The 63,481-nt window shown below is 36.8% G+C and overlaps 4 protein-coding genes across 7 annotated transcripts; 3 read left to right on the top strand and 1 right to left on the bottom strand.

The window, feature by feature from the left end:
* Positions 1-2,920: 2,920 nt before the first annotated feature.
* LOC131434707 (dnaJ homolog subfamily C member 5 homolog) lies at positions 2,921-32,177 on the top strand. Of its 3 annotated transcripts, XM_058601728.1 has the most exons (8): positions 2,922-3,304; positions 4,325-4,463; positions 4,526-4,678; positions 4,739-4,870; positions 17,021-17,086; positions 30,622-30,832; positions 31,032-31,086; positions 31,278-32,177. In XM_058601728.1, the coding sequence occupies exons 1-7, from the start codon at positions 3,285-3,287 to the stop codon at positions 31,037-31,039; spliced, it is 729 nt and encodes a 242-aa protein (XP_058457711.1). In that variant the 5' UTR covers positions 2,922-3,284; the 3' UTR covers positions 31,040-31,086; positions 31,278-32,177. The 3 variants fall into 3 exon arrangements, with proteins under 3 accessions (XP_058457710.1, XP_058457711.1, XP_058457712.1); XM_058601727.1 differs by lacking the exon at positions 31,032-31,086 and having other exon boundaries at positions 2,921-3,304; XM_058601729.1 differs by lacking the exons at positions 17,021-17,086; positions 31,032-31,086 and having other exon boundaries at positions 2,925-3,304.
* Positions 32,178-38,081: 5,904 nt separating this feature from the next.
* Positions 38,082-39,283, top strand: LOC131434708 (ras-related protein Rab-18-B-like). 2 transcript variants are annotated; one of them, XM_058601731.1, is made up of 5 exons: positions 38,082-38,235; positions 38,304-38,359; positions 38,456-38,543; positions 38,606-38,870; positions 38,937-39,283. In XM_058601731.1, the coding sequence occupies exons 1-5, from the start codon at positions 38,141-38,143 to the stop codon at positions 39,030-39,032; spliced, it is 600 nt and encodes a 199-aa protein (XP_058457714.1). In that variant the 5' UTR covers positions 38,082-38,140; the 3' UTR covers positions 39,033-39,283. The 2 variants fall into 2 exon arrangements, with proteins under 2 accessions (XP_058457714.1, XP_058457713.1); XM_058601730.1 differs by having other exon boundaries at positions 38,085-38,235; positions 38,304-38,395.
* A 9,599-nt stretch (positions 39,284-48,882) lies between these two features.
* On the top strand, positions 48,883-61,927 carry LOC131435814 (cytosolic non-specific dipeptidase). The gene is made up of 5 exons (XM_058604028.1): positions 48,883-49,041; positions 49,108-49,342; positions 60,516-60,961; positions 61,022-61,694; positions 61,761-61,927. Exons 1-5 carry the CDS (start codon positions 48,995-48,997, stop codon positions 61,803-61,805), a joined length of 1,446 nt encoding a protein of 481 aa, XP_058460011.1. The 5' UTR covers positions 48,883-48,994; the 3' UTR covers positions 61,806-61,927.
* LOC131435815 (OCIA domain-containing protein 1) lies at positions 61,767-63,203 on the bottom strand. The gene is made up of 6 exons (XM_058604029.1): positions 63,016-63,203; positions 62,818-62,952; positions 62,568-62,746; positions 62,329-62,498; positions 61,988-62,266; positions 61,767-61,890 (listed from the first exon to the last, which is right to left on the bottom strand). The coding sequence occupies exons 1-5, from the start codon at positions 63,067-63,069 to the stop codon at positions 62,025-62,027; spliced, it is 780 nt and encodes a 259-aa protein (XP_058460012.1). The 5' UTR covers positions 63,070-63,203; the 3' UTR covers positions 61,767-61,890; positions 61,988-62,024.
* Between the last annotated feature and the right edge of the window lie 278 nt (positions 63,204-63,481).

The raw sequence follows: 63,481 nt of genomic DNA, 5'->3' as shown, positions 1-63,481 counted from the left end.
TTGAAAGGCTCTTACTCCTGAAAAACGTGGATGGAAGTCACCGCGTATTGACTTTGGAGTGACGAAAATATAGAATAACAAACCTTATTCAGTAATTTCGCCGTTAAGCATACAGTCATTAAAAAAATAGTTGACATGGTAGTTTCTACCGTTGAAGATCCTAAAGTTGAAGCTAGAATACAGTAAGAGCACAAAATTATTCAGTGTTTAGGCAAATTTTGTGCTACGGAAAATAATCAATTTTGATATGGCCAAAAAGAGTCGAAAACACGTTTTCGTTCGGCACGTCGGTCATAAAGGCACTTTTTCCATAAAAGTAGGTGTGGCTATCTCCAGGCAAAACCGTTATACCGATGTCCGGAAATCTTAGTGCTTCTATAGGTATACATAACGCTCGCATTTTTGTTTTGATGAAAATTAGCATTGTGCGTAAAATTCAAAAAAATACAGTACATCGACTTTGAAAAAACTGTACATTAAGTGTGGACTTGTTGAATTTGAATGCTTTGAACATAAGACTAAAGTGTGTAACTTTATGACTTAGATCAATGTCGTAACATGTCAGTGCCACCGTACTGATATTTATATGATTTCTCAATCATCCTTATATTCTCTGACAATTGCGGCAATATTATATGCAAAACATATGAATAAGAAGTCCAAAATGGCTGAAAGAGTCTTCGTGCAATTGATTGCTACTGATGTTTCATTTTGTTTTTACTGTAAAAATAATAAAAATGTTCGTGATTGCTTCAAAACAGTAGAGAAACAAGGTAAACTTACCTGCTGTTTTATTTTTTATTTGAGGACTCATACAATGTGTCAAACAACATCATACCACAGACTAACAGACATGACAGTATGAGTAAATTCTTATAAAAAATAATTTTTCGTGATGCACTAGCTCCACCTATATTGTACTGCGCGAACTATTTACTATCTGTACACCCCTTGTGTTATGTAAAAGTTTTTTTACTAGTTGGTTTCCCCTCGTTTGTCAACACCGATCAGCTGCTTGCAGGGATGCCTGATTTCATCAAAATATTTGAAAATGAATCGTCACAATAAATTATTGGATTACGTTGATAAAATATTTAACTTTTTCGCGATGTTGGAAGGTAACCATTTATTTGACTCAACGTTGTTCATCTAGATTATTTTTTATTGTGTTGGTAGTTTTCACCAGAAATTAAGTGGCGGCAGACCAGAAGCAAGTAAATATTGTAACAAAACGGGTTCGATTTTGTCTTGCGTTGGAGGATGAGAAATAGGCACAATTATGTATATAGTTTTGGCAATATGTATTAAATCTGTATCCTGCATGAAATTCGCATGGACGCATACAAATCAATACATTACAGGTAATTCTGTATGAATGGCAACTCTGTTGGTAAATTAAAAAAATAAACACAGTCTAGATGACAGACAGGATGTTTTTGATAGGGTAACGTGGCGCCATCATGACACATGTGAGTACTGTCCCAAATAAAGGAATATTCGAAATGACCGTTAAAATGATTGAAGAATCTAATTTGAGTGTCCTGTCTGTTAGTCTGTGATCATACTGTACGGGAAGGATTTGCGTCTTTTTCATGATACATGTAAAATTGTTAAAATCTAAGAAGTTTCATCAATATAAATATATTTTTCTGACAACCAAATATCAATTGTTAAGCCAATTAAATCATAAGTGTTATACATGTGTAATATATCTGCTGTTTGATATATGGAATTTAAATGTCATACCTATAGCTTTTATTACGATTCCACTAAAATCAGTTTTGAAGTGATTTACACCTGCATTTTAAGTGTCGAGTCATATGCGACGAAATTGAGTGTAAACCACTTCAGCCAAACGTGTCAACTTTTATCAATGATAAAATCCAATATAAATTTAAAAAATATACGAATTAAGCATCAAACATTTTTTGCAGAAAAATTCACAGTTTTTTTTTACGATAATTTTGGTTTAGTGTATACCTTATATTCGGTGTAGATAATTTACTTTTGATCTACACAAAATTTAGTAAAATTGTGGTGACGCGCTGTGAGCAAGAATGAATGATGAAATAAGCACGGTGGAAAGAAGAGAAAATACAAATTTATTTACTCTTTGCAAGTATTTATATTTGTTACGTGTTGTCACTGTTCTTTCAAACATCGCGGTGATAGAAAATTCGATGCGATAAAGATTAGAGTTTTTGTTTTAATTTTTTGATATGAAAAATACAGTACATTATAATAGGAAAATACAGTACATTTAAGGGTAAAAAACAGTACACAGTATTTAAGTCAAAAATACTGTGAATACAGTACGGATACGAACGTTAGGTATACAACCAGACACTGTCAGCTTGGGGCGAAATCAAGGTTTTGGAACAACCTACAATACATTAGAATAATTTTCAATGGTCAAAGCAAAATTGTGGAAGGATTTGTAACAACCAATTGTATTGTTTTTCTACAATATTTTTTATTCGGGTATATTTATCAAAGGAAACCTAACCTTCAGGTATCAGTATTATTTATTTTTTGCAAAGTTATCAAGTTTCATCACAATGTTTTCTCGATAAATATTGCGACTCTCACATCTTTACTTTCGAAAACGATACTATTTCACAAAACAAATGATATTTCAAAGTTCACAGACTGGGTCAGTTTATGTTTCGTAACTATTACTGAGGATTTGCAGATATTCATTAGTCATTTGGGGATATCTCTTGAGTACCGGTTTGTGCTAAAGTGCACATGACTAATTTGAACTATTTACGTTTCGCATTCAGTTCATCGATGCATCATTGCACTTTCAGTGTAAAAAAGTGCGTTGCAAATAGCAATGCTTAGCGTCTGCTTAAGCCCTTTTTGAAAACTGTACCGTTTTGAGATTGGCAACGCTGCCTGGTTCACATGATACTGACAGCTGCAGTTGCTGGCGTGAAGATTGAAGAAGAAAATTTGATTCGCCCTTCTTACTGTACAGCTGCAAAGGAGTGTGAGCGTGTAGCAGATGTGAAAACGGAAAATCGGAATAAATTGAGTTGAATTCGCGTACGGCTTGTTCGATTTTCGATCGGAAAGTGTTCAATTTAGGGGCTAGTAAAAACAGCGGACCAAATAAGAGTGCGCGAACGGGAGCTTACCCTGTGAACCCTTGGATCGGATCTACGCGAGAGGCAACCAAAAGGACAACGAAAACGGATACTTTTGCCTCACACACACCCGAACCAACTGGAATATCGCAGTAGTAAAACATATACACCTGGCTACAGCTATAGCAGAGCATCATGGATAAAAGGAAATTATCGTAAGTAATCTATGGATGGGGTTCTGGAGAACGAGAAAAAGTGGAAAAATTTACCGAACAGCAGCTTCGAATTACTACGTTTTGGTAACGATGTTACCCGACGTGAGGAAGAGGAAGGTGAAAAATCGATTTCTCAAAGTACTACCCGGAGAGTGCTGGGAAGTGAAGTCGAAAAATGTCGAGTGATTCATTCGCCGCTTGACACATTTGTTATTGTTGGTTCAGCTGCGTCAGCAAAAAAAGAACTTGGAGTTGAATTTTCAACATTGATTGGTATTTTAATTTGATACCTTGAGACGTTGAAACTTGTCTGGGTTTTGTTTTACAATAACGTTCAGAATCCTTCGAGATTGATCGAAAGAGAAAGAGAGAAGCAGGACGTGAGAGAGGTGGAGAAGCAGGTCCTTGCTTCGATCCAGTGCCTTGTCCCGTGATGCACAGGCAAAACATGACATGTAGGATTACGGATTATTGGAACCGAAATAAGAACGTTTTATTCATTTAGTTATTTTGAAATTTACCAAATAAAGTTTTGATTAATAATTCATAAATTTGTTCTGAGAGAGCACAACAATCCAATAGCATTCTCTCATTGGTCATCTCGGGTTTCATTTGAATTTGCTGCTACTGTATTTAATTTATTCCTTTTGAGATCTTCATGACCTACAAAACATTACAAGATTGTCGAAAAGTACATAGCAGAAGGTGGTGTTTGGTAGCATAATTTCAAATACATTGATACTGATTTTTTTGTATAAACAAAAACGTATCGATCGGCAGAGTATGAAATGTTGGTACCGATGAACGACCTTCAAGTTGATAAGCGCAACCAAACGAGAGAATGTTGTGCTTAGCTAGTTCGTAATGTCGGTAACATTTGTTCTTATCACTCGACGGATCTAAGCTATTAATTATTCTCATTTTCGGCTAAAAGCATGATTCATACGAGTCTAGCGCTGTCAATACTATCTCCACTGTAATGTAGTAACAATTAATGATTTCATCTTTAATTTCCCATAGTACATCGGGTGACACACTTTACCTAACGCTTGGAATACCAAAGACAGCCACAGCCGATGAAATCAAGAAGACATACCGGAAATTGGCTCTAAAATATCATCCGGATAAGAACCCAAATAATCCAGACGCAGCCGAGAAGGTATGTCCGACAAGGCTGTAAACATTCTAAACGACACTCTAATCGTTTGCTATTGATTCCAGTTCAAAGAGGTGAACCGCGCGCATTCCATCCTCAGTGACCTGACCAAACGGAACATTTACGACAACTACGGTTCGCTTGGACTGTACATAGCCGAACAGTTCGGAGAGGAGAATGTCAATGCGTACTTCATGGTGACGTCGCCGACATGCAAGGTAATTTCCCATCCCTATTTCCTGTTAAATTGAGACTACAAATTTCATTCTTTCTCGTAGGCGCTTGTCCTTATTTGTGGCATAATAACGGGATGTTATTGCTGCTGCTGTTGTTGCTGTTGCTGTAATTTCTGCTGCGGCAAGTACAAACCTCCGGCGAATGATAGCACCAGTGACTACCATCATCTGCACGTGAGTACATTTTATTTAATTTTTTTCAATGTCTACTGGTTTGTGGGTTTCCAACGGAAAGACTGCGACTATATGAAACGAGATAGATAAACTATTCCTGGGATTTAAGATGCTGTTTTTGAGGTGTTAAAGAGGGTATAATAAACTCTTCATACCCGTTTTCCTTCCTTCGTAACGATTGTTTATTTTTTTCTTTTGCCGTTAAGTCCGTTGTCTTTGCTATTGTAACTTTGGCTGAATTGGCTATGTTTATACAGCGTGTGTTCATTTTCATTCGAATGTGTTTGTGTGTCGAACTGTACAGTGTAAACATTTTTCTTTAAATGCGAATGTAGAATTTCTGATTACAAAACTCTACACGCCAGCAAGATTTTTTAGCGTTTCATTTAGTTGTATATTATTTCTGTGTCTTTTTCAATCGAAGATCATGTTCCTAAGTTGTGTTTGAAATACATGCATCGTTCCTGGCTCTGGCCTAGTAAATACCCAATAGAGTTATGGATTTATTTTTAAACATCGGCAAGCTGATCGTTTGAAAAGGAAGCATTTGTCTCAAACTTTTGCAATAGTTTGCCCTGCGTATCATTCTGTATAGAATGCAATTTTTCCCATCAACTATTTCCAGCGAATAATAACTAGAACTGTCATCTTTTAATCTGCAAAGCCTTGATATTACATTTTTTTCTGTAGAATTTTACCTGTTTCTCAACAGACTTCGCATCTACCTTATGATCAAAAAAGAACCGAAATTTTCATTTTAAAATTCCCGCGCTTGTCCAATCGGTAAACTTTTATTCTCTCAACGTTGGCAACACTTTTATACACATTCTGTCAAATTTTGACGCATATCGTACGATTAGTTTTTGTTTTGCGTCCATACAAAGAAGTTGAAAAATTTTCGTGTGGCAATTTTTATAATGGATGAAAATTTAGAACAACATGCGTGCATCAAATTTTGTGTTGCAAATGGATTTAAGTGTTCCGAAACGTTGAAAATGTTAGAAAAGGCCTTTGGTGAATCGTGTCTAGGAAAAACACAGCCATACGAGTGGTATAAACGCTTCAAAGGTGGTCGTACAAGCTTGGATCATGATGAGATCCCTGGCCGCCCAACAACATCTGTTACTGAAGAAAACATTGAATCGGCGAAGCAAATCGTGTTGCAAAATCGTTCTGTACCGATTAGAGAGATTGCTTTGTTGTTGGGCATCTCTTATGGATCAGCCGAACACATTTTAACTGATGTTTTGGGTTTGAAACGCGTCGCTTCTCGGCTGGTGCTAAAAAAGCTGAATTACATTCAAAACCAGCATCATGTTGATGTGACCAAAGAGATGATTTCCAACGCAGATAGTGACCCCACATTCATCGAATGCATCATAACTGGTGATGAGGTGTGGATCTATGAATATGACGTCGAAACCGCACAACAATCGACCGAATGGCGCTTCGAAGGCGAGCCGTTGTTCTAAATTTTCATCCATTATAAAAATCGCCACACGAAAATTTTTCAACTTCTTTGTATAGACGCCAAACAAAAACTAAAAACTAAAATTTGACAAAATGTGTATAAAAGTGTTGCCAACGTTGAGAGAATTAAAGTTTACCGATTGGACAAGCGCGGGAATTTTAAAATGAAAATTCCGGTTCTTTTTTTATCATAAGGAAGTTCATCCTACTGACACTAAGAATCCTTCCAGGCTGGACGACTGGCTTATAAAACAAGCACCTTATGCATTAAACCGCCAACCCGAGATTATTCCATAATAATTGCAGGATTATTCCGTAATAAATGAAAGAGAGAGAGAGAGTAAACAAAGAGAATCTGTCATTTGCACTTACGTCATAATGGAAATTCTTTACAGATTTCTACGCGGAGCAAATTATTGCAAAGGTTTGAGACAGACGCTTTTTTTTGTATCTCTCTACTGCGTTTCCTCTTTTTTGCTTTTCGTTCTTCCTCTCAGTTTTATCTTTTCCATTTATCAGTTTTCCGGCTTATTGTGACTATCGAATCGATTTCATATTTTTACATTTAGTCTTCCATTTATTTATCATTTATCAAGTTTATGTTGAACTACTAATGCACTGAGGAAGTCGAAGACGAAACGTAAAAATGCGTGAATACGAATAAAGTTTACGTGGTCCTTTCCAGTGCGGTAAAATTTCACTTTGAACCGAATGATATCAGATGAAAATGAAATTTATGGTCAGCATATCGATGGAATTTCATATTACTTTTGCTGCCATTTTCAAGTGAAGCTCTCAGAATTCATCGTCAGTTGAATAGTCGTACCTAGTCATGAAAACTGAAGGAGGAAACTATTAATTTATGTGTATTCTGTAATTGATATTTCAGCTACCTGTTTTGTCTTTCATCTATTATCTTGAACCAATTCGAATGTTTACATGAACCTTATTTAAAGGCCACTCTCACATTATTGAAAGAGATATTCTGTTACCTCAAGAGATCAACTAACGGTGGTTAAACTGAGCTTTGATTAGAAAAGAGTCGATTGAAGAACTGAATATTGCCGGCTCGATACGTCAGCGAACGTTGTGTGTGTCAGAGTGTGAAGTTTACTGCAGTAGAGAGATCGTCAGTGTGTTTAACATTCAATTGAATTGATTTAAATTTTACTGCACTGGTCCTTTCACACTACTGAAAATCGATAATCGTTCATTTGTGTGAATTTTACCAGATTTACTACTTCGCTTCCAGAATTGCAACGAAGTGGTAGTTTCTATACAAAAGTTTGACATTTGACGACTGATTCATTCTACTATCCGGAAGTAAAAGAAATACTCCGACCGGTGAACGACCAAAATTAGGTTAAAGCCGGGTATAAATAAACTACACTGAAGTCTTTTTTATGCGAGTTTACGTACTATGCAAAATTTTGTGCTGAATCGTATATTGGTAATTTGTGCCCCTCGGCGGTTACCTTACCCATATCCGATTTAGCTTAAATTTAGCATAGACATTTTTAGGTGCTTAACCTATTAGTACAACCGCTTTACGAAATTAGAGAATATTGGCACCGTTCGGAACATGCTCAGAATTCAGTTGCAAAATCCAGGTTAAGAATCCAGTTCATGATTTCAGTTTATGAATTTTGTTCTAGATTTATGGAACTGAGCTCATTGATCCAAATTTAATTCTAGAACTTGAATTCCGAACCTGAATTAAGAAACTTAGGGTGGCAAGTGACCGGGAAAACCCGGAGAAAAGCCAGAAATTTTATTGCGAAACCGGAAAAAACTTTATTGGCCCAAATATAACATATTTTTTTTTCATTCAACAAGTGAAAAGTAGGAGACAATACCACATGTTGAACAATCCATTGGAAATTGGGACAACATTTTATGTTTCATCCAACGGTTTTTAAAGGTTTAACAGAAGTTTTAAATCTCTCAGGAAGCATCAGAGCAAATATACTATATATCAATATGGATCACTCTTGCGATTCACGAGAGACATCATAGTAAAGTGCGGTGGCAAAAAAGGTTACTAATACACTACAATTTTTTTAATGCACATATGACAATTTTCCCAATCAGTACACTGAACCAAACGACTCCAAATATATGGAATATTGCTCGATATACACTGCACGAAAAAATAAGCTGTAAATACGGTTTAGAATCGCAATCTGATACTAACTCGGATGAGAACATTTTGTTTTTATAAAAAAAATCCCTATTCATTAAAAATATGTGTGAAATGTGCACGCAGAACTAAACAAATTAATCTTAATGTTAGTTCCAGAATTTTACCAACATTTCCGAATTATGTACTAAAATTCCTTGATTTGGAAAATTACGGTTACGGTGATAGAAATACACAATATCAGGTTGTTTAATAAATAAATAAATGCTTCAAAACAAAACAATTCGGTATATGAATAAACCGTAATTCGCCTCAACGAGAGCTATCAATTGAAGTAGAAGTAATAAGTATAACTTGTTCTTTTCCTTACTGTATTTCACTTATCATGCTATTTATTAACATTTTTTCAGTGCTAAACAAACTTTCTACTTGTCGAATTTTGGAATGGTTCGTCTGTTGAACGAAATTCAATAAGTTTTTACAAAATAAATATTGAAATTTCAAATTTTGACTAAAATTTTAAACTATTCGCAGAACAGTTCACAGCAAGGGGCCGATCGCTTAGTTAAATTCATAGACAATTTATAAAAATGACAATTTACTTTTACATTCTAACTTTTCCTGAGAGAAAAGATAATGTGCAGCTAATTTAAATTCAATGTCATGAACGCAATGAAAAAAATATCGCAATCAAAGTAACTTATAATACACCGTTCATTTCAGTTTAATTTTGTTCTATATATCAGAAGTGGTCTGCCAAACATTGTCTTCACAGCCAATAGGTTTCGTCTTTTCAGCACTATTCATAACATTCACGAGCAAAGTAGAATACTGCTTTATAATTCTTGAGAGTGAAAACGATAGGTCTAAAAGAGCGTAATTCTACATTATTTATAGACTATATTTACTTTCGTCAGAAAAAAACACATTGTAATATGAAAATTCTCATACCTCTATGTGGGCATCATGCTCAATTATTTTTGACATTTCACTTCTGGGTGCACACTAAACGCAAACTATTAAACATGACTGAACTAATAGCCTTTTGCGTCACGAGATGGTGTTACTGTGATGTCCTTTTCGATTTGTATTGATTTCGTTAAAGTGATCCATATTGACTAATATAATATATTTGATCAGAGTTTTCTTAGTTGTTATCTATGAAAGTTTGAGAATAAGTATACAAAACACAAAATTGTTAATGTTCTGTCCAGTTAGAATCAGGAATCACTTATTGTGTTGCAGCGCCACGGAAGGTGACCGCTGCAAGAATTCTTTTACAGCGGTTTATTTACCTAGACGCCCACTTTCTGTGGTGGAGAGAAAAAAATCTGGACACTCACCTTGATAATCCAACGTGGTACGCAATAAAAATCGCAAAAACGTTGAAAATCGCCAAATCAACCGTGTATGATGTGCTCAAACGTTTCAGGGAGCGAAACAGCGTGGAACGAGTGCCTCAAGGTAAGCGTCGTAGTGGGATATATGAACGCTGCTGCTCGCAGTACCGTTCGAGGAATTTATTTGCGAACAGGATATCATTCTTATCAAGCCAGTAAGCAACCAAACAGAACGTTGAAGCAAAGTTTCGTCACCAAACTGTTCCAGCAGGTTTGGACGAAGTACCAAGGACGCCTGCTCATCGACGATGAAACCTACGTCAGAAGGGATTTCGGACAGCTTTCTGGCCAAAAATTCTACATGGCGATGTCACGAGGAGATGTTCCTTCAAAGTTTAAGTTTGCTTTTATAGAGAAATTTACCGAAAAAACTGATGATTTGGCAAGGAATATGCAGCTGCAGAGCAAAGACCAAAGTTTTCGTGACAAATAAGACGATGAACTCGAAGCTGTACAAGGAAGAATACCTCAAAAAAAACCTCGTACTACCTTTCATCGAAGCCCATAAAGGTGTCATGAAGTTTTGAGCGGATTTGGCGAGTTGCCACTACAGCCGGGAAGTCATCCGGTGGTACCGAGATAATAACTTAAATTTCATCGATAAAAACATAAATCCACCCAACTGCCCGCAGTTTCGGCCGAACAAGAGATTTTGGGCAATGGTGAAGCGGAAGCTTATGAAAAGTGAAAAGATGACCATAATGTGAATCAAATGTGTCAAGGAAGTTGACTCCGGAGGTGCTCAGCGTTCACTGGGAGGAATCAAGAAAAAAGAGCGAATTTTCGTTCGTTTCGGATTTAAATATTTCAGTGCGAAAAGTTATCAAAATGCCGTACGAGATAAATTTATTGCATTCAGAAGGGCCAAATTGTGTAATTCTCTAAGATATTAAACACTGATGCGAATTTTGCACTGCGAAAATTGCACAAAGCTTATCAAATTATCCTGAAAACTGGCTCTGTGACCTGAGCGTTTGAGGCTTTACTACTTTCATTGCCGACTGCTCCTCCTGACGACCGAAGTCCAAATGAGACTTTCACGCTTTATACTTGATTTGTTCTTACTGATGTTGGTGGGAAAACCTCACCCCGACATCCAGTTTCGTCTGTAGTAATAAAAGAAATGAACAGTTTTTATTCAAAGATTTCCTTTTCTATTTGTTCGGTAGATTCTGATATGTGCCTGACTACCTCAAAACTGTTGTCCGGATGCGAAAAAGGCAAGCAAGTGTGATGAATTTTTTTCAAAAGTTTTAGAAAACATTGTTTTTCAATTATTTGTAGGTTTTTTCACGCTGTTGAAAATTTAATCACGAATTCCTAATCATATTACCGATAGCTTACAGAAAAAAATATGTTATTGGGTTAAATACATCAAAAGATATTCGTGGTAAAGTTCTGCCCATTCTGGTACAGGGTAATTTTGAAAATTCGCCCCATAGTACAGTAAGTCGTATTCAGGACAAAAGAACCGATTTGAAGAATTCCTGAATGAGGAACTGGACCTGAGCTCAAGAACTATATTCAAAACTTAGAACAGACTCATAATTCAGTTGGATTTTAGTAGACTACAATTTCGAAACTGAAATCAGTTCCGGAACCTTTTTCCAGAATCCAGTTCAGCACGCAGGCTCTGAATTCTGAACCCATATTTCGGAACTAAGCTCTGAAGCTTGAAGACGATTTCTCGCCACGACTACCAATATGGGTTGCATAGAGTACAGTAAAATGTCGCATAATTCTTTGGGAGTATTATGATTCTAAAAAGAATCGAACAGAAGAATTCTGGAATAAGAAACAGGACCTGAGTTCAAGAACTAAGAGCAGACTCAGAGTCCGCTTGATGATGACCGGAAAGCGAATGGCTTGATGACCGGAAAGCGAATGAGAGTTGCGACCTGAGCGTTTGAGGTTTTTAACCACGCAGAAGGTGCACTCTCCGAAGTTGCTGGTTGATTAAATCATTCCCACGACGTCCGCTTCCATCCAACATAAGAAGAAATGATCGATTTCCGACAACGGTTCCCCTTTTATACGCATTCAGATGAAGATATGTGCCTGACTACCTCAAAATCGTCGTCCTTGCGCGAAAAGGCCAAGCAAAAGTACAGAGTTTTGCGCATTGTTATCAAAGTTTTAGAAAACTTCATTTTTGTGTTGTTTGTGGTTATCTCACACTGTTCGAAATAATATCCTAAATTCCTGATCATATTTGTGATGAAATGGCGAAAGAATTATGTTGCTGCCATTAATACAAGTCGAGATATTCACGATTAAGTTCTGCCCATTCTTCCATATGGCTAATTTTGATAAGGCACCCCATAGTAAAGTAAGTCGTATTCACGACAAAAAATCGACTCCAGGACCGGAACAGAAAATTTATATTTTATGCCAAATATCTTAGAGTTACCGGAAACGTCGAAATAACACTAGATCTTGACGTTCGATTTCGGAAATCTCAAAATTCAATGTCCCAGAGAGTTTTTTTAATAAAATTTTTTATTCAGGCCTTTTCGCGTACAAGCTTTACGTGGCCGATTGGCTTACATTTTGTTATTTTTTTGCTATTGGATCTCGTTATCACCCTTTTTCTAGGGGAAGATGAGCTTCCATTTCCATCTACACATGTTCAGTTTATCACATGGCTTACCGTAGTGAACAGCTTTTTGGCAATATTGACATGTGGCCATCTGATTGTCATAGGTAACAAGTGATTTGCACGGGATTCTTGTATCCTGATCGAAAGTCACATAAGAAGGTATAGGCCTCTTCAAGCGCATGCGTAACAAACGTACGCCATTTAGAATACCGAGGAAAAAGTTCTTCCACTTTTTCTTTTTCGATCAAGAGAATCTCTCCGTATTGGGACATAGTTTTGCGAATATAAGGATCGATGACGCTTGAGGGAAGATCATGCACACGCACTTCTATCTTCCATACATATATACTGGAATTTTGTACTTAATGTTTTCGTGCTCCACATAGTGCACATTGTTATTGTCTTTTGCGAATTGAATTGCATTCAACTGTTCATAAAACTGGATTGAAACAACATTATTTGTCTTATTGCATTGAAGTAAATGCACACGTTTAATGTCAAGATGCATTTGTTCCCTAAGCAAACCTTCAAGTTCTCGTGTCGAAGGTCGAATTTTGCACTGCCTGAAGTCAACAATAATTGTATTCTTTCGTAGCGGCGGTAGCTTTTGTTCGTTTTGTTCACTCATTTCGAGGTCGTTCTATTGTTCACTACACAATACTGTACTTGATTTCTTCCGTCTTGAACGTAAGCGGTTTTGTTTCATCGACTGACTTGGATGAGATGTGGAAGCGAACTGTCCCAGAGAGTTGATTTTTTTTTTCAAAAAAAAAATTGAAGTGCCATAAAATTTGAAAGTTTGACGTGATTTTGTTTGGTAAAATTTTAGTAATAATAGAAACTCTCCGAATTTGTACAAAATTTCTTGAGATTCTTTCAACGGATATATAATTTTGTTCATCAATACATTGTTTCTGGTCAAAATTCCAATATTTTGAAGCATAAAAATGTAAATGTCATGTAAACATGTAAAAAAAATTGAAATATTTATATATATTTATAAATTCACCGATATTTTAAAGTTTTCTTCTGATACTAACTGGTAACACTAGAAATCAAATGATTTGTAAAAATATATAGTTTATCGCTATGAATTTCGAGATATTTACGATCATTGTAAAAAGTCTCACCTTTTTCGTTTGTTTCAGTGAATCTTGTTTCTAGAAGTAGTACCTTTCCAATAGTGAACAAATTTCGAAAATCGGTTGACTAACAACAATGTTATTACTCGGTAAAGTTAAAGTTCTTAATATACTATATGCGACGTTGGCCAAAGGAAAGAAAATAGGGAAGCAAATAGAGCATATAGTGCGCGAGAAAAAAAAGCCTGGAATGGGAAAAATCAAATTTTCATTGGTTTTTCCTAATCAGTCGACTATAAAATTTTTGAATCAATCTATTGACTACATAAAATTCGAGGGTGTAAAATTTATTAGGATTCATTGAAAAATAGCTGATCTATGACAGCTCGAAGTTACCGTTCCAACTTTTTTTAGGCTTGGTATTTGGAGTGTTAAAAAAAAACTAAAAATAGGCGATTCTATCCTATTCCAAAAACCGGGAATTTTTATCTCGCAAACCAGGAAAACCAGGAAAAAACACGGAAATTGAAATCGGCAATTCACTTGTCACCCTGTAATAAGTTTCGAGCGGTTCTTTGAGACGAACGGTTTTGGTCATCTCTAGAATACATTCTTAATTTGCAGGGGCTGGGGTCCACTAGGAGATTGATAGTACCTATTAGCTCTCTCCGGACAGTACCAGCCTAGATGCCGTGTGGAATCTGGCGGAAAAAAATGAACCAAGAATAGATCCACTGGGTTCCTGCTTCCATGTCGTAAAAGGCGACAATTGCAGGAGTTTCTTTTTCCTTTCAGTTATCAGATATTTTCAATTTTTTTTTTTTTTGATTACTCTATTTTACTAAATTATCTCTTCATTCAACCTGTCAATTTCCGTCTAACTTCGAAAAAAAGTTTTATTTGGAATGTTTTCTTCTTCCATGTTATTGATTGTCTGTCAGGATTATAAATCGAATGATAAAAAAAATCTAAAACTATTGCGCAAATCCGTTGATATTACAAAGTTAATAACAGAGATAACATATATCGATATATTGAACACGTAGTAAAAAAACACTTGATATTAATATTTCAAACAATAAATTAAGATTTTTCTCGGCAGCCGGCTGCCCAGATCAACCAATATAACCAATTAATAATTTTAATAAGTAATTAAAATAATAAAGCGGAAATAATAAAGAATAATAAATAATGGTTTTATAACAACTGTTTAGAATATGTCAATGCAATGAATCAACTATTTTGTCTAAATCCTATTCACTCGTTTATTTTGTAACACGTAATTTCATTTATAAAAAATAGGTAAGTTTTTATTCGTTACGCGATAGTATTGCAAATCTTTCTTCAGTTTCCTCGAATAAGAGCTGTGAATCAAGACTTCCTGGGACTTCAATATACGATATTGTTGAAATGTTCACTCGGGAAGTCAGTGAGTTGCATCCGAGCATCTTGAAACCAGAACATACTGAGTCGCGCGCAAATAATACAAATACTGAAATTTTTACTAACAAATATCCTTCTCCCGTGACACTTGTGGGGTGCGCAGTAGTATATACGGCCTCTAGTAACAACAAGTGTTGGACTAACATCCCTTCCCATTCCTTAGACGATCTACGTTCGGGCCTGGCCGGCGCCGGTACTGATCAATGAATTCTGGGATTACCAGAAGATGTACATTGAAGGATGATTTACCAGTCCCAGGTCGGATCATCTAGAAACTCCCTGTACAATTTCAGCTAATCCCGATCAGTAACGGAGTAGCAACCAGGGGTGGTCGCTCAAGCTCAAGCTCAAGCTCTCTAGAATACATTCTTAATTTGAATAAGTCTTAAGAAGGACTGATTTTCCAAATAGCCTTTAAGGACTGATTTAGTGGTAGTCTAGAAAAAGGCGAATAGTTCGGAAAATAACTAATAATTATAATTCTATTTTTTTCGCGTTTCGCCTTCGGCTCATCAGTGCTGAAAGCAGTTCAAATTGAACTGCCATCTCGTGCCTAGCAGCCTAGTCTAGCCGAAGGCAAAACGCGAAGAAATAGAAAAGACTTCAAATTTAATTTTTAATTATTTGGTTTTCAAATGACTGATAGTATTGCAATAATCGAATTTGGTGTGAAAGCTGCACTAAAGAGCATTCTTGGAAGAAGCATGAAATCTGAATAAAATGATTTTTGGACAAAATTGCAAGAATTTTAATGCTGTATTCCTTCCTGTAGGAATTGCACCATTCTCGATTTTCTTTTGGACATGGAATTTCTACCTAAAACTTGAATGACAGAAATATTTTTATAAATACAGAACATAGACGATTTGGGCCTGTTCTAAATACTGGGAATTTTTATCTCGCGCACCGGAGAAACGGCTCATGCTGTCGCCACAAGTACAGTAGCCTCTCGCAGTACTAATATTTGTCTAGGTTTACTCGCTTTGATGATCTGTATCTAGCCAGAAAACCATTTTGGAAAAACGACTTGTGAATATAAATATGAAATAAAAACCACGTAAAAGCTACCACAGAAACGAAACTCGAACCTGTAGCTAGCTCATATCCGTGAAAATTGTTTTACTTATTAAACTACCCTGCATGTGAAAACACACGAAGAATTGGCTGGAAGAACCGAGCATGTTCAGCTGTGTTCGGGCACCACATAGTTTAATCATCACTACACGTCGTAGTCGCAAGTCCATCTTCAGTCTCTGCTTTGCCGTCAGACACTGATTTGAGATTTTGTTTTTGTCATAATCATCTATTCGATGATCTCAGTTCATGTGAGGGACTACCATAGAGATATGACTATAATTGAATGCCGTGGCGGCCGAGCACAGCAAAGCATGCCCGGTTCTTCTAATCAGTTAGGCTGTTTCTTCATGTGTTTTCATATGCTGGACGGTAGTGTAAATGGCAAAAAATTTTCCCGGATAGGAGCTAGCTACGGGTTAAAATTTTAAGATGAATTTTGAAATAAAGAAATGATCCTTATCCGTTCAGTGAAAAGAATTGAAAAAATGTTTTGAACTATCAAATAAATATGTACAGAAAAACAAAACTATGATAGTTGGAACAAGTTCTTAGTGTCACAATTTAAGAGAAAATATTGATACTGATGTCAAGTTTTTTGTTCATACCGGCAAGATTAGTAGACTGTAATGTTGTTCAGTACATTGTTGACAGAAACTTTCATAACACCACTTAGGAACATGTTCCCACCGGCTGATCACACTCATCGCACTTTTTCGTTGTCATATCGCTGCAAACAAAAAAAAATGTCAACCGTTGTCTCCACTACTAAACTGTCGGTTCACCGTTCGCGATCCGCCATTTCCTTTCCCTCGATCACCAGCACTTCACCCAAAAACCAAAAAATCCCCTGCCCGAAGCTACCAGACTAAAACATGTTCATTGCTCTGTTTCTATCACTTGTTTTTTTTCTGCATTTTTTTCTTACATGTATTTATTTAGAGAGATGCTGCCAGTAGTAGCAACGCAGGTGAAGGACCAACAGTTACAGAACAGCCCACCCGAAGAGTATGTATTCGTTTTTAATTTATTTTTACCTTCCTTCCTCCGATCCATTCCGGTGTTATGATTTCAAACGAAACAACTCTCCCTACACGTAGTCCATTCTTTCATTACTCTGAAACATATTTCCTACTCATCAATCACGATCATAGTTCACTATCAGACGTCACGATGTAGTAATACCGGTGGTTACATTGAACGGTCCTTGAAAGAGAAGCGAAATTATTCAAAGAAATCAAGTTGTTTAAGTACGACTCGTTAGTCGTTGGTCAAAATTATTGTTTTCTTTTCGGAAACGGTCACACATTCCGGACGTTGTACTTTTAAGAACCTTAATTTGACTTCTTCCAGCCATAGGAAAATGTGACTACCTTTACTATTACATCGTGAACCGGACTTATTGCATGTAGGTGAATCTTGCCATACGAAGTTCTAAGCATTATTAAATATTCTAGTAGTCTGTTTATCAATCGTTAGTCATGACAAATTTCATAAATCATTGTTCATTGAAACAACTCAGTCAATCATTTTCGTTTTCGTATAATTTCTTCTAACACTCTACAGTATCAGTTGACACTAACTTGTTATAATTTTCTTTTTTTTTCTTTTCCTTTAGAACGAATCAGTTTGAACACAAGTATTAAAAAATAATCGAAATGAATAAGTTCATTTTACAAATAAATTGAAGAAGACACATTAAATAGATAAAATTAACGAATGAAAATGCCTTGCTGAATAACACTTTGTTCCGATGACAGCGGCTTCGGGGAAGGAACTTGAAATGAGCAATATCATTGAGTTTACTTAGCCAGAAACAGTCAGCCATATATTTCGTTGAAAGTTTCCCATTACTTGACTACATATTTGATTAGTTAGTGGCATTCTGTGTTTTTTTTCTGCTGTACTTAATTACTGCTTTGGAAAAAAAACAAAATCGGTAGTGAACAGTGTACATTATTGCTCTGTATTTACTATACTTTAATAAACGTCCAAACCGAAGAAATTTTTTTGTATGTTTTATATTTAGTGGTTAGTTTTTTTTTGGAAAAGATCAATGATTTGATTTCATAAAGATTTGGGAGATACGACTGCTTGCCGAAGAACCGATCGATTCCGTAATTATGAAGCAGTACTTTCAACGACTAACGGTACGATTAATTTTTATTAGATGAGATAAATTGTCTGAGTAAATCGTTGCTAAATGAAATCAGTTGTTCTGCTTACTTTTCTGGTTTGTGTTGCTTGTGGGAAGTGTAGAATTTTAGTTCTATAACAAAAAATGCTGGTGTTTGTTCTTGGTTTCAATTAGCAAAAATTTGTGCATGTGTGCGTATGTTTATATTATTAGTACTCGAATATCTGTTTATTGTTTTCTTTCAACACATTTCTCCCTGCGCTCTGTAAACGTTAGTAGAAAATTAACCATATTTATAACACATTTTCTGCAATTCTAACACTATTCGATTTGCTTTCAACGAAAACGCTTTAGGTTCACATTTGACGTGGGACTACTTTGTGAAACTTTTAATGCCAATAATTTCCCAGGGAAGAAACATTCTTCACTTTGTTCGAACTCAAACAAGATTTAACAAGTTTATTTGGCACAGCAAGTCCGAAGATTAGAGTGATTTTCCTCTAGGCAATCCGTCTACAAATTTCTAATCCTTCACCTATGTCTCATGGGAACTATTTCACTCCAATTTTACGGTTTGTGTCAGAAAAAAGGGTATGCGTTTTTTTTTGAGTCGGGGAGATAGCTTAGGTCCAGCGATTCGAAGTGTACAAAGTTATCTATGACTACAACGACCGGGGCACGATGCGAGCAACCACAGAAGAATAATCGATCTATTCCGAAGCAATTGCTTATTCCGAGTGAGTCAGGCCCAACTGACTTAGAGAGCAATATGTGTGAGTGCTAACAGTATTCAACGGGCTGATGTGAAATATCAACCCGTGATCCTGAGACCGTTGCTTTTTTAAATTCACATCGTAAAATATCTGGGCCTGGGTAGAAGAAAACTAAAATCGTGATCAGATCAAAAGTCTCTGCTCTCACTCATAGAGAAAACTTATGATATCGCTTGAACATTCGACTGGTAAAAATTGTACCGAGTGTCATATACCATTCGAATCGGTTTGTCGAGTCGAGCATTGTCTTTCTTTATGTGTATGTGTCAAATAATCTCACTCACTTTCCTCAGAGATGGCTGAACCGATTTGCACGAACTTAGATGCAAATGGAAGGTACCTTCCGCTTCCGAAAAAAAAAACTGGATGAGGAGTTTGAAAAAACTACTAAATTGAACTTAAAACTATTCCAATATATGGGTCTCGTAGTTTCGGCCCAAACAAGGATTCTTGTTGAATAAATCGAAGAATACACTGCGGTCTTTTTAACACGGTTTTTGTATGGTTTTGTTACGCGGATTTCCCAAGTATGCGATATTTTTTACGCTGATTTCCAAAGTTTTTTCTCAAGTCTACTCCCTTACCAGGCGCTTTTTTATAATACAGGGGAGACCGGGGCTAAATCGGACACTTTTTAGAAATTGAAAAAAAACATCCATTAAAACTGGGTTTTTACTCAAATCAACTCTACCGCATCATCTCAAAGCGCGTTTTCAAAGTCAATCCACGAATCGAAATAATAGCAGGGCTAAAAGATATTTAAGCTGTCCGGTTTAACCACGTGTCCGGTCTAGCCCCTGTCTACCCTAATAATTTCATTTAAAAAAAATTAGATTATGTCAGATCTGGACGTTTCATGCATTTCTAAGACAATTTTAAGCTTGCGTCAGATCTCGACGTTTCATGCATTTTTAAAACATTTTGAATCGAAAAAAAAATCGATTTCGGAAATATTCTTAGTCCCAAAGTCGGTTAAAAAAATTCTTAGTCCCAGAATCGGTTAAAAAAATTTCTAAGACATTCGGCATAAAAAAGGCGGGTGGATAATGTCAGAGACATAACTGGATGTCGTGAATATGAAAAAACTGACACGCTCCCATCACTTTTCCGAATATCAGTTAGTTGATTGATTGTATGAATTGTGCAAGCTTTCCTCTTTTTCACTAATAGAGTTTGAAGCGATGCACCTACATTAAAGTACAGATTAGTTACATTAAAAAGCTACTATTCTACAACTATTTATTCCAAACTTGAAACAATTAATTTTTAATTTGCTAATATAGGAGGCTAGGTACGACAAATTTGTAGTTTATTTTTATTGAAGCTATGAAGTTCGAAGATATTTGATTCTTCTCGAAATTTCAGTACGAGACAATTGCAATGGCCTGGTCTGAAATGTATCGACGATCTTCGGTATGCAAGAGTCATTCTAATAATAATAATGATAGTAATAATAATAATAATAATAATAATACTAGTATAAAGATGTGCTCAACATTCGCATTGCCGTTCGTAATTGAATGTGTTGGTGACGGTACAAATCTGCCTTTCTACCGGTTTTCGGTGCCATCGTGCTGACGGTGTCTCGTACGTTCAGAGTAGCTGCTTTAACTTAAATGACGCTATTTCTCACATCACATTTCATTTTATACCTGCTACTGGTAGCGGTGTACGGACGTCCCCTTTGTTAAAATATCGCAGAACGGGAAACAGTAAGAAGATATAAAAGAGAGAGTTAGTAGAGCGGCAGCCAGTAATACTGAATTGGCTGTCTAGCTGTTAACAGCATCTTGTGAAATTTTTACGAAGAAACATGCACACAGGCGGAACAGTTAAGGCAAAGTCCCAATCAAACCGTGCTGGTCTGCAGTTCCCAGTTGGCAAAATCCCTCGTCTGCTCCGGAAGGGAAACTACGCCGAGCGTGTCGGTGCCGGTGCATCGGTCTATCTGGCGGCAGTGATGGAGTACTTGGCTGCCGAAATGTTGGAATTGGCCGGTAATGCAGCCCGTGACAACAAGAAAACGAAAATCATCCCTCGCCATCTGCAGCTGGCCATCCGTGACGACGAGGAGTTGAAAACCCCGTCCCTTTCAGGACGACCACATCACTGTGATAAAGAAATATTTAGGATTGCTTTAAGTTTAGCCAGTTCTGATACGCCTGGAAAATAGAATGCGCAAATCAAGTGGAAACATTTGTTCTAACTCTTTGTTCATCTCTTTCATTTGTTCCATTTGTTCAACTCTATTTCGCACGGCATATTTGTATACTAGTATAAAGATGTGTTCAAAATCATCACTTTCGCTTTCGCATTGCCGTTCGTAATTGAATGTGTTAGTGACGGTACAAATTAATTTAACTTCCATCTTGATGAATCTTTTGGTAGAAAATATTGAGATCTGAGATGGTTCTCGTGTGTGTCTTGTTTCGGCAATGGGCCTTGCTGGACTTTTTGGCTGCCTTTCTACCGGTTTTCGGTGTCATTGTGCTGACGGTGTCTCGTGCATTCAGATCGGGAAACAGTGAGACGACAGGCCCTCGATGTTGCTCTCCTGTGTCTTGTTTCGGGAACAGTTGCTCAGCAAATGGTAGGAAAAATGAACCACTCAACTTTTATATGAATGCTCTTGTGTTGGCTGGTGCTTTTATGGGTTAAATCAAACAGGTTTTTCAATAGTGTACTATTGAAAAACTTCAATGTTGTAATACACGTTCAAGTTGAAAATTTTCGATTCTATTGGAAGTTAGATTATATAAATCCTTCTACAGATCACTGAGTTATGAGCTTTCAAAATACGAGAAAGGCAAACGCGCCTTATGAATTATCTTCTTTGATACTCGTTTATACCAAACATTTCAGAAAAGTTTAATTTTGAACTATTTGAGAATATGTCACACAATTGAAAATTTTATTATAAAATTGTGATCATATTTCCGATGGCGTGTAGCAAGAGTTATGTTGATTCATTAGATATAACATGAGATATTCACGATCAAAAACTTCTCAGAGAGTAAATTTTGAAAAGGCACCCCATAGTAAAGTAAGTCGTATTCACGACAAAAACTGCTTGCTGCGAACTCAAACAGTTCAATTTGAACCGCTAAGCAGAAGTAAAGTTATTGCTATTTACAACACACTTGTAATAAGCACCGAAGTGCTAAGTCTTTCCTGACGTGCCGAACGAAAACAAGTTTCGACTAATACTGGCCGATTCAGATGGCCATTTAGGGGTTAGCAGTAAGCAGTTCAATTTGAACTGCTCTGCACTGACGAGTCTAAGACGAAACGTAAAGATAGTGAAATTGGTTATGTGCCCTAGCACAAAATAAGGTTAACCCCTAAATAAAAAAAAATGATTTCGGAAAGCTCAAAATTTTTCTTAGTCTCAAAGTCGGTTTAAGAAAATTTGTTTGAAGGCATTCGCATTTCCAAGACATTTGACATCAAAAAAAAATTTCGATTTTGAATACGAAGGAATATAAATTTCATATTCATAAAAAAAATATTCGATTGAAATGAAATTTTACCGCAATGTTTTCCATTACTAGCTGCTATACATTTTTCTATAATTTCTGGAAATTCGGCGAATCCTCGCCAAAAACATCTGCCTTTCTGATTCGATGAAAGAAACGACCCATTTTTTGACATTCTCGAAGCTAGCAAAATCCTGCTTACTTGCTGGGTGCCCCATGGTCACAAATAACTCCTCTATCTGCTCCCGGAATTCGAGAAAAAGGATTATCACTTCCTGCTGACAGGTGCCAATATTCTGGTCGATTCAACTGAATTGTTTCAAATTGATTCAAATAGATCAAAATCAAAGTCCCGGAATCGATTAAAAAAAATTTTTTTTGTCGTGAATACGACTTACTTTACTATGGGGTACCTTTTCAAAACTAGCCATATGGAAGAATGGGCAGAACTTAATCGTGAATATCTCGACTTGTATAAATGGCAGTAACATAATTCTTTCACTATTTCATCAAAAATATGATCAGGAATTATGGATAATATTTTGAACAGTGTGAGATAACCAAAAACAACTCAAAAATTTGGTTTTCTCAAAATTTGAAAACAACGCGGAAAACTCTTTACTTTGGCTTGGCTTTTTCGTGCAAGGACGACGATTTTGAGGTAGTTGGGCACATAACTTCATCTGACTGCGTATAAAAGGGGAACCGCGGTCGAAAATCGATCATTTCTTCTTGTGCGTTGTATGGAAGCAGATGGCGTGGGAATGATTGAATCAACCACCACCTTCGGAGAGTGCACCTTCTGCGTGGTTAAAAACCTCAAACGCTCAGGTCGCAACTCTCATATGGACTTCAGTCGTCAGGTGGAGCAGTTGGCAATGAAAGCAGACCTTTTGCGTGGTATAAAGCCTCAAACGCTTAGGTCGTGCTTTCATTTGGACTTCAATGGTCGGGTGAAGCAGTCGTCGGCTTTCATTTGGACTTCGGTCGTCAGGTGGAGCAGTCGTCAATAATGAGAGCAGAACTTTTGCGTGGTATAAAACCTCAAACGCTCAGGTCGCAGAGCCAGTTGCCCTTCGAAGAAGATCGATTACATCATCCTGTTGGTGGTCGTTTGCATTGGAGCAAAATACAACAGAAAATGGACAACAATGTGGAACCTTATGCAAAATCAGCCGTTCTAATGGCTCTAAATGTTACTTAAAGAACTATAATGATTGCTTCTTTGTAAATCTAAAATTAAAATTAGCAGTGTAGTACTAAACTCGCAACAGTGTTTAAAATAGTTTATATTCAATCAATGTTTAATATCTTAGAAAATTATACAATTTGGCCCTTCTGGGATGCCAGAAATTAATCCCGTACAGCATTTTAATAGTTTCTTTTATTGAAATATTGACATCCGAAATGAAATAATCGATATTCTCTAAGGTGCCATTTAGAACCATAATTTTATACCCAAAGAATTATGCGAAATTTTACTTCACCATACTGTACACGGACCATTTTTCCATCAGTTGTAGTTTGTAGTAAACTTTCTACTGATTTGCTATATAAAATGCATAGCACCAGAAGCACCTCACTTCGAATTTGGCTGTCGTCATCGTGTTAATTATGGTGCAATTGAGGAATCTCCAAGCGAAATACAAAGTTTGTTACCGCAAACGGAAGAAGCAGGAGACTCCAACAGAACACATATCAGTATCACATTCACGGACAACAGGTCATCCTGGAAATAGATTACAGAAGTCAGCGGTATCCATCGGAAGTCAATGGTATCCATCGGAATTTGAACTAAACTCGTCACTCTCCATCACGAACGCCTTCAAAAAAGTTCACCACCATTATTTTATCATAAAGAACTATACTGGTTATTTCGTAATATTTGTGTGTCAGAATGTTTAATATAACAAATTTTTGCTGTAGTTTAGGTGTATCGTTTCACATTGTAATAGTGTAAAAGGGCAAAACTTGCACAATTCACACAATCGATCAACTAATTGATATTCGGAAATATAAAGAAAGAGTGTCAGTTTTATTCGTATTCACGACATACAGTTATGTCTCTGACATTACACACCTGTACTTTTTTTGATTACGCTGGATGTGGACGTTTCATGCATTTTTAAAACATTTGTTTTTCTTTAGTAAAAAAATCTCAGTGTAATATTTTGAGAAATTCTCTGGCGAACGACCGAAAAGGTTTAAGCCGGGGTACAAAAAACGATATGAAAATTTTTTTGTTGAGGATTTCCACTGTAATCTATTTTGACGTAGGATTACGTAAATGGATGGATTCTGAATGTAGGTGTTCAGAATTCGAACAATTTAAAACAGATTTTCTATATAATTTCTTCTACTACTTTGGAATATTTTTAGGTACCGATTCAAGTAAAAAAGACTATATTTAAGATAATTAGTCATCGAAACAATAACCAATAACGGACAATGTCTTGTTTGCCCTCTTTTTCATGCCATTATGGCTTTCTCTAATAAGCGGCCCTTACACGAGTCATTAAAAATGTGATTAATAAAAAATAATATTTTAATGAACGTGTAATGGTGCAGTAATGACGAGATTTCTATCAAATTTGAAATACATCATTACTTAGTCATCATTAAAAATGTCAAAAATAATGCTCGTGTAAGGGCCGCTATAGAGACTATACGACGAATTTCGCGCCAACTCGAACAAATGTTGGCAGTATTCTCTCAAATGAAACTTTCTGGACATGTTGACTTGTCACAAAGAGCCACTTTGCATACTTTGTTTTTCCAAAATTAATCTACATAGACTGTTTTTTGAAAATAGTCGAACTTTTTTAACCTATTTTTTTTTTCAAATACAAGATAGGCCATTTAATGTGGAAGCATTTGTTTCTGATCAAAATATATGAAAAAAAAACATATTTTTTATTTTCATTTCGATTATCATTTATTTTGGTTCAAGAAGATATGTTACAGCTATTTTCTGGAAATGATATCACGTAAATGGCCACTTTTGGCCTTGAGTACAACATGTGCCCTTTTTTCGGCATTTTACATGGTCCGGCACTCGAAGTGTAACCAATTAAAAAGGCCATAAATTAAGTTTGGAAAATTACTTTTACTTAATTCAAAGTACAAAATGTGTAAAAATAATACAAAATTCAGAATCAATTCACTTTTGCTCGATATGACCACCTTTTGCCTTGACTATGGCCTTGAGACGGTCAAAAAACGAATCGCAAGCTGCCCGAATGTGACTTGCAGGTATTTTGGCCCACTCGCCTCGAGACTGGTGTATCTTTTAGTTCGGACTTTGCTCTCCAAAATGGCCCAAAGAGAATAATCCATTGGATTCGCATCTGGTGAATTCGAGAGCCATTGTGTGGACGTGATAAAGTTCGGAACGTTGTTTTTCAGCCATTCTTGGTTCACTCGAGCTTTGTGAGACGGTGCCGAGTCCTGCTGAAACGTCCATGGTCTGCCACCGAAATGTTTGTTTGCCCACGGCTTCAAAGCAACCTCCAGAATACTTTCCCGATAATATGTCGCATTTACCTTGACGCCAGGCTCGAAGGTCTGAAGTTGGTTACACTTCGAGTGCCGGACCCTGTACATCGTTTCGGCTAATGTATCGGTCGATGTGGCGGCGATTTAACGTCGTATGTTGTCTTTGAATTGAGCTATGGTTCTTGGCTCATCAGCGTATACCTTGGATTTAAAATAACTCCACAAAAAAGTCTACTGGCGTCAAATCGGGTGATCTCGAAGGGCCATTCAAAATCACCGTTTTTCGATATGATTCGTCCGGGGAACAATGGTCGTAACAAAACGATTGTTAGTCGAGCTGTATAACATGTTGCACCGTCCTGTTGAGACAAGTAGCCATTGAGACCATTTTCACGAACAATGGGCATCACAAAATCATTTATCATGGCTCAATAACGATAACCCCATTAACAGTTTTCGTTGCTCCATCATCGTCTTGGAAAAAATAAGGACCAATCATCATATCCGCACAAACATCACTGTAACTTTTTGGTCGTATGGAGGTTATTCCACAATCAATTGAGGTGGCATAGAACCGACAATTTCGCTTATTAACGCATCCAATTAACGTGAAATGTGCCTCTCTCGAAATCAGACAGATTTATCGGTTGGTTTGATACATACTATTCATACATTCATTTGACCCCTATGGGATCATAAAATCCTTCACTTGAATCTAAGTTTGTGAAAACCGATCGAACAGTCTTCGGAAAATCGATGTAAAGTAATTTCCATTTTGGGATTATAATTTACTAATTCCAGAATCGGGAACAGATATGAGTTTTATGGGTTTCAACTAACAAGATCTGCTAATTAGAAGATTCTACCAACCAGTTTTAAATAACCCGCTTCTTGTTGCACTCGATTTTTTGTGCTTATCATCCTGTAACTTCAGACCCGGAAGTCGGATCTAAATGAAAATCGGGATTTTTCTATTGGATTTTAAGCCCTTTCATATGATATTAAGTTTGTGAACACTTTTGAACACTAATAATTCTGCAATTCCGGCGCCGGAGGTCGGAGCCAGATAAAATTCTGAAATGCCATACCTAACCAGAAGTCCCTTCAACTAAATTTAAGTTTGTTTCAAAGTTTAAGTTTGGTTACGTTCTAAAAAATAGTACGCAGAAGTTTAATAAATATTACGAAACTAGTGTTCCTACAGACTATACCGTGAAATAGTGTTTCGATAGAAGCCCGCAGCCGCATAGAAGCCCAAAAATTGTCAAATCAATGTCAAAATTGAAGGAAATGGTACTGGATGACTAGAAAGTGCCATAAGGATTAGTACTGAGCAAACATATAGTTTTAGCCAGATAAAAAAGATGCACTGCAACTCAGGGTTAAAAAGAGGAACGCGAGCACACTTCGGAAGCATGTTTGCCTATGCTTATGAAAATTGGTTACTGTTGAAGAAGCCCAGATCCATTATTTTACGCCAAAGAACAGAATGATTAACCGACAATAGACTGAAATTGGGCGGAAGGGTTATGAAGTCGGTTCTTTGTGTTTGTCGTGGACTGCCTCGAAAATAGAAAAACACCATCGACAGCAAGTGTAAGTGGAGTATTATTGGAGCGTTTGAAAATCGGACAATGCGCCGGTACACAAGAGCATCGTGTGAGCTTCATTTTGGAGTTCTAGCCGCTACCTCCGGAACCTGTTCCGAAACCGTAACCCGGATTCATTTGAAACAGCCCAGAAGTCCATAAACCATAGAACCTTTCATTTTGTCGAAACTTACATTTGTGCAAATCGTCCTAGTCGTCTCTGAAAAATTTATGTGATTCCGTTTTGGAATTTTTGACCGCTACCAAGAAAATTTTTTGTTGTCGCATCACCACTCTCAATGACGAATTTCAAATTTATTTATAAAGGGTTGCAAAAGATTTGTAAACTCTTGAAAAATTCTGCGGACCTCAAGTTTTCTATAAATAATGATGTACGAAATTGGTTAAACGACAAAAAAAACCCTTCTTAATCCACCTAGTGGTGTGATAATGCCTTTCTCTTCTTTCATAACAGTCTCATGAAAATATGTTTCATATTTTTATTAAATAAATTTGGATACTAATTTTGACACCAATTGATTCAGATTGATTCGAGTAGTTCACAAAAGCATGCTTCAGTGTTTATGTCACACAGTCAGCATCATTTTTCCAAATTAGTGCTTGACATTTCCGTTGCATATTTGTAATCAGTGATGCTAAAGCCTTCTTAGTCCACTTAGTGGAATTTTCATATATCTTGAAAAATCACCATAGGGGGGAGTACATGAAATTATCGAAATCGAAAAAAAATTTTTGATGCCAAAAGGCTTAGAATTGCATGAAACGTCGAGATTTAGTGTCATCTCGAAAAAAAAATTTTTTGAAAAAGTCGACTTTTTGGGACTTAGAAAAAATATGAAAATTTTTCTAAGTCCCAGAAAGTTGATTTTTTCAAAAAAAAATTTTTTTGAGATGACACTAAATTTTGATGTTTCATGCAGTTTTAAGAGTTTCGGCATCAAAAAAAATTTTCGATTCTGGAAATTTCATGTACTCCCCCCTATGGTGCTTTTTCAAGATCGAAAATTGTAAAACCTTTACCACAGGGCAGCACCCCTTAAGCATGTCCGATTTAGGTCAAAATTTGCAAGAAGGCTTTTTTCGAGGTGCTTAAACTTTTGAGCACTAGAACTTTACGAAAATAGAGTTGATCCCAAAATTTTGGCACCCTTATATATATAAGAGCCGTAAAAATCAACGTGTTTTGTCGGTTACGTCACTTATACCATCATATATCTGGAACCAAAAGTCACAACCATTTGATCTTCGAACTTGATCAACGGCCCGACAGTAGCTTTCAAACGAGCCCAAGTTTGTTAAAATCGGATCAGCCATCTCTGAGAAAATTGAGCGCGTTCAAATACAACGCTTTTTGTCGGTTACGTCACTTATACAATCATATCTTCGGAACCAAAACTCACAGCCATTTGATCTTCGAACTTGATCAATGGTCCGACAGTAGCTTTCAAACGAGCCCGAGTTTGTTAAAATCGGTTCAGCCATCTCTGAGAAAATTGAGCGCCTTCAAATTCAACGCTTTTTGTCAGTTACGTCACTTATACAATCATATCTCCGAAACCAAAAGTCACAGCCATTTGATCTTCGAACTTGATTAATGGCCCGACAGTAGCGTTCAAACGAACCTAAGCTTGTTAAAATCGGTTCAGTCATCTCTGAGAAAATTGAGCGCGTTCAAATATCTTCTAAAAGTGCACACACACATACACACAGACATTTTCCGATCTCGTCGAACTGAGTCGAATGGTATATAACACTATGGGTCTCCGAGGCTCCGTTCGAAAGTCGGTTTTTCCAGCAATTCTAATACCTTTCTATAGAGAAAGACAAAAACACCACGGCAATTTCAAAAGTCTGTAAATTTTTACGAACGTCTACTGAATAGTTTCAAAATATTTGTTACTTGCACTTTTATTCACGTTCCGGGTTGGCGGTTCAATGCATAGGGCATTGGTCTTACAAACCAGTTGTCGTATGTTCGAGCCCCGACCTGGAAGGATTCGTAGTGTCAGTAGAATCGTAGTACCAGCCATGCAATGGTTCTGTACACTCAAGAAAAGAAGTTCAAATTCCACTACAGGAATGTAATACCAAGGTTTTACTATTATATAAAAAAGGGGTGGGGGCGGTGTTAAACCCCCTCCGCACGGGCCTGACAGCGGAAGTACCGAAACTAGTGACCCAAAACTTTTCAAATGGAACTCACATCGATTTCTTTAAGTCGATTTACATTCAAATAAATGAGTTATGATGAGATAGACGAATCACTCCGCTCTATACAATAGTTCTATCGGAAGAACTAGTTCTCTAGAACCGTTTCTTCGGTCATCTGAACAAAAACAAAAAAAAAAAGCGAAGAGCATATTGTATGTAGTAGCAAATCCCAAATGGTGATGATAAACTACTCTTCAAATGATCGTTTTTCAACTATTCTGGTTTTCGTAACAGGTAATTTCCATTGTATTTTATAAAAACCTTTTTGAAACGGACGAATAGTCACCATTCATTGAAAAACAAACGGTTTGACAGCAGTTAAGAAACTGAATTAGGTTTGACAACAAGCGAAAGTTACATAAAGAAGAACTATTCTCATAGCCTGCTATTTATTTTTATCCTGATCCAACCTCCTGTTCAAAGTGTTAAGGTGATGACTGTTAAAATGTCAAACAGTCCTACATCGGTCTATCTAGAGTGCCTATAACCAGAGTGACGACATCTCATCCGTAATGTTGGCAACAATTCAAAACATTCCATTAGCTTTACATTGAATTGACAGGTCGTTTGCTCGTTTGGAACTGGTAGCTGTCATTCCAAACGAACAGATGTCGCCACTCTGATTATAGTCACTCTAGGTCTATCGATTTCGAAACTATTTGACTCGGTAATATTCTAACGTGGTTATTTCAGACTCGAACTACAATTGAAACATGAGAAGTGATGGTGATGGTTGTGTGAAAGAGAGTATTTGAATTTGTTAAATGTCGCTAAATCCCGATAAATCAAACCTAGCTTCGATCAAACAGCATGACTAACCAGACCCTCTTAAAAATTCCAGGAAGATTTGGCTGACCTAGAAGACAACGGCGGCGGTGGTTCGGGTGGACCGGTGACATCACAACCGACTGCCGGACAGGCCCAGGGAGCCGGAATGCCAGTGTACGCGATGCCACCACCATCGGCGAATCCAACTAACCCATTCACGGGACAGGCGGCGGCCAATGAGAGTACAGGCCTGAACACCGGTACTCAACCGGTGTACACGCCAGGTAATTAGATGTTTCGCTGCCTTCAGGCGATACTTTTAGCATATGTATGTGTGCGTGTAAGATATCCGGAAAACGATTGGAATTTTGCGAACAGAAGAAAAAAAATTTCAATCATTCTCCCATTTTGTTATTGTTTAATAAAGTAACTCCTTTTAAAATTATCGCGCAACCACATTCCAAACTGGACACATTTGACTAGGCCGCTAAATTCAACCCGGATTTTAATCAGCTTTAGATACGAAACAAAACCAATGGTAATTGTGCTGCTTTTCACGTAGAACCGTATAGAAGTTATTTTCTGGTTTGTTTGCTTTTGTTCGATGAGTGTTTACTTTTAAACCGCAATTTGTTTTGACATCGCATTGCTTCATTTTTCCTGCCGTTTTACTTTTCCGAACACAACCAGTAAATTGAAAGCCACTTTCGAAAAACCCTTTTCTTGCAGGTATGCTGTAAGTGTTGAAGCCATTAATTGAAAATATCTTTATCCTTTGAAATCTACCACAAACAAAATCAACAAACCACAATAAGTATAATTGCATCAATCACCAACAACACGATACCCGTTACTTGGATTGCGATACCGACCGCGACAAACTGAAGTGGAACATAACTTTAACTATGTTTAAGCTTAGAGTAATTTTGCAGTCCGATTTGAGTATATCTTATAATAACATAAAGAGAAGAGAAATACAATTAATGCATATATCTAATCAGTAAGAATCGAAGAACGAAAATCAAACTGATTACCACTCAAACCCTAATCAAACGGTGATTCCCTGCAGAGTTATATATATCCACAGATGAACTATAAATCAAACGAGAAACGAGACAACCCAATTATATGAAAGAAGAAAAAAAAATACAAAGATTATTACACTCAATAACTCTCACATAATTACGCGTTAAGTCAATAAAACACACTTCGAAGTGAACGCCAGGGGTAGCGATCGCAACGAAGATATCCAGTATAGGCCCTCATTATATCTACTATGTACGTGTTACTATTTCGATTTGAGCAGAAAGGGAAACCAATGTTTAGATTTGAGAAGCAAAACTAAATCTGTTATTTTTGTGTAGCATTTTCTTCCTCGACGTGCAAAAACAAATGACACCTTAAAAGAACCTCTATTGGTCATCGGAAAGTGTGTAGTAGAGACAGGCGCAGCAGCAGGTGACAGTTGTACGACAGAAATGAGAAAATATCTACGAAAATAGGTCCGTCACAGCAATTTGTTCACCTACATGTTCGGAAGCTATATACAGTGAGGAGGGAGGACGGTAGCATACCTATGATAATAAATTTTTCTTATTGCGCCAGTTATACTCAACCTGACCTATTTCATGATTGTTTTTGGAACTTATTGCTATCGACATATCCGAAGGCTAAGGTGCTAGCTTCTTTCTAGAATATTTAATTCTAGAATTCTGAAATTGAATTCATTTTCAGAATCTAGGTTTCGAATTTATTCCTAACGGGGGCCAATAAAATTTTTGAATTTCTTTCTCAAGCTGTCAAAAAAAGACAAACATACTTGGAGAAAATCTGATTTATTGAAATTAAAGATACATTGTTCATTGTTGAAAAAAAAAAGTGTGAACATTTGTAAACGGTCCGTAATCGGATGTTCGGCGAAACTTCCGTTTGATGTCGGAACAGGAGCGTTGTACGGCCTTCATGTCAACTTTGCGAATGCATCTCTTGATTCTACCTATCAACTGTTAGCAATTCGTGGCTCTCCAGTTATTTTTGTACACCAAGGAGGTCAAAACCCCGAAGAAATCTTCGATTAGGCGACACTGAGGTAGATTCGTCGAGCTGAGTCGAATGGTATATGACATTCGGCCCTCCGAGCCTCGTTTGAAAGTCGGTTTTCACAGTTCACAGCTCAACCACCAACAAAATAGAACCGCTTGCTGAGAAAGCAATATATATATATATATATATATATATATATATATATATATATATATATATATATATATATATATATATATATATATATATATATATATATATATATATATATATATATATATATATATATATATATATATATATATATATATATATATATATATATATATATATATATATATATATATATATATATATATATATATATATATATATATATATATATATATATATATATATATATATATATATATATATATATATATATATATATATATATATATATATATATATATATATATATATATATATATATATATATATATATATATATATATATATATAAATATTTTTTTTTGTTTAGAAATAAACTGAAAATCAGCGCGAAAACAAAAAAATCGGAAAAGAATAAGAAGAAAATGAATTGACAATTCAGTCCGCATATGTCTCCTATGTCTCACTCAATTCCAACAGACTTCCGAATCAACATATTGTAGGCGAAATTTATTCGAAATCGGTTGTTGCACTGAAGTTGGAATTCATTCGAAATTCATTATGATTTCCACATGGAGTTCCTAATAAAGATTTCTCGCCAATTCGGGATTCATTCGAATCTGATAATGTGGGACATACACTGAAAATCATTTCTACCTAATTTCTCGTTGTCGAGCTCTGCTATAAGCTACCCAAAATTAGGTCGTTATCTACTCAAACTTTGAGTTGATTGTAAAAAATGAGTAGCGTACTTTGTAATGACATAACACTTTGGGCAAACTTGCATTTACCCAAATTTTGAGGTCAAAAGCTAATCAAAATCAACTAAGGTGCATCACAATTGGGGAGATGCACTTTAGTTGATTTTGTTTAGGTTTTGACCCAAAATTAGGTAGCGGCTGGTAAGAGTGTAGTGAGTTAGTTTTAATTAATTTATTTATTATTTATTTATTTATTTAGGTATAATCAACAGACACAATATGGTCGACGACACGACCTGCCACTCGTCTATATAAACTATCGAAAATCTAACTACCCCTCAGTAACTGGTAATGTCAAAACGAGGTTGCTTGAAAATCTATTGAAACTGGCAACAAAAGTCGAAAACTGTTGATTTTAGATAACAGTTACCAGAACCATGGCTACGTTTGTTTTTTTAATCGAACGTACTAACATATATAAATAACCACAAAACAAAACGAAATGTTATATCTGTAAACCAAAAGAAATATGGATTTCTGTGAGCCGAAATAAATAGGATCAGCTTAGCATTTACCTTCTCCCAGAACACCCCGAAAAGGCAGACATATAGCAGTTATTTGTCTAGATGTTCATAGCGCAAGGTGAACGGGCGGCAGAAAATATTACATTCGATCGGATTGCCATCGGGCACTGATTGATTAGAAAACAGTAGCAGGGCATATTCGCTTGTACTAGTTATGAATCATCGTTTTACCATGGACCTTAACTCTATTTTACCCTCCATTGCAGATCAAATACTTCGGTATGAATAAATCCGTTGGTCTTATCTCGCTCGCCGAGAAAAGCGAAGAAAATTCGTATGCGGAAAAAATAGCGATCGTACACGTTCTACCGTGAATAACCATCGTACCGGACCTTCCGAAAATTGTATTACTGAAATTGGAGCATACAGCCGAGCGTAATAATCCTGTTTGTATCTATCAAGAACCATTATCTCACATCTTTATGCGATCTACGAATGGTGCGCCATTCTATCGAACGAGAATGGGGGCGCCTATGTTTGAATCAAGGCACGGACTGGCCTATTTACATTCTAGAATTCTATCCAGACCGTCGGGAACAAATTTTACGACGGAGCTCATTTGATTCTAGAGCGACGAAATGTGATGTTGGTCGCGATCTTGAATAAGACTGTGAGCTACTACCTACATTAACAATCTTTTGTTTGATTTTTGTATCCGTATTCTACATCATTACTGCTAGAAGATTAAAAAACGCTCGATCGATAAATTGTTTTTATTTCTCGATCATGAATTCGATTTTTTTACGAAACGTTTTGCAACTCCTGTCTTTGAGAGTCCACCACCGCATGCAGCTAGAACATGTTGACTGGTTAGTAATTCAATTGCGTAAAATGGAAAGATTCGATACCTTCTTCGGATTTCATAGTAGAAGTAACTGGTGCCATGCTTGAAGCACTAACAGATCCATATTTTCTACTATATTTAATAAAATCTGTACAAAATGTGTACCTTTCGCATATCTTGCGTATTTAAATTGTTTGTTTATTTACTCTGGACCTCCTTGGTAACAAGTTCGTAGCAACATAAACAGTGTTGCTCAAGAAGATTATTTTTATCATTATCAAGGGGTCGCCATATTTGCGGTAACTGGCGGTGTATCGTTAACGGACAATTTCATTGTCAATTTTTCTTCAAAGTGCCTGGTCGTGTCGTCGATATGGTCCTAATGATAATTTCTAGTAATATACAAACAATTTTCAAGTATCCTACTGCGTGATAGATCGAAGTCGAATCCTAATGAAACGCGATTGAATGATCTCTGCAAGCCAATAATAGCATTGTTAGCACCGTAGTTAGTTCATCGTAAAGGAAGTCAAAGAAATGCACTGTTGCGAAGAGCACGGGGTCGGACGTTGATATAAATTTTGCGGAACAAAGCAGGGCAGTCAATCTTATCGGCCGAAACATCTGCTATCAATAAAGCACGTGCAACATCTCGACGAACCTGTAGTGTATCGAGACCGATTAGTAACCCGCGACTTTCGTAGCTTGGTAGTTCGTGAGGATTGTTCCACGGTAAGCACCGTAGAGCGAAGCGAATGAATCTGCGTTGTATCGATTCGATTCTGTGAGCTCCGTTTATGTAGTGAGGGTTCCAAATGACAGAACAGTACTCCAGGGATGAATGAACAAGTGAGCAATACAGAGATTTCAAACAGTACACGTCTGTAAAATGTTTAGCCATCCTCATTACAAATCCTAGGTTGCGAGAGGCTTTGGAAACGATATAGTTGATATGTTGCTTGAATTTCAGTTGTTCATCGAGAAAGACACCAAGGTATTTAACACACGTCGTTCTGACTATCGAGGATCCTTTCAGAAAGTAATCAAAATAAAATGGCTCTTTCTTCTTCGAGAACGTAATGGTCGAACATTACGCAGCAGAACCCATGGTCATTGTAATAAAAGTCATCATGGTAGACTGGATAATCAATCATATTGAATTTGACAATTCGATAGTCGCACGACAAAAGGACCTAACTGCAAATGAAAGCCTCTCTTTGTTTACTTTCGCTTTTGATTTTGACGGAGCCATTATTGCAAATTTTCTAAAGTTTCCAATATAAATCAAAAGCTTGTAGTTTTATCAAAGATAAATAGGGTAACAGAGGTATTTTGGCCCACTTTAGGATTGATTTTATTTTGGCCCACTTTGTAAAAATATCCCCCAAATGTTGTAATATCTTTGAAAAACCCTTCATCAATTGGTAATTTATTGTAATTAGCTTCAAATTGATGCAACATGGGTTACTTAACATCGATTAAATCCATGAAGTTTGTTAGGTGGGCCAAAATATATGAAGTGGCCAAAATACCTCTGTTACCCTAATAAAGACATGTATGTGCCTACAATATTTAAAAAAAATCTGGTTCGTACCCGGTACTTTCTAAAATGACCGCACTCACCGCTTGATGGAGCGCGAGATTAATTGCATTGTTATCATTTCGATTAAAGTGTGCTATGAGTGGGGCAGAATCAAATGTCAACATTGTCACTCATTTCGATACCATAATATAAAGAGACAATTGTTAAAAATAACCAAAAGTTGAGTTAAGCAAAACGAAAAAAACGGAAAAGCACGAAAAATGGGCATCCAAAGCCAGGTTATCATGCTCATATCTTTTATATACTCGTCAACCGTAGATTTTGATTTTTTTACATTTATGCAATCTACTCTGACTTTTTCGTAGTACATAATAGAACGTCGGAAATCTACTGTATTAGCACTTGGAATTCCGAACTTTCCGAGCTACCGTTACTTCCAACGCGAAAAGTATACATTGTAACTCCCATTTAACTGCTATAATTCATATCTGCTGTAAACTGTCCTCTCGCTATTAATTTAAATACACGAGAGATCATGGTGTTAGCTGATTACATCAAAGCAAACAAAATATTAAGTGTACCATGAAATCTCAATATACACAAATGAGCTAACGAATCGAAAGGTTCTCACGGTTTGACATTTGTGTTATAAACGCGATCAACAGTGCAACCAGTTTGTCACCATTGTTGCCAGTTTCATGGAGGACCGTAGATGTGCGCCAAAAAAGATCGTGACTGTCATGTCTGGAAATTCGTTTGGGGTTTTACCTTGAAAGTTTTGCGAAGAGTAAAGCGTCAAATATAAAATCAGTTCTGTAAATCGTGAAAGAAAAAGTAAACAAAGAGAAACTGACTGTCATTTGTTAGGCCCTTTTGTCGTGGGACGGTCGAATTTATTACCATGAAAACAAAGATAAACTCAAGATTACAATGTCCCATACGATCCATTGAAAAATGTTGGGTCAGTAATCGTGAACCAGTTGGTTCAGTAATAATGTAATTTTATTGACCCTCCGTTAATAAGCGTCGACCAGTTCCGACAAAATGCCATGGAAACAATACAAGTTACAAAGGAAGCCAACATATGTTTACATTCAGCACATAATGATTTCTTGCCACAACTGACTTTAATGCTTCATGGGATGAGCCAATAACTAAATAAGTTCTAGACAATGGTTCTAAGTAGTTTTTACTTACTTATTGTTAGAATCACTGGATATAGGGCAAAATTGTTCAATATCGTTCATACTGTAACTTAATATTTTTCCAAACATAAACAATCATTGTCATAGTTACGACGCATCTAGCGATCAGACGCTTGTTGTTTTACATCAAAAGACTGAAACTGACAGTGAACCAAGCTCATCGAGGGGTCCTATTCAAATGATACAAAAGAAATAGCAAACTACTCCATCTTGAGTTTATCTTTGATGAAAACGCAGCTAGAACTACCATGTCTTTCTTTTCAATGTGTGTGATTTATACATGATCTCATCATACCAGTTTTTATCTGTGTACTGGATCAAGATCGACAGAGGTGCCAGGTTTGACTTCATGATTTTGGCACACATTCATAAAAAAATTACGGACTTGTAAAATTTTGCTCGTCAAACCAATTTCGTGCTCCATTCTTAAAAGAGTTATAGAAAACTGGAATCCGCAGACTTATTTTCGAGTTTACAGACATTTTCAACCCTGCTTGAAGATACTTGAAATTTGTGCTGACGTACCTGACATCTCTGAAGATCGAATAAGATCAACAACTTACCAGAAAGTGAAACAAAATGAGCCAAACTATAAGTAATAATATCATGATTCAGAAAGATATAAAGCAGTTAAAAATTGTACTTATAGGCGAAAGTGCTGTTGGCAAGACCAGGTTTGATCCGATATTTCTACAGAGTAGTATCAGATGTTGATTATCATTCATTGCTTTATTATTTACAGACTTCTTCAAAAATTCCAAAATCTAGATACTGAGTTCAGCCCGCGAGCAACAATAGGTGCTGACATGAAAACCGAACTAGTTGAAATAAATTGTGATTTCGATCATATATTTTCAAGCGATATGCTATTATAGTTTACTATTATTGATCAAGGTCATGGAAATAACGTCGTCGTGGAACTGCAAATTTGGGATACGGCGGGTCAGGAGCGTTACAAGGCACTTGGTAATCATTATTTCAGGTATTCGATGTATACTGGAATGTCGCATCCGAAAGATAATCATTAGCTTTCTAATTGTCCAGAAACGCCCACGGAGCAATCCTAGTCTACGACGTCACTCGGAGTGAAACACTTGGTAAACTGGATTCGTGGTTGAAGCAGCTTGACGAGTACGATACGATTAATGTGCGAATCATTGTCGGGAATAAAATTGATTGTGCTCCTGATCGAACCGTAAGCTTCAAGGATGGCAATAGTTTTGCAAGTGCACACGGAACAATGTATACAGAAACATCCGCCTTAACAAATGCAGGGGTTAGGGATGCGTTCCTAAAAGTTGCCCAAAAGGTCCGTAATTAATATTTGGCTGATTACTCTTCCAGATGAACTTTGGTTAAAATCTATGTATTTTAGATCATGGAGACGTCAAATGTTCAAAACAATAAGGGTTTGCAACTTGAAGCTTCTAGACCTTCCAAACGATCTTGGTGCTGGTTCTGGTTCTGGTAATTGGGCCAATAAAAAAAAACGGCTTTCTCATCCAGTTCTCCAGTAAAGCTTAAAACAGAAGTGTAAAATCGTTTAATACTGGTCCCGTGGAGTAGAGAAGATCGTGTAGGAGAATTCTTAAGTCCTACTCGACGCCGCATTTTTTTCTGAACCCGAATGTGACCTGTATCCGATTGAAAACTGAATTTTGTAATTCTCTGAACCAGGTTCATTTTTATAATGTCGTTTATTTTACCCCGGCTAAAATCTTTTCGGTCGTTGGTAATTCTTAAATCCGAAACTGGCCCATACCGATTTCAACGTAATAACTATTTTTTAAGGGTTTTTTTATTTTTATTCAATAACATATATATCAGGCACACTGCGTTAAGCTATAACATGCCGAGGGCAGTTTTTAACTACTTAAAATTAGAGAAAATTTGAGATGATGTGCAGTTATCCAACTTCACTCGTAATACTCTACCAGTCAGATACGTTCTTAACCAGGACACGAGCTGCGCAGAGAAGCCGAGACGATATAATTTACAAAGAAGTATTCCGTGGTCAATTTTGTCAAATGCTGCTTTTAGATCAGTGTAGACAACATCCATTTGAGTTTTTTCTTCGCATGCTAGCGATACACTTAGACGTGAATGTTAACAGATTCGTCGAAACTGATCTTCCTGGTATAAATCCATGCTGATCAAATGAAACGTAATTCCTCACTCGATCTAATATGGCATCACTTACAATCATTTCGAAAAGTTTAGATTGGGCAGAGAGACTGGTAATCCCACGGTAATTAGCAACATTTTGCCGATAGCCATCTTTATGTACGATTGCTTCCATATGCACGGGAATTTTGCCTGCTCAAAAGATCGACTAAAAATTGTACTCAATGGTTCAGCCAATGCACCAAAACATCGATTTAAAATAGCAGCGGGTAAACCGTCTGTCCCGGGAGAATATGAGCAGTTCAACTTTTTTGCAGCGCGTGAAACCATCTCAGAGGTACCGATGAAAGTATTCAAACTAATTAGGTCAGCAGGAACATCAGTAACAGCAATTTCCGTCTCTTCATTTGAAGTCAGATTACTATGAAACACACCAGCGAAATGCCTGGCAAACAATTCACAAGATTCAGAAACTGATTGGGCAGCCTCATCCTCTAGGAAAATATTCGCAGGTACAAATGAGTTTTTTCTTTTCGAATTAACGAATCGCCAAAAACTACGAGGGTTTCGTCTTAGACTAGTCTGCATGCGAAGTACATATGCTTTGTATAAACTAGCATTAAGAGCACGATAAGCATTGGCAGATCGATGAAAATTAGCCATGTTGGAAGCATTACGTCGTCGAAGCAATTTACGCTGATTTGCATTACGCTCTCGTTTTGATTTGCGTAATTCTAATGTGCTCTTCACGATTGCCCAGTAACGTTCGATGGGTCGAAGCTGAGGCCAATTTGGTGGATTGATATTTTTCTCAACGAAATGTATACCCTTTTCCGCAAGCCAATTGAGAGTAGTTTTGGCATGGTGAGCCGACGCCAAATCCAGCCAAAACAGTTGAGGTGTACTATGCTTCTTATATAAAGGCAGCAATCTCTTCTGGAAACACTCAGATCGATAAATTTCTGCATTTATAGTTCCGGTAGTGTAAAAAATGGTTGACTTCAAACCACAGGAACATATTGCTTGCCATACCAGTACCTTTCGACCGAGTTTCTCCACTTTAATCGACCTATCCGCATCGCTCACATCCTCACGACGACAGTAAAGTATTGTGGATCTGGAAGGGTTTTTGCTTTTTTGCTTCTTCTGTTTTACACTTTGTTCCGAGATTTTCTGCTTTATGTAGGTCTTTAGGTGATTTCGCCTCTTGATACGCTGGATCATTCCGACACTCGTTCCTGCTGTTTTGGCAAAATCACGTATTGACATTGATTTGTTCTTCATGATTAGAGACAACTTCCTGGTCCAGTTTCGGGTTGGAAGAACCGGGTTTTCTGCCTCTTCCTGGTAGCTCATCCTAAGAATAATGTTCCCCAAACTTATTAATTATGTTTTTAACACTGGCATGATGAATTCCAAACCTCTTCGCCAATTTTCGCATAGTAATACCCTTCTCACTTAGCTATGTGTCCAGAACTTTAATTTCCACTTTCTTTTCAATACGCGACATTTTGAAAACGCAGAATTTCAAGCGTACAAACAAGTAAAGAATCGAAAGCTGCGTACAACACAAATGTATGTGGATAGCTTATTTTCGATACACTCCTTACAAGCGAGACAGTGTCATAAGAATCTGATGCAATGTGTTGATGTACAAATACATCAAATCTCAGCTCACGAATCGCCTCTTAGTGGGTTCTTCAATTTGACGTGCGCTCAGTGCTCATCTGCTGATTGCCTGACACTACGATGTTGAAGCGATATTTTCTCTATCAACATGGTTGTCCAGTAACAAAAATCGCTCAGTGATGGTACTGAAATCGATTGGCAGATGAGCGGAACTCACTGTTGATGAAGTACAAAAATGACGATTGCCAGCCTTGCTCGGTATCTGCTTGCAGACAGTTTGTAAATCCATCAATTACATAGAATTAGGACTCTAAATTTTCGGGTAGTTTTTTGTTCCCATTTTGTTTTACTGAGAACATGTAAGCCATCTTCCTACGCATAGGCAGTGTTTTGGTATCAAGAGATTAGGTACGAGATAACTCGAGCCTCATAGTGATGCTCAGAATGACATTATCAATATTGTTTCGACGTTAGGTGTACCCAAAAAAAATGAGCCAAACTTGTTGCAACACCGATCTGACTTCTGACTCTGTTTTTATTCGACGTTCGACACTTCGCATATGCTGAAAAATTACGCGTCTCAACTTATGGAAACACCGTAAGTTTATCCATTTCAACCCACAGGGGCAAATTACTTGCCAAACCAATTACTTTTGTGAGAATATAGACATCTTTTTCTGTTTATACTTAATGTGAACGGAGTAGCTGAGTTGGTAGAGAATGGCCACGGTAACGGGTTCGAGTCCTTTCTCTGGCGATTCGTCTTTGGAAATATTCTAACGAAATTCAAGGTATTCGATATATTTTGTTGGTACACTTTCTTATATTCTAACACACAAGTCCTAATTGTTTTTTGTTTGTATTCACCACTTCTCTTCTCTATTGTAACTGTTTTGTAATTCCAGGTGAATCAACGTATCTTTGACTAGATCTCGGTTAGAATGTTTTGTTCCTTTCTATTTACCACCTGTACAGTATTTAGTTTAGGCGCGTGTGCGTGTGTGCGTGGTTTAGAGTACACAGTTATATTTGTAAATTTGCCTGGTAAAGCACTAGTCGCAGAGCACTACAAAACAGCACCCGCTACTTCACATCCTGCACCACCACCACCACCATCTGACAATTGTTAATCCACTTTTATGCCCCGTTTACACTTCTGCTGGCTGCCAGCATGCTGGTGTCAGTGTACTGCCCTCTTAGGAAAAAAACGTTCAACGGTGGTCCTTCGTTGGTCTAATACTTTGGATCATTGGACCACAGTTGAACGTTTTTTCCTAAGAGGGCAGTACACTGACACCAGCATGCTGGCAGCCAGCAGAAGTGTAAACGGGGCATTAGGACCAATTTCGGACCAGCTCGTGATTGGTTGAAATTGACATAAGCAAGTACAAGTTGTTGAAATCAATATTACTGCAGGGTGGTAGAAAAAGTGTTGTCAGTATCGTCGGTAACAATGTAGCTTGATATTAGATATTTTATTTTTCGGGTCATCTTTTCAAAATTATTAATTTCAATAGGATTTAAGTTCAATTTGTTTTTAAGTCCTGTCAATGTGGAAAGTATACGAGTACATTTAACAATCACTGGATGATACAAAGAGAAAGCCTGAAATCACGAAGTGTGATATGGACGAGAATATTGATTATGTTGGTTGAGAATAGCACCGAATCTTTGGATACTTCTGTATGTTATTATTCTTCTCAAATAGAATATGTTGAATACTTTAGTTAATAAAGCAGCAAAAATTAATTACCCAAAATTGAGTTTTTTAGAAAAATTTTATTAAACTGTTTCAACTAAACGTTTTCTTCAAAACAAACATCTGATCAAAATGAATCCAGAGCTATATTTTTGACCGATATAACATTTGTCTAAGTGTTTTCAAATGATAAATAATTGCATGTTATAAGGGGAGAAAGTTTTCAGAATGAATAATTATCTCTACTGGCAACAGTGATCCCGAGGCATTTATTATTTACAGCAGGGAGCAACCGGAATAAGAAGAGAAATATTTTTCTGGAAAAAGAAGCCAGTTGTCTGGTCGGGTCTTGTCCTACACGCTGCCAAAAAATTACCTAATTTTAAGTACTTTTCACTCAATAGAGGAGTTGTGTGCAGGAAGCCAATTTTGGGTAAAATGGGTTTTACTTATTTTTGAGTAAAAGCATCAATAGTACTGATTAGGTAGAAACTACGCAAGCGATATAAAAATCAACTTGGGTAATTTGATTTCAGTTTTCGTTCGATGGGTTGAAAAATAAAACGCAAACAATGAAGTCAACTATGATTACTTTATATATTTAATATTTATCTTTTTACATATTTCAACAATGTAATTATGTTCAGATGGTTTGTTACCGTTACATTTACAAAATTCAGAATGGGTAATAAAATTAAATCACACTTATGGGAATTCATATTCATTGTACTTTGCAATTGGAGCTGCAACAGTATAAAATCTACAGACTATTTAATTGAACTGCCAAGGCTGCTCTATTGAGCTGCTGGAACTGCACCGTTGAGCGATCGAACGCATCTCAATATCTTCCATCGCCTGAAATGATATTGCGGTGTAATTATTGTTTTAAAAAGAAATTATACAAAGCTACTCACACTGCGATTGATGATAATCATTGAATTATTCTCCTAAAACCGGCAATTTTACAAAATAATTTCATTCACTTCAAATCTGACCGATAGTTTCTGCGATGCAACACACAAAATTTTTTCACCCAACAGCAACTTATTGAAGTAAACTACACTGTTGAGTGAAAACTACTCAATCGATACAGTACTTTTCACCCAACAATTAAAAACATGCTTGATTACTTCATGTTAGGTGAATTTAAGTCAACCGTTGGGTTTTTTTTTGGCAGCGTGTAGGTGTCGACAGCTTTGATGGTTAGTGTTCGAAATTCCAAGTGTTCCCGAACGAGAGTCGATCGAATCATAAAAGTCGAACGGAATAAATCGAATGCAAAATTCGAACTCGAACGAGAGTGTACACGGAAAATAAAAACTACCTGTTATTTGAGTTCTTTTTACCTAATTTTGAGTTCTTTTGAATCTTTTCTTTCGTTCGCTCCTTCCATTGTTGTCAAAATACAAAGGGCAAAAACACCTAACAGCGAGAGTTTCGTTCAATAAGCCAGAATTAAGTAAACCGTACCAACTTGAAATTGAGTCAATACGACTCAACTGTAGAGTAAATACTGAGTAGATATAACTAATCTTTAAGTATTTTGAGCCACTTTACCAAGAAATAGGTTATTGAACGGAAACCCCAAATTGGGTGGAATGTACTTAAAATTAGGTTGTTTTGCGGTTCCGTGTAGATTCGTTTGTATCACAAATTCGTCGGATTGCGGAATCGGGGTGAATATCACCCTCATTCTTGTTTACGTCCGTATCGGCAACACGACGGACGGGTACTTTCGAACGAATACGAATCCCAAGTAACAATTCGAATGCCTAATAGTTTTGATTGTAATTTATAGTAGTTTTGTAATTGATTTTTCAATCACTACCTGTTTTATGACGACTATAATAAATGTCTCTTTTGACAAGTAATATCATAGTTTTTAAAGCTTCTATAAAACTTTTACCCAGACTAACAACTGGACTAATAATAAATTCATACCTGCAGTAGTGATTTGCAACATTTTTATCGTTTATTCAATAGTACAAATAGATATCAGCAATAAAAGTACACGGAGTAGAAGAAAATCGATTTCAAAGTGATTACAACTACTTTTTCTAGTGTAAACTACGATTAAACATGGAAAATCTTCAGAAATGTGTGAAATTGGGTAAGGTTAGGTTTATTCGGATCAACATTTTTATAAACAAAAACCAGTGTTATGTAAATTTCTCGAATACTAGAATGTATAGCGATCGAAAACTATTAACTTTGGATACCTTATTTGTTATTTCCAGGCATTTGAAAAATGGTATCAAACCAAGTTTAATGCTCTATTCTGAATAAACGGTAGATTTCGCACAATGAACTAAGATCAACATTATCGCCTCAGAGTAAAAACTGTTTCTTCTACTTCTACTATGATTTTTCGAATGAATTTGCCCGTTTTCATAAGAAATCGTTGAAAAGGTGGAGTAATTAAAAAAGTTTCCTACCGATTTGACAGCTCTTTCTGAAAGTCTCATCTCTAAACAAGCAGTGCCTCTACATTTCAGTTTTGCGACAATATGCCAATAGAGATGAGAAATATCGACAGTAATCGGTTATCGATAATATCGATACTGCGCAGTCCGGTATCGATATTATCGATAATTTTGTCAGTCGAATGGTATGTAAAGAACCGATTTTCAAAGTGATTGCATATTAGCCTTCATATATGAGAAAGGCAAAAACTCCTCTTCTTAATTTAACTAGTGCTGAGATAATGCCTTTCTCTACACTGAAAATCATTTCTACCTATTTTATGAGGAGAAATCACTCATTGTCGAGCTCTTCTATAAGCTACCCAAAATTAGGTCGTTATCTACTCAAACATTAAGTTGTTCATCGGCAAAAATGGGTAGTGTGCTTTGTTATGGCATAACACTTGTACTAAACTTACATTTACCTAAATTTGGAGGTCATCCCTCGTTACCCAAAATTGGGAAGATGCACTTAAGTTAATTTTGGGTAGGTTTCGACCCAAAATTAGGTAGCGGCTGGTAAGAGTGTTGTCGTGCAAACAGTCTCATTCAGTTTTTTTATTAGGATAATTTCTGACACGGATTCGAGCTGATTTTTGACATAAATTCATCCAGATTAATTAGATTAGTGCACAAAAGCATGCTCAACAGTATTCCCAAAATCAAAAGTATCAGCAATAACAAAATTAAACTTAACCCTTGATCACTTCAGCGAATAAAAGACCCACGATATGTCGATTATGTCACTAATACGATCATCTCTCCGGAACCGGAAGTATCAGCGATTGGATCTTAGAAAATGATCAATGATCCTAAAGTCTAAATTAATTCACATCTTAAAATTAGCTTCCAAACAAGACTGAACTTGTTAAACTTGGTTATCATATCGACATACTTGAACATACATATATTTTCAGATCTCGTCGAGCAGAGCCGAATGGTCCGCAGCTACGATCTGAAATCGGTTTTCCAGCAATTTTTATATATTTCAATAGAGAACGACAAACAATTGTTGTACTATCTTTAATTCTAACAGAACTATGATGTTTATTAACACATCGCGTTTGCTTGTGTACTTTTTATGGACACATGCCCAGGGAACACCAACATGTGTTCAAGCTTATTTTTATAGGGTTCCAAAAAATTGTTGAACTTTCTTAAAAAACGAGAGGAAAATCAGTTTGAGACTCCTTAAATTAAATCGTTGCAATTTTCTCCCGTTTTAAGAAGGTTCAAAAATATTTAGGTAACAAGATATCTCGAAAATGCGTAGGATTTTTCTTGTAGACGCTCTCGGATTACTCACTGTACCATTATCTTATACTCCGACTAAAATTGCTGGTTGCTTTTTTGTTGCACTTTGCTTGCTGCCCAACGCAAACCCATTTTTTACCATTGTCGTTGATCGGAAATTCGACAAAGAAATAGCAGTTTATTCCATCCCTTTCTCTAAATAAAATAAGATTTATCTAGCGATAGCGAAATAAACTGCTTTTGTGTTTTTCAACAATGACTATTCTGTGAAATTAAGTAGAACCTAAAGTACTTTACACCCTATAGAGGATCAGTAGGGTTTAGGTTTACTTATTTCGGAGTAATCTCTCATCCAGTATAAACTACGCAAGCGAAACATGAAATTATAATTCCGAATGCATGCAATTATAACACAGACTAACAGACAGGACACTCAAATTAGATTCTTCAATCATTTTAACGGTCATTTCGAATATTCCTTTATTTGGGACAGTACTCACATGTGTCATGATGGCGCCACGTTACCCTATCAAAAACATCCTGTCTGTCATCTAGACTGTGTTTATTTTTTTCATTTACCAACAGAGTTGCCATTCATACAGAATTACCTGTAATGTATTGATTTGTATACGTCCATGCGAATTTCATGCAGGATACCGATTTAATACATATTGCCAAAACTATATACATAATTGTGCCTATTTCTCATCCTCCAACGCAAGACAAAATCGAACCCGTTCTGTTATAATATTTACTTGCTTCTGGTCTGCCGCCACTTAATTTCTAATGAAAACTACCAACACAATAAAAAATAGTCTAGATGAACAACGTTGAGTCAAATAAATGGTTAAAGTCATGTCTGTTAGTCTGTGATTATAATTCCAAATGTAGAGTGCCTATAACCAGAGTGACGACATCTCATCCGTAATTTTGGCAACAATTCCAAACATTCCATTAGCTTTACATTGAATTGACAGGTCGTTTGCTCGTTTGGAACTGGGAGCTGTCATCCCAAACGAACAGCTGTCGCCACTCTGATTATAGTCACTCTATCCAAATGCAGCCATGGAAGCAATCTCGAATATCGATATTTTTTTTCGTCTGTAAATTATCGATATCGTCGATTTCAAGCTTATATCGATATTATCGATAAATATCGATAAGTTTCCCATCTCTAAACAGCTCCGTTGCCGCTTATTCAGCAGCGATGTCAGATCTACGGAAATCTCCGTAGATCTACGGATTCGACCATTTTCTACGGATCTACGGATCCGTAGACAAAATCTACGGAAATGGGATTTTTTTCTACGGAAATCTAAATTTATCAACGGAGAACTACGGAAACTAGTTTGGTCTGAAGAGCAAAAAAAAAAAAAAAAAGGTTTTCACCACGAGAGTTTTCGAGAAAAATGCCAATCTACGGTAGAGTGCCTATAACCAGAGTGACGACATCTCATCCGTAATGCTGGCAACAATTAAAAACATTCCATTAGCTTTACATTGAATTGACACACGCTCGTTCAATGTTACTCTAAAGTGAGTACAATTTCACTCACTTTCGTTAAAAGTGGAACTACTCTATAGTGAGCAAAGCTTGTTTACTCACTTTTGAGTAAATATGGTATTTGTCAAATTCTGAGTAACATTTACTCAGTGCTACAAATGGTAAAATTAGCTCGAGTGAGTAAATATTACTCAATATCAAGCGAATTGAATAAGGGATTCGAATAAGGAATTCTTTGCTGACTTACTTCCAACGAATGAAGGAAGCCGTTACCTGTTCATCGGTCATTGGAAAGGATCCGTCTGCCTTCCTCCGTTCCACCTCCGACAGAGGGAGAAGTTCCGCCTCCGACAAAGGGAAAAGTTCAGTGCACGTAGATTTTCACACAACGTTTTCAAAGCTCTGTGAGTAAAACTTGTTGTCAATTTAGAAACTGAGTCGAAGTTACTCATTCTTCTAAATCAATATTACTCACTTTTGACATTTGAACCAAATAAGCAAAAGTGAGTACAAATGACTCACTTGAGAGTAACATTGAATGAGCGTGCAGGTCGTTTGCTCGTTTGGAACGTGGAAGCTGTCATTCCAAACGAACAGCTGTCGCCACTCTGATTATAGTCACTCTAATCTACGGAAATGACACTACTACTATCTGGCATCGCTGTTATTCAGTCATTGGTGGATCGCGAGACAGTAACGAGTTTGGAGAAAAGCTAAATTACGCGCACTCCATTATCAAGTCAATTAGTGATAGTGTGAATATGGCCAGCCAAGCAGAAGTTCCGGCGGTTTTGAAGAAGCTGTTTAAGTAAGTAATTCACGGTGCCACCATTCGAATAAGGTTAACCATTGAAGGTGTTCCTTTGTTCCACAGTCACATCGAAGCACACAAGGCTAAATACATTGCAACCTTGGCGGAGGCAGTATCAATTAAATCCGTCTCTGCGTGGCCCGATTCGCGACCGGAAATCTTTCGCATGGTAAACTGGGTAGCCGATCGGCTACGGGCACTCGGGGCAACCATCGAACTGGCCGATGTCGGAAAGCAAACGTTCCCGGATGGGCGGGTGCTTGATTTGCCGAACGTTATCTTGGGCTCGCTGGGAAATGTAAGTACTAGTTTTAGTCTGATTACTAAAATAAACGTTTATGTGGGATTGCAAGTGAAATTGAAAATTTTTACCGAGACTATGCAAAAATTTTCTAAACTAAATTTATGAACATAATTTCGAATCAATTTCTTGGCTGACCATTTTGCAGTGGCATTTAATGTGGTTAAAGTTATCTTCTGGTTTTCAATGCGAAAGGCAAACGTTCTGTAGAAAATTCTTATCAGTATTTCTCCGCTTTATTTTCTGTCAGCAAACCGCATCGTACCACGAGTGCAACAGAACAAGACCGCTATAGTTGAGTCATTCATGACAGTGAAAGCTGAAACGCAGTAAAAAAAATGCACACATTACAGATCAAGTTTAAGGTCTGCAATATGAGTAGCTCGCCCTACTATCCACTAACGGTTCGTGACAATGCGCTAATTTCCTGTGATTGTGTCAGCTTTTTCATCGTGTGCCGTATGCTAATTGTTGTTTATTGATGTCAGCAATTTTGTTTGTTTGGATATTTACTTGGAAAGTTTACTATCAGTCTACTTGTTTACGCTGTCGGTAGTAGCTTCAAGCAAAAGCGACAGCAGCGCGTTCATTGACCGGAGTTTTTTCGTGTCTGGTGCAAGTGCATCATGTGGGTGCGAAAAGAAATGATTCTGTTTTGATGCAGACACCAATAAACTTTCAGTTTCTGTCTACCAAAGAGCAAGTTTAGCAACTGGAAATTTTATTTGAGAGATGGGTAATAGAACTGAAACAAACTATTTATTATAACAGCTCTTCTGTCAAATTTGAAACTGACTTCCGTTCTATTTATATCATTTTTGAAACAAGATTATTTACAGGATTGCAAGCAAAGTTTTTAGTCAGTAAATTGGTATCTGCTGCGAAAATTTATCTTAGAACTAGACCACTTCTGAAAATGCTCTTGTGTATTTAAAATATTTTCGTGTTCGAAATCGGTTGAAGAATCTGCCATCCTTACGAAACATAACCTAAAAATGAATGACACACTACACGCAAAGAATTCTTCACTTGAGATGACACCGATTGATGGCACAGCGATTTAGCTATATTGCCAGTTAGTTTTCGTTTATAGTCCAATGGACTTTCTTTTCACTGGACTACAAGTGAAACCGTCGCTATGTGACAACGTGGAGTCACCGAAGTACGGATGAAAACCCTTTCTCTCTTGCGAAATACTCGAATTTTCACCGCACTAACACGATACGACGTGTTCACTCGTTGAGGGTTTCACCGGAAGTGACGCAAAGAATTAGAACACATTAGATTCTAATATATCGAGTCTTCTATCAATTACCAACAGGTTTCCACGTTTATCGCTCAACATCCAAAACTTTCGACATTCAAACAGAACTGTGAAATTCAAATACATCTTTACAATTACGTCACAATAATCGAAAGAGAAAGTAAACAAAGAAAAAGTGTCACTTGCTCTTACGGCCTTCTGAAAAATCAACCGAGAATTGTTTGAATCAAATAAAACTATTTTTGAATTAAAATTTGAATGAAATTTACCTTCTTTAATTAAAGATATGGATTCATATTTCATAATTTCATTGAATCAAATCAAAAATTTATTTGATTCAAATGCTTTTTACAGTACATCAAAGGTATTTGAATCAAATATGTCGTCGTATAGATTCAAATAAAAAATTTTGTTGACTCTTGACTTAAACTGAATCAAATATACTGAGTCTTAGCTACAAATTCTTAGACGTTGATTGAAATTTTTCGTCCTTGAATCAAATGCCATATTTTTTTTTATTGAATCAAACATTGGTACTAGTTGATTGATTTTGTGATATTTAACAAAACTTTTGCTAAAATTTCATTTTGTTACATCATTCAAACTGAAAATGTCGTTCGAGAAAGTAATAGCGGCCCTTACACGATCATTAAAAGTGTCATTACTAAAAAGTAACGAGAAGATATATATATATATATATAAATGCAGAGATCATTCTTTGTAATCGCATCACGTAAGAACGGATGGACGGATTGAGATGCTTTTTTTTTGTTTGATCAGTTTTTACCCCCACCGGGTTCGTACATCAAAAAAATTAGGAAAACTTACCGGAAAAGTGGGAAAAACCAATAAAGTTATTTTGTATGGACAATGGAATTTTCCACTGCAAAAGTCGCCAATGATTGCTAGATCTACAATTGATGTTTGGCGCGCAAGGAGATGCTCAGTATTTCGCCGTTGAAGAAAAAAATACTAGATCTTTGGAAAATCGTTTGGCGCGCAACGAGTAGATTTGGGTGGAGATTTTACATGCATGATTGATTCGTCATTTGGAAACACGTGCTTAATAGGGTATCAAAATCATTACTTGCCAAATTACTGTTTTAGCCATACCTTAAACAGAAACACAAGTTCTAATGTCATTTACCAGTAGATGTAGTTAGATGAATTATGTTGGCCATCGTGGGCGTGAGTTGAACAAATAAAATTATGTAACGATTTTTTACGTATCACGGTTAGGATTCTGCTGTTGAAATAATGAGTTCAGATGCAAATATTTTCCTGGCATTTAGCATGCTGAAGTTTGTTCAGCCGATTCGGGTAAGTTTTCAAGAGTGGTTTACTTCAAAACGGTCTGCTTAGGATGCTATTCATGACATTTGTAAGCTGCTTAAGCCAAATCATTTCATTTTCCGAACTTTGGATTATTTGACGAATTACCATATGCGAATCTTGAATATCGTATCTGAAGGAGAAATCGTGGCATGTAAGTACCATTAGTTGTGAGATCTGCTGTTTTATACATTGGCTTTAACGATAAGAAGAATACTGGTATAATCACTCCTCATGTTCACTCCGCTAGAACAGAATATTGATTCTCAGGACTGAATACTAAGCAAACCGATGTGGTGGCTCGACGAATGAGAGGCCTTTTGATACAATTCTTGAACGAATATAGCGTTCATGTTAAAGTAGATGGACACAATATTTAATGAAAGGGTAATTTGAACTTTCGAATGTCCAAGTATTTTTCATTTTATCGCTAATTCGTTAATCGAAAATTGATCCTGTCATTATCCTGCTACGAACATTCATCAAACACGACTAAGTAATATCACTAGCGGTGAAGTAGGTTATGGACAACCGTTCAAAATTAGTTTGTGCAATGACTGAGCGGAAATATATATTGGAGAAGCCAAGTGAAAGCCAGCGACTGGCACCATTAAGAAGGTGACAAGCGATTATAAATACACTCTCCTACTCAATGCTTGATCGGAGAAATAGGTATAAAGCGAGAGGACTAGTGTTTGATGAACAGAGAAGATGTTTGGATGTAAGATATCGGTCGGGTGACGGCCAGGATGTAGACCATGTTCGATGTACGTTGCTACTATGTCTGTTTCGTGTTTTAGAGTGGCTAAAGCAAGATCAGAGTGGCGAAATGGTAGCGCGTATGCACGGAATGCATAAGAACGCAGGTTCGAGTCCTGTCTCTGAACGTATCTTTTTCCAAAAATTCATCTTTTCTGTTAGTTTTTCTTTCACTTGGCTTCTCCAATATATATTTCCGCTCAGTCATTGCACAAACTGAACTTAGTCATGGCGGCTTTACGTTAAACTAAAAATTAATAAATCGTTCAAAATTAGTTTATTACTTTCGATAATCCCTAAGGATTTGCTATTAAATTTTAAACGTCTTCAGTACAAATAAGTCTTAATATTCAATGATAAACAACAATTCCCGATGACTGCTTTTGGAAATTTGTGGCGTCAATTTAAAGTATTTATCTTGGTCATCTCTTTTTCATCCATCTGTTAATTTATTTATTAGTTTATTTAGGAGCAAGGGAAAAGCCTGCTGGAGCTGAGATTTTGGTTCTCCATCTCCAGCAGGCATAAAACCTTCTCATCTTTTGTATCAACAAATGACATTTGACCAAATGATACATAACGAAATCTTAAATTACCCTTATTTAAACTACAAAGCTAACTAACAACTATTCATATTGACTAATTATCCTAATAAAACTAGCGGGAAAATATTTGGAGAAAACGGGTTTTAATGGCGTTACGAGATAAATTGAAAATAAATCCATCAGAGCAAGTATTGAATACGCGACATATACTCGAAAACGGTTCAATGAACCCATAGTTAGTTCTAGCACGAGGAATTCTGAGAAAGGGATTAAACCGCAAATTACGCCGAAGAATGTCTAAACTTAGCTGTTGTAGGAGATCTGCACTATCAATTCGAGATTGGAAGAGGTCCGCGACGAAAACAACTTTTTGTGTATCACGGCGGACAGATAGCAAATCGAAGTGTATGTCTACAACGATTTTCGTAGCTTGGAAGATTAAATGGATCTCACCAGGGCAGGCGACGCAAAGCAAAACGAATGAACTTGCACTGAACAGTTTCAATGCGTAGCTTATCTGTTTGATAATATGGTGTCCAAACAACAACAGCATACTCGCAAACTAGAGCGCAATATAACGATTTCAGGCAGTATATGTTATTGAAATTTTTTGAGATGCGAAAGATGAATCCTAGCATCTTTAATGCTTTAGAGAGGGTATATTCTATGTGATCTTTGAAACTAAGTTTTGAATCCAATAACACTCCTAGATCCTTAATTGATGTCTCCCGTTTTAATACAGCTTGCGAAATAGTGTTATCATACATGATCGTGGTTCGTTTACGAGAGAAGGAGATAACGAAGCATTTGAAGGCGTTGATAACCATTCTGTTGACGTTGCACCAGTTAGAAAATACATCCAACTGTGACTGCAAGAAGTTTGAGTTTTTCAGATATTTGATGAGATGAAACAGTTTGAAATCGTCGGCGAATGATAGCTTCATGCATTGCAATGCGAAATTCAGATCATTTAGATATAGCAGAAATATGAATGGTCCTAGATGGCTTCCCTGAGAAACACCAGAGCTCACGATGAATGATGGAGTATCGCAGTCGCCAATTCTCACGGTCATACTACGACCAGTCAGATATGATTCAATCCAATCCATCATCCCACATGTCAAATCTTTAGTTTGAGAGACGAAGTTATTGTGTTGGATATGAATTTGTCGTAATTCGTTTATTGTAAGCCAAGTAATCAGTAAAATAATGGAAAGAAACATTAACGTTTGGCAACTCTGCTGTTCGAAAACACAAATCTAAAAAAATAATTTCAGGCGAGACGAAGTTCGACGGGTCAGCTAGTATATATATATATAAAAATGCAGAGATCATTCTTTGTAATCGCATCACGTAAGAACGGATGGACGGATTGAGATGCTTTTTTTTGTTTGATCAGTTTTTACCCCCACCGGGTTCGTACATCAAAAAAATTAGGAAAACTTACCGGAAAAGTGGGAAAACCAATAAAGTTATTTTGTATGGACAATGGAATTTTCCACTGCAAAAGTCGCCAATGATTGCTAGATCTACAATTGATGTTAGGCGCGCAAGGAGATGCTCAGTATTTCGCCGTTGAAGAAAAGAATACTAGATCTTTGGAAAATCGTTTGGCGCGCAACGAGTAGATTTGGGTGGAGATTTTACATGCATGATTGATTCGTCATTTGAAAACACGTGCTTAATAGGGTATCAAAATCATTACTTGCCAAATTACTGTTTTAGCCATACCTTAAACAGAAACACAGTTCTAATGTCATTTACCAGTAGATGTAGTTAGATGAATTATGTTGGCCATCGTGGGCGTGAGTTGAACAAATCAGATTATGTAACGATTTTTTTACGTATCAATGATAGGATTCTGCTGTTGAAATAATGAGTTCAGATGAAAATATTTATGGCATTCATGACATTTGTAAGCTGCTTAAGCCAAATCATTTCATTTTCCGAACTTTGGATTACTTGACGAATTACCATATGCGAATCGTGAATATCATATCTGAAAGAGAAATCGTGGCATGTAAGAACCATTAGTTGTGAGATCTGCTGTTTTACACATTGGTTTTAACGATAAGAAGAATACTGGTATAATCACTCCTCATGTTCACTCCGCTAGAACCGAATATTGATTCTCAGGATTGAATACAAGCAAACCGATGTGGTGGCTCGACGAATGAGAGGCCTTTTGATACAATTCTTGAACGAATATAGCGTTCATGTCAAAGGTAATGGACACAATATTTAATAAAAGGGTAATTTGAACTTTCGAATGTCCAAGTATTTTTCATTTTATCGCTAAGTCGTTAATCGAAAATTGATCCTGTCATTGTCCTGCTACGAACATTCATCAAACACGACTAAGTAATAACAGTAGCGGTGAAGTAGGTTATGGACAACCGTTCAAAATTAGTTTGTGCAATGACTGAGCGGAAATATATATGGGAGAAGCCAAGTGAAAGCCAGCGACTGGCACCATTAAGAAGGTGACAAGCGATTATAAATACACTCTCCTACTCAATGCTTGATCGGAGAAATAGATATAAAGCGAGAGGACTAGTGTTTGATGAACAGAGAAGATGTTTGGATGTAAGATATCGGTCGGGTGACGGCCAGGATGTAGACCATGTTCGATGTACGTTGCTACTATGTCTGTTTCGTGTTTTAGAGTGGCTAAAGCAAGATCAGAGTGGCGAAATGGTAGCGCGTATGCACGGAATGCATAAGAACGCAGGTTCGAGTCCTGTCTCTGAACGTATCTTTTTCCAAAAATTCATCTTTTCTGTTAGTTTTTCTTTCACTTGGCTTCTCCAATATATATTTCCGCTCAGTCATTGCACAAACTGAACTTAGTCATGGCGGCTTTACGTTAAACTAAAAATTAATAAATCGTTCAAAATTAGTTTATTACTTTCGATAATCCCTAAGGATTTGCTATTAAATTTTAAACGTCTTCAGTACAAATAAGTCTTAATATTCAATGATAAACAACAATCCCCGAGGGCTGTAATTCTTTGTAATCGCATCACGTAAGAACGGATGTACGGATTTACATGATTCTTGTTTTGTTTGATCAATTTCTACCCCCACCGGGTTCGTACATCAAAAAAATAAGGAAAATTTGCCGGAAAAGTGGGAATTGTTTTGTATGGACAATGGAATTTTCCGTTGAAAAAGTCGCATATGGTTGCTAGATCTACGATTGATGTTTGGTGCGCAAGAAGATGCACAGTATTTCGCCGTTAAAGAAAAAAATACTAGATCGTTGGAAAATTGGCGCGCAACGAGTAGTTTTGGGTGGAGATTTTACATGAATGTGATTCGTTATTTTGAAACACATACTGAATAGGATATCACAATCATTGCTTGCCAAATGACTGGTGGAACGCATTTGACTGTTCTTGATATATCGTATCAAATATATCAAAAGTTCTGACATCGTTTACCAGCTGATGCATTGTGTACAATGTGATCAGTTGGATAAATAATGTTGACTATTGTGAGTTGAACATATCAACATATAGAACGATTTTTTAACGAATTAATGACAGGATTCTGCTGCTGAAATAATGAGGTCTAATAAAGGGATTTTTCTTTCATTTAGCATGCTGAAGTTCCTTCAGCCGCTTCGAGTAAAATTTTAAGGGTGGATTACAGGATGCTTAGGCTGCTTATGACATCATGACATTTGTAAGCTGCTTAAGCCAAATCATTCCATTTTTCGAACTTTGTATTACTTGACCAATTACCAAATGCAAACCGTGAATACCATATCTGGAGGAGAAATCGTGGCATTCAAAAACCATTACTACTACTGTTTTATGCATTGGCTTGAACGATAAGAAGAATACTGGTATAATCACTCCTCATATTCACTCCGCTAAAACAGAAAAATTGCACATTCCTTCATATAATTCTTTCTGATATTGACTCTCAAGACCGAACTCAACGCCATTCGTTAATTGTAGATCGAGTACTAATTAAAATGATGAGGTGACTCAACTAATGAGACGACTATTGATACAATTATTCAAAATTAAATTTATTTTAATAAAATGATAGTTTGAGCTTTTGAATGTTCAATAATTTCTTATTTCATCGCTAAATTATTAATCGGAAATTAATCCTGTGATTGTCATGCTACGAACATTCGTCAAACAAGATTAAGTATTATCATCAGACTAGCGGTGAAGCAGCTAATGGACAACCGCTCAAAACAAGTTTATTCCTTCCGATAATCCAGTATTATTTACCATTAATTTTTTTAACGTCTTAAGTCTACAATTAAGCCTTACAATGACAAACAACAAGTCGCTTTTGGAAATTTGCGGAATCAATTTCAAGTATTCATCTTGGTCATCTCTGCTCAACCGCTCTTTCATATGTCGAAACAATTAGTTTAAGGTTCTACAAACAATCTCCGGGAAACAGCCATTGTTGAAAAATTCAATGGCAGTTTTTTCCACTATTGCTTGATGAATCGAAGAAAACATCAGTTTACTCAGAAAAAATGTTCCAAACAAATTGATATTTCTGGTTTGGATTTCTCCTCGAAGACAGCGCTAAGAAAACTACTTTTGCGTTTTGCAGCAATGGCTGTTTTTCTGAAAAGGTAAATTGCCCCATAAGAGAGATCTACAATCACTTTCAATGCACTGACTTAAAGGATAAGATGGCGATCAGTGCATTCACTTAATTTTTCCGTAACAAAATTCTTTAACATGTTCACAATAATTTTGTATGAAATATCTTTTTCGGGCCGAAGTTAATGTGTTGGATACGAATTCGTCGTAATTCGTTTATTTTGGGCTAAATAATCAGTGAAATAATGGAAAGAAGCATTACCGTTTGACAATTCTGCTGTCAGGAAAGATAAATTTTGAAAAAAATTCAAGCGGGACGAAGTTCGACGGGTCAGCTAGTAATACATAAAAATTTGATTTACAATAATTATTCAAAAGTTCTTTTAAACGACAATTTATTGAATTTTAAAAAATCCATTATTGAATCTACACACAATAGCACAAAAGCCTGATTTTAGAAACAAAACTAATTTGCTTTGAATCAAATAACAATTGTATTTGATTTCAAGTGAAATGAAATTAGATCCAAGTGGTAATGCGGTAATGCTCATTTCATTTATTTCTGTGCGCGTAGAAAAAAAACTATTTGCTTTGATGTAAATATCAAATGTATTTAAATCAAAGGAAAATGAAAAGCACTGAATTCAAAGTGTAATATATCAAAATTTAAAATAAATTTTTCTGCTTTTCATAAAAAGTGCATGTAGTCAAAACTTGAGCTTCCACCATTTGCTAAATGCTATGACTCGCTTACGATATTCTTGTGGCTAAAAACCATATTAAATCATTATGAAATTCCATATATATTTTGCCTAAGTGTACCATTTTGGTATCAAAATCTCTTCTACATCAGCACCAGAAAAATGTCACCAAGACTAATTTAGATTAGCAAAAAAACGGTTTCACGACAACCTTTTCACATGTCTATTCAAGCTAAAGCACAAAAACGGTATTTATCAGTGTGATCCGTAAATTATCGGTATTTTGGGAGTACATATCTGTATTGTGATACAGAGGTCAAAAATCGGGAGTCTAAAAAAAGGCCGAAATACGAAAGGCGGAATAACGAAAGGCCGAAATACATAAGGCCGACGATGTTCTTATCTACCACATAAAGCCGAAATTTCGGAAAGCCGAAGCATAACAGGCCGAAATATATATAAAATGGCGAATAAGTGAGTTACAATAATTTTCTCACAAAAAAGTTACATTTTTAGCGGTAATCCACTTGTCGTCTATAATTAAATTACATATTAGTTATAAAAAATTGATTTCTTTTACTTGAGTAGAAAAGATATTTATTTAAATCTGGCATCCCTTTCTTCTATACCTGCAGAGTAGATCAACATAAAAAGAGCCTAGCTCTTTTTCGATTTGTTTACTTTTATGATTCCTGTGTGAATTATGAAGTTACGCCCATGCGCATTTTTCGTGAAATTGGTTGGTTTTTGCCACTAAGATAAATCTGCGGGTAATTTTATCGTCTCATTTACTATTTCCAGTAGTAAAAGGTTCGTAAACCATCTAAAATAAAGAAAATAAATAGTTTCGCCTTCCTTACTACCAATTAAAGTATCGCTCTGTTTGTTGGCATGGAACACGGAGGGCGAAACTAACATAAACAAATGGAATGACAGTTTCACCCTTTATAGTTCTTTGTATCACTAAAATTGAGAATTTTTTAGAAACCGTATTTTTATGCAAAATTGTAGGATTTTGAAGCATTTATTGGTAGGAGAGAGTAACTCGATTTGTTTACTTTTGTAAGATTCGCCCTACTTTGAAAAACAGCTGATTTTTTCATTATTCCTCTACCAACAACTGTCTTTCGTGATCACCTTTGTTCGTTCTTTCTCGCTGATCTAATTTTTTTTACCAGTTTTTAGAGTTGTGTGTTATTATTGTGGTACAAAGTATTTGGTAAGAATTCTAACGTTTAGTATATTTAGAAAATAATTTCATTCCGACCTGAAAAACTGCTTCGTCTACTAGTGTTACAATTGTAGTAGAAACACCTAGAGAAAATGAGCAGCTATCAAAAATTGAGAATTGATTTTAGTTTTGTTGACTGTGAACAGTCAGGCAGCTAAGCCGAAGATTTTCTTGCATAATTCAGAAAGCCGAAACGATTCTTTCAACGGGCAGACCAGGCAAACGGTCTGCTTGCCTGGTCTGCCCGTTGAAAGAATCGTTTCGGCTTTCTGAGTTTCGGCCTTCTGAGTTTCGGCCTTCTGAGTTTCGGCCTTTGAAGGTTCGGCTTTCTGTGACGTACGGCTTTTCGTGTTTTCGGCTTTTTGTATTTCGGCTTTTCGTTTTTCCGCCTTTCGTATTTCGGCCTTTTGTAGTACTCCCCAAAAATCTGTATAAATACCGAGAAATCGGTATACATAAATGACATAACCTAATGTAAAACAAATACTCAAACAACAAATAAATGCTTAGCTGATTGGCTGTTTTTATTGAAAAATAATAACTGTTATCTGTTTGCCATTGAATGTCAGCCACAAAGCCGCAAATGACGCTTGGTGATAGCGAACTGAGCATACTTTATAATCAGCTTTTTTGACGTATCAAGTGTCGTTCTTCCACCCACATATTACTTTCGTAATCGATTGTATCATTATGCTGCTAATCTGCCACTAAACACACTCGATTGTTTCTATTTTCCCATGTCATCAATCATTCAATAGGATCCCGCCAAAAAGACAGTCGTTCTGTACGGGCATCTCGACGTGCAACCGGCTATACTGGAAGACGGTTGGGATACCGAACCGTTCGTTTTGACCGAGAAGAATGGCAAACTATTTGGACGCGGGGCCAGCGATGACAAGGGTCCTGTCCTGGGGTGGATTCATGCGATCGAAGGTTACAAAGCGATCGGCGAGGAACTACCGGTCAACCTCAAGTTTGTTTTCGAAGGTATGGAAGAATCGGGCAGTGAAGGTCTGGACGATCTACTGTTTAAACGGAAGGATGACTTTCTATCCAACGTTGATTTTGTGTGCATTTCGGATAACTACTGGCTCGGAAAGGACAAACCGTGCGTAACGTATGGACTGCGTGGCATTTGCTATTTCGAGGTCGAGGTTGAGTGTGCTGTCAAGGATCTTCACAGTGGCGTTTTTGGTGGAACGGTGTAGGTTTATGAACGATCAACAATTTAAAAAAAACCTCATCTCTTTTTTTTTAATTTCAGATACGAAGCGATGAACGATCTGGTCTATTTGCTGGGCACGTTGGCCGATAAAGAGGGAAAAATTATGATTCCGAACATCTACAAAGAGGTATCTCCATTGTTGCCAAACGAACAAGAGATCTACGATGCCATTGATTTTGACGTGGACGATTACCGTGATCAATTGGGAGCGAAGCGGTTGCAGCACAATGAAGACAAGACCAAGATTCTGATGCACCGTTGGCGTAACCCGAGTCTTTCCATCCACGGCGTGGAGGGAGCTTTTTACGAACCAGGACAGAAAACTGTCATCCCAAAGAAGGTCATAGGAAAATTTTCGATCCGCATCGTGCCTAATCAAACACCGGAGCTGGTGGAGAAATACGTTTCCGACTATCTGACTGCCAAATGGACCGAACGTGGTTCACCGAACAAATTTGCCGTTCGAATGGCTCATGGTGGAAAACCCTGGACAGAAGATCCGAACCACCCGCACTATCAGGCGGCGAAAATTGCCACCCAACACGTCTATCAGGTGGTCCCGGACATGACTCGCGAGGGTGGATCAATTCCGGTTACGTTAACTCTACAACAAACTACCGGTAAAAATGTGCTTCTGCTGCCGATGGGTGCCTCGGATGACGGTGCTCATTCACAGAATGAGAAAATTGACGTTCGCAATTACATCCAAGGAGTGAGCTTTATTTTTTATCTTAAGCAACAACATTTTTATTCTGATTTTTTTTTTGTCTGCTTTCAGACTAAACTACTCGGAGCATATTTGTACGAAGTGGCACAGCTGTAATAGTTTTAAGCGTTGAAAGATTATTAGTTTTTGTTATCGGATCCAGCATCACAAATGAACTTCTCATGAATCCAACGTGCATTATCTTTGTAATAAGGAAGAAATGAAAATTTGATTTTCAACATTTTGTTTTATTTAATAAAAGTTGCATATGCAACCACTACATCAAAGAAGTTTCTCACCGTATCCATTTTTTGTCCTTGTGACATTTTGCCCATTCTATTGCGACCAAGTATCTCCGTATTTATTCTTAGCTTGCGGCTGTGATGACTGTTGTTCTTCGTATTTTGGACGCTCCAGTTCGCGCCTAATCGGCGGCTGATCATCTAGAACCGGTGATCGATAGGGTGCCTGCTGCCGTTTCATATACTCCTCTCTGTTCTGCCTACGTAGTTCTTCATAAGATTTGGTTACCTGAGGGCTAGGCGGCAATTGGAGCTCTTCTTCGAATGCCTGATCAGCTGTAAAATGAAATCATATTAAATAACAAACGTCCCCTTAAAGGGTTACCCAAAAACAATACAATCGAGAGTAGGTCGCCCACTATCGTCCAGTCCAGAATATTGTGGAACATGAATGTCCAGATTGAATGAATCCGAACGATGCATCTGTTTCTCGGTGTAGCTATCACTGGGTGAAGTTGGTCCAAACGGGGACAGCATGCTACCGGCACCCAAACCCTGGTCCGGTAACCTTATTGAAAGTAAACAAAAAGACAATTATAAACCAACCAGCAGTTAAAGAGTATGCGAAACTACTTACAATCGTTCAACACCTCCGGCAGTACCCTGCCGCCGCTGACGAATTAGTTCAGCCAATCTTGAATTCGGAAGACGCATAATTTTCTCCGCGCATTTGTGCTGGTAGCTAAGTTTTCCCATAAAATATCCCACTGTGATTCCGACGAAAACTTTAGGTCCAGCACCAAAGCGAGCACTAGCCTAAACACAAAAGTAAAAAATATAATGAAAATATTACAGATTGTATTCAAAATCGGTTGCCGGCATTCTACCTTAAAAAAGCCTCTCTGAACCGCATACCACGTTCCAATACCACACATCGTACCGAACGGCAGTGACCGTTGAAAGAATGCTTCTCGGTTGCATTCTTGTAGTACTTTAAGTTCTTCGGGTGAAAATTGGTAATTCTACAAAACAAACAATAAACATTGAAAGTTCAGAAATTTAGAACTCATGTACCATCACTTTACCAAAACATTGCGCTGTCCATCTTCTGTTGCATGTTGTTGTCCAGTATTATCCATTACGTAATCAAAGTAAATGATAATTTTAATTAATTTGAAAAGTTTACAATTTTTGCGAAATAACCAATAAATCGCTCATAACGCGCAGTGTGTTTTGTTCTTGCGTACCGCCAGAAGTCAGCATAAACAGCTGATTTTGACAATTCGCCACGATTCAGTCAAACGGCACCCACCAACACGATGTAGAAGTACTAGGTGATCATTTTTATCTAACATTGTGAGTGCTGTGAGTGCCCGGGTTCGCGATTCAATGCTTTGGGTACTGGTCTTCAGTTCGAACCCCCGATCTGGAAGGATCAGTAGGATCGTAGTACTGGTGATGTAATGATTTTGTACCCTATACTCAAAATAATAATCATATTATAGTTACCTGAAAAGTTATGTGAATATTTTCCACCCTTCTTTTCACGTA

This window comes from Malaya genurostris, chromosome 3 (assembly GCF_030247185.1).
Source record: "Malaya genurostris strain Urasoe2022 chromosome 3, Malgen_1.1, whole genome shotgun sequence".
Classification (NCBI taxonomy): Eukaryota; Metazoa; Arthropoda; class Insecta; order Diptera; family Culicidae; genus Malaya; species Malaya genurostris.
This window is presented reverse-complemented; position numbering and strand designations above follow the sequence as displayed.

Coding starts and splice junctions, on each gene's coding strand:
- LOC131434707 (XM_058601727.1), top strand. CDS start 3,285: ATGGATAAAAGGAAATTATC. Junction 3,305..4,324: donor ATGGATAAAAGGAAATTATC/GTAAGTAATCTA, acceptor AATTTCCCATAG/TACATCGGGTGACACACTTT. Junction 17,087..30,621: donor CAGAACAGCCCACCCGAAGA/GTATGTATTCGT, acceptor TAAAAATTCCAG/GAAGATTTGGCTGACCTAGA.
- LOC131434708 (XM_058601730.1), top strand. CDS start 38,141: ATGAGCCAAACTATAAGTAATAATATCATGATTCAGAAAGATATAAAG. Junction 38,236..38,303: donor AGTGCTGTTGGCAAGACCAG/GTTTGATCCGAT, acceptor TATTATTTACAG/ACTTCTTCAAAAATTCCAAA. Junction 38,544..38,605: donor CTTGGTAATCATTATTTCAG/GTATTCGATGTA, acceptor CTAATTGTCCAG/AAACGCCCACGGAGCAATCC.
- LOC131435814 (XM_058604028.1), top strand. CDS start 48,995: ATGGCCAGCCAAGCAGAAGTTCCGGCGGTTTTGAAGAAGCTGTTTAA. Junction 49,042..49,107: donor GTTTTGAAGAAGCTGTTTAA/GTAAGTAATTCA, acceptor TTTGTTCCACAG/TCACATCGAAGCACACAAGG. Junction 61,695..61,760: donor TTCGCAATTACATCCAAGGA/GTGAGCTTTATT, acceptor GTCTGCTTTCAG/ACTAAACTACTCGGAGCATA.
- LOC131435815 (XM_058604029.1), bottom strand. CDS start 63,069: ATGGATAATACTGGACAACAACATGCAACAGAAGATGGACAGCGCAAT. Junction 62,953..63,015: donor ATGGACAGCGCAATGTTTTG/GTAAAGTGATGG, acceptor TTTGTTTTGTAG/AATTACCAATTTTCACCCGA. Junction 62,267..62,328: donor TGGGCGACCTACTCTCGATT/GTATTGTTTTTG, acceptor TTCATTTTACAG/CTGATCAGGCATTCGAAGAA.